This window comes from Molossus molossus, unplaced genomic scaffold (genome assembly GCF_014108415.1).
Source record: "Molossus molossus isolate mMolMol1 unplaced genomic scaffold, mMolMol1.p scaffold_m16_p_3, whole genome shotgun sequence".
Classification (NCBI taxonomy): domain Eukaryota; kingdom Metazoa; phylum Chordata; class Mammalia; order Chiroptera; family Molossidae; genus Molossus; species Molossus molossus.
Window position 1 is genome coordinate 9793350 of NW_023425366.1, and position 72089 is coordinate 9865438.

The following is a 72089-nucleotide window of genomic DNA, read 5'->3' on the forward strand; positions in this document are numbered from 1 at the left end:
CTGGATGCCAGGCCAACAGGTAGGAAGGTTAGATAGCACAATGTATCTTTGGTCCAAACCCAGTCTAAGATCTGGGGAAGGGGACTCAGAGAGATGAAAAGGTCAAGCAAATAACCCCGGTGTAATTGGAAGGCAGCCAGGAGGGATCAGAGATAGTTTCTAGAAGATGAGGATGATGGGTGGAAGACTAGACTTTGAGAAACTAGAATGTCAATCAGATACATGAATGGCTGTAACTAAGAGAGAAACCCAGGGACATGAAAAGCTAGAACCCAGGTTGGGACTTGAGGTGCCATGGGCTCAACAGTGACTCCGAGAACTATGGGTAAGAAGACACCTTAAAGCATCAGGCGTCAGACCAGGACAATGCCTGCGTCAGAGCAGTTTAATCCCTCACTGGCAGATGCTTGAACATCACAGGGGTAGTAAGTCAGACAGGTGATTACTGGTAGATCTGTCTACCCTAATGTAGAAATTTGAGTATGTGAACTTGGTTTTGTCAAAAGCTGTTTTGTTTCCATTTTTAGGAACACATTTTTTGAATAAAATGTCTTAATCCTTCCCCCTTTAATCTAGTCAGTCAAAAAATCACTCACACAATAAGCTGTCACTGGAGATGTAGGAATGCATAAACCCAATACGTGCCCTCAGACGCAAACTGGTGAACTGACATATAAAAGCGAAGTGGTGGGCACTGTGGGGGCAGCCTGATAGGAGGAAGCTAGACGAGGCTTCCTGGAATGAGGGGTGCTACAAGGGAGATCTGCACGGGGCGCTGTGGGGGGCAGCCTGAGGAAAGGAATCTAGACAAGGCTTCCTGGAATGAGGCACGTGCAATCTGAAGTGTAGTGGGTGCGTCTGATTTATTCAGGTGGGCAGGCAGGGCGAGGGGCAGTGCAAAATGAGTAAGAGGTCACTTAGCTAGGAGGCCAATGAGGAGGTGACGGATAGTAAGTAGCAAGGAAAGAGCCCCGAGGACTGGCAGAGAATGAGATTGAAAAGGTAAGCAGAGGTCAGTCCTGAAGAGCCTTGTGGACCTGGATGAGGAACTTCAGTGTTATCCTTTGGTAATGAGAAGCCACTGAAGAACTTTTTTTTAAAAATCCTCACCCAAGGATATTTTCCCATTTATTTTCAGAGTGTGAGGGAGGGAGGGAGAGAGAGGGAGGGAGGGAGAGAGAGAGAGGGAGGGAGAGAGAGAGAGAAAGAGAGAGAAACATCAATGTGAGAGAGACACATTGATTAGTTGACCCCCCAACCCCCACCCCCCGCACGACCCCGACCAGGGCCAGGGACCGAACCACAACTGAGGTACGTGCCTTGACTGGAATCAAATCCAAGACTCTGGTCTTCGGGCCGATGCTCTAACCACTGAGCAAAACCAGCCAGGGCTCCAGTGAAGAATTTTAATCAGAGGAGTGAGATGCTCAGATTTGCCACTGAAATCGCTCAGTCTGGTGGCAGCGAGGGACTGATGTGAGTAAGTTAAACCAGTCCCGATTCCACTGGCAGAAGCCTGCCGAAAGGCCGCACAGTGAGATGCTGAGGCCTGAGTTAGAGCAGCGACATTTTACTTACAGAAAGAAGAGAACAGATCCACACGTAATCAAGCACCCGTGGAGACATAAGTTTAAATTATTGGTGGGGGGGGGAGCTTATCATTAAAGTTTGTTGGCAAGAAGGATATACAAATATAAGAATAAATTGAGTTGTACACTTAAGACTGGTGCACTCCATTGTATGTAAGTTGTACCTTAATCTATTCAAAAGAGAGAGTTTCCTAGAAGTGCTTCCAGCAGAGGAGAGGCAAATCATGTTTGTTGGCAAATTTATTTATTTTTTTATAAGAAAACTACTAGCACAGGACCTCTCCGACTGAGATTTCTCCAGAAAGCAGAGTCTGAGTGCTACTGGAGCTACTTTCCTGGGGACAGCAGTGCAGGGTGCAGCAGTGACAGACAGGCGAGTGGCGTGAAGGAGGAGGGAGCCCACACAAGGCATCAGGTTGGAACCACCATGGCAAAGGCAGGTTGGTCAGTCCCAAGCAAGCTTCTGAGGAACACAGTGAAATGCATCATAGGGGAAATACTTTTTCATTAGCTCCCGCCCTTACTCGTCAAAGTTGATCCCAACAAGGAATAATTTTCCTCTTCTGAGTACATCTGTGGACATCAAATGGGTTCCCATGGTGTCCCTTGCTTTGTCATCAACAGAGAAGCCCGGTTATGGGAAGCAGGAGGCACACATTCCACAAGGCAGACACAGGGGGTGATGGTGAGAAAAGCTGATTTGATTTCTACTCCTTGCTCCTGAGACCCATGTGTTGTTGTTATTGAGGATACAACATGATTTTTGTTGGTTCAGCACATATACCACATCATGGAGGACACCATCCCAACCCTGCAGTGTCTTCCTTGAGCTGGTGTCTTAGGGAAGTCACTGACTCAGAGAGAGGTGGTCTCTTCCAACCAACTGATAGAGAAGGCAAACTGCATCCCTCTCCCTTTCCCATGAGCTGGTATATACGCTGAGGGACTGGCCTTAGCACAACAAAGGTGTGTGACAAGGGAGTCCAGGCTGCGTTGTTATATAATTTGCTGGTGCCCTCTGGATCTGATCCTGAATGCGTTCTTTCTTTCCTTCTATCAGTAAATCTACACTTACTGCTAAGCACTTCTGACCTTATGACTTAGTAACTACATCTACCTTGCTTTTAACAATTAAATGACAACACCTGATCCCTACTGATCTGGAATTCTGTCATCCCTTTTGACACTAGAGCAGAGCTGTATGGTACCATCTTGTCCTGTCAATATTGTTTCAGAGGGTATCTCTCACTGAGTTTCTTAAAAATGCTTTTTAAGGTCCCCCTCATGCCCTACCCACATGTTTTACTGCTCTAGTGAAGGGGCATCCTTTGGCCCTCCCAGGCAACATAGACATGGACTGGATTCTTACGTAACAAATCCACTTTAACATCCCACCTCCTTGAGTTTTCTGACCCCCTTTTTAGTACTATGCTAAGGAAGCTGGGGCATGTTCACCTCATTTGCTGTGGACCCATCATATATATAACTTCCAAGAAAGCATACCAGCAGTGTATTAGGACTGGTCCCCTTTCAATAAATTCCTCCTTGTCTGGTTTTACATTTTTTTCCTTGGACCAACATCTTCAAGATCCACTCCTACATGTGTTCTCCCACTTCCTATGGTACATATTATCCAGGTACTGTGACTCCTTTAAGTGTAAGCTGTTTCTCCCAGAGCATGGGCTGTACATGTCTATATCAACTGCACAAACACCTGCCCCTATTATTGGCCTGGGGTAAGTGAGGGATGGTGGGGTGGCTCTTGAGGACACGCACCAGCTTGTAAGGCACTGGCATGAAGTGAGGGCCTAGCAGGGTATCCAGGCTGCTCTTCTTTGCTTTTAGGAGAGTTTAGGGACATGTGACAGGTGAAGATGCTCGATTCATCCAGCAAACATCCCCATCCCTGGTCTCAGAGTACCCCCTTTTTCTTATAGGGGCTTGGGTATGGCACAGGTGACTCTCACTGAGTTTCCTTTGCAATCTTTCTACCCTTAGAGTTAGATGCCATGCCTGATATTCATCAGTTGACATGCAGCTGCAAGAGGAAGTCTCCTTCAGATCTTCTATGTTGGCTTTCATAAGCTTAGTTGGATCCTCTGAGCCCATCGTTTCCTTTTTTCAAGGTGAACCAGTACAACGAGGTATTTATTATCAAGTTGGCCACCACTATGGGAGAGTTAACAAATCCAACCCATTATCCTACAATGAAGTGATATAGTTGCGACATAACCCAATACCTCACACCCAACTTATATCCTATCTGAATAAATCATAAGTTAAATAATAATAATACTAATAATAATATGCTAAAATTCAAAATAATACTGAAAAAAGCCTATGTATTCTTCCTAGATTGTTAACAGCTAAAATATTTTACTTTAAGTTGTTGAAAATCATGTAAATTTTTAATTATTAACATTTAAACAAACTATCAAAACACTTTAAAATTTTCCCAGTGTAATCTATGACAGCAATTCAATAGCCACACGGCCACATATATGTGAACAAGATCATAATAGAAATTTTATACCATTCCTTGTCTTTTTGACCTAATTTCCATTCAACTTCCCCCACAATTTTTAATCTAATGTAAGTTTTATGCTTGGATGTCTTATATTAATCACATATACTCTGTAAAAATTATATATATGAATTAAAATTTGAAATTAACATTTTCCTATAATGTCTCTAAGAAATCATTTTAGTCTGAACAGCTTTAACTTGATTATCATTATGACACAAAGCAAGTTATTTCTAAAAGCTTTATACTTATATAATTACATTTATAAACACAAACGTACACTTTATATGAAAAAGGCTCACGCGAATATATACGGTCCTGTGGGACCCCAGACACAAGCCCTGCTGGTCACCAGGGCCAGCAGTCCTAGGTGTGTGCCCTGGGTAGCCGTCGCAAAAACCAGGACTTCAGACGTAAATTGGAGCCTCCGGACGTAAAACCCAGGGCTTGAGACGTAAAACCTGGGCTCGTGACGTAAAACCTGGTGCTCCTGACGTAAAACCCAGCGCTTCAGCCATAAAACGGAGTTTGCAGACGTAAAACTCAGTACTCCCGACCTAAGGTGGAGGCCCCACGTGTAGAACCAGGACTCCATGCATTTAAAACCGGGGTTCGAAGTAAAATCCTGGCTCCAGCTGTAAAAGCGGGCCTCCACGTGTAAAAGCAGACATGAAACCAGACCTTCAGATGGAAAACCCAGTCTCCAGACGTAAAAGGTAAATCAGGGCCCCGGACGCAGGTAGAAGCTCCTCTCCAGGATTTACTGGCGCCCCGCCATGGGGCAGAGGGAGAGCGTGAAGATGGTGCCCCCAGTGCCCAACCCTGAAGCTCCCACACAGGCCCCCAGGTGTGTGTCAAATCAGAGACCTGCCTTTCAGGCCAAAGCTCCAAGCCAAACAAAGGAACCGCCTCCACACAAAACCTCCAGGTCAGCTGTTTCTGCGCTGGAATCCTGGGGCGGTGAGTCCTTGTGTGAACCCTACTGGTTTTCTGTTAGATATTTGAGGGGTTCATCTCTTAGGTACAGATCTTAAAAGTTGGGGTGTCCAATGTGGGGTTCAAATCCTTTGCTTTTCAAGGAGAAGGTCTGAGTTTCCAGTTCCCTCCCGACTGTGGGTCGCCAGGCCAGAGGGTAGGGTTCATGGTGAGATTGTGTCCATGCCTCTATCCACTTCGATGTGAGCTTGCTCTCGTTAACCTGATGAGTAGGAGTCATCAGACAGTTTTTAGGTTTTTTTCCAGAGGAAGTTGTTCTATATGTAGCTGTAGATTCAGTATGTTTATGGGAGGAAGTGAGTTTAAGATGCTTTTATGTCGCCGCCTTGAACTGGAACCCCTGAAAAAGGCTCATAAGGAGGTTTGTTAACTTGCTATCTGCATCTGAACATGACTGATTATTGTAATGAGATGGTTGGGGTTCAATGGAATTCAAAAGCCAAAAATTGCAGGATACTAGGTGGACAAAAGATGTGTTAATCATAGCATATTCTCATTAAATCTACGAGGTATGTGATACAAAGGGATTTGCAGTCAGAGAAGTGGTTGGTGTGTGACATGTGTCAGAAGATGGGGTGTCCATATAAAAAGTGCATATAGGTTTCCATGTGTATAGTGCGGAAGGCAAGGTCCAAAAAGATGTCTCTACTACAGGTGCATTCTCAGAATGAAGCTGAGGATCTGGAAATTCCTTGCTTGGAAACCACTCATGCTTGCTTGTTCTCAGAACATTTCTGTATAACCCAGGGGCACTTGCATCCCAATTGGAAGACCCCCCCCCCCCCAGTTATTTGCCATGCATTATGAATATCATCAATTCTATTATGATCCAGCACAGAAGAGAGTAATAGAGTGCTGGTAAGTCGGGATGTCCATTTACATAACAAATGAAAATAGAAATCAACCAGAGCGAATTTTTTAAAAAGTGACAAAATGAAGAATGTTCATGTCTGTATGCAATATAGGAATAGTTATGAAAGAAGAAAGGAAAAATCAAACATATGAGAAGTCCTGAATGGATTCTATCAGCAATATCGGAAAGGGGACAGTGAGAATGTATTTATCAATGGAAGAAGAAAACCAGCCTTTTAAACATGTGGTGAAAGGGTTCCCATCAGCATGTCAGATAGTTACTGAAGCATGAATTCAGGAGAAGACGAGTGTGTTGGGCAACTTAAAGCCTTAGCTTGGTGACAGTGCTCAGATGAACTTTCTCAGTCTGCTCACAGTATCACAGTGAGGGATGAGGCAGCCTGAGCAGGCACCAGCACGCTCTTGGACCAGGGAAGGCGCTGCTGAGCCTCAACAGACTTGCAACGTAGCTGTGAGTGGCCATCACTACTAATGGTGTAGGTTCCTCTGGGTTGTACTCATGCTGTCTCCAGATTCACTGCTGACTTAGTACACGTCACAGCCTGGTTTTCTGTGTTGTGGGGGAATTAAGGACGGGGCTGTATTTCCACTGCCAGCAGATTGGTATGGGGAAAGCATAGCAGCGGAGGAGACAACTGGCTAGAGCAGGGCATGCTTGGCGGGGCTGTGGAGCTGCAGTGTTAGTTTTTTTTTTTTTTTTTTAAACAATTATGTTTTTACTGATTTTTTTTAGAGAGGGAGGAAGGGAGAGAGAGATAGAAACATCGATGAGAGAGTTACATTGATTGGCTGCCTCCTGCAAACCCCAAATGGGCATTGAGCCTGCAACCTGGGCATGTGCCCTGACCAGGAATCGAACAGGCGACCTCTTGGTGCCTGGGTCAGCGCTCAACCACTGAGCCACACCGGCCGGGCTCTTACACTTCTTTTGAGTTTCTCTGTGGCTCCTTACATAGATCATAATACAGAGTATTAGACGCCCAGTAAAGATTTGATTGACTGCCATCTCTGTTTTTGAGGCTGAACTGATTGATCTCAGATGAAGTATTTTTTTGCTTTCTTACCAAGCAACCTTGAAGGCTGTACTGTAATTTCAGTCTGTGATTTGTATCTGAAGTCACTATTTGAAAATCTCATTGAAGCTGCAACTCTTCCTCTAGGCTTGTGCCGTGGCCAGAGCCTATGTTTAAGTAAGAGCAGCTGCAGGCCTGACTTCGGAACCTGGTTTGCTGGTTACTGAGCCGCAGTTCATAGCCCCATTGCTGTTTGCTTGGCCTCCTCAGGCTCTGAGCTGTTCTCTGATTTGTCCTTGGTCTAGTTGCCCCCTTCTGCCTGCCGGATGGCCACTGCTCAGCATCCTGCCACAGGTCGATCATGGCAGCCAGGCTGCTCCAGACAGGCCTCAGGAGCCTGGCTGTCTCAGGATTTACAGTCAGGTTAGATGGGTGGAAGGTCATGTCACTGGAACTCCAGAAGTTTCACATTAGTGTTGTCACAGCAGGACGCTTGCTGATTGGGTAGCAGCTTCAGTCCTGGTGGCCATTGGGCTTCAACAACAAACAGCAAATCGAATCAAGGCCAGAATGTCTTTTAAGGGATGTCTAACAGACAGGCAGGTGTGTTTGTTTGTTTATTTTCAGCAAGTAGCTATCCACATACTGTAGTTTGGTGTTAACTGTGAACACTACTGCGTCACTGGGTTTCCCTGGAGTAGTTGATATATTAATTCAGTCACTGTAAAAACTATTCTTAGTGCATAGCAGTGGTCTTTGGTTCTGTGTGAGGACCCTTGAAAGTGTATTTCAAGGGGTCCTAAGAGTAAACACTGCTCTCTGTATGGCCTTACAGCACATACTTTTATTGTTTCAAATTTTTATCCTCATCTGAGGACATTTTTGCATTTATCTTCAGATAGAGCAGGAGGGAGAAAGGGGGAAGGGAGAGAGAGAAACATTGATGTGAAAGGGAGACATCGACTAGTTGCCACCCCCACAACTCCAACTGGGGCTAGGGACAAACTGCAACTGAGGTACATGCCCTTAGCGGGCACCGAACCCGGGACTCTGGTCCGCAGGCCGACGCTTTAACCGCTGAGCTGTACCAGCCAGCGCGCACGTGCTTTTATTATATGAGTTATATCCCACTTGGATTCTGTGCACCTGTCTTTTCCTGCTGCTGCATAACAAGCCCAGGGAGCTCAGACTCGTCTGTGTATCTTGAGTGCAAATCACCATGCTCTAGGACTTAGACTGCATTCTGTTGCATGAATATATAAGGGAATACATGGCTTCTGCTGAACATGTGATGACTCTTAAAGTGAGATTTTCTCAGCAGATTCAGGTGACTTTGTCAGTGAACCCTGAATTCCTCCCTTTAGTATGAAATTGAAGAAAATTTAAAAAATAGCTTAGCCCTGGCCAGTTTGGCTCACCGGTTAGAGCGTCGGCCTGCGGTCCGGAGAGACCCGGGTTTGGTTCCCGCTAAGGGCATGTACCTCGGTTGCAGTTTGTCCCCGGCCCTGGTTGGGTTATGTGGGTGGCAACCACTCGATGTTCGATGTTCCCTTTCACGTCGATGTTTCTCTCTCTCTCTCTCTCCCTCCCACTCTATCTGAACAAAATATCAAAAAATGTCCTCGGGTGAGGACTAAAAAAAAAAAAAGAAAGAAAAAAAATAGCTTAGTGCTACAGTCTTACCAGGTGTATCTTAATTCATGAAGGGAGAAGAATAGTTTACATGTTCCATTTACTAGTCAGATATAGAAAACCTCAACCTTAAGAAGCAGGATGGGCAATCTTAGAGGGCTCTTCTCTGTGGGGCAGCCAGTAGCTAAAAATACGCTACGGATTTTCAGGTAAATAGCTCATCTAAAATTTTTTGAATCAATTCTCTTTGATTTTACAGGTAAAGAATCACACTACATGCAAATAAAAATAATGATTCTGTCTCTTCCTCTTTTACATTTATAATTATTTTATCTTAACTCATTTTGGTTCGAGTTTTAGAGTAGTGATAAATAATTGTGTGTTCAGGCACACTTGTCAACGAAAATTCAGCTCTTTTGTTGCAGTTAGCGTGAAATTGACTGTTGGTTATTGGATTGAGAGCATTTTTCTTTATTCGTGAGCAGAAATTAAAATCTGGCTGGACTAATAAGAAGACAAATATTTATGAGATGGAGACTCCTGCGTGTGTAGAGGAGAATGTGATGTAATTTAGAGAAGATAAAAGCGTTGGCACCCCCTTAACATTTTCCTATGAAGATGGGCAGAATTTTAAGAAGCAATGTTGGTTAGAAAGAGGGATTGTTAGGGAAGGGTAGCTACATTATTGCCCAAAGTTTACAATATTACACAACACTAATTTTGCATCAATGTTCTGGCCAATTGCCAGGAAAACACCCATGAGAAAATCTATTATAAAGCCAATAAACAGCTGGTTTCTGAAGAAACACATCAAAAAGATATTTTATATTCATAGACGTTAAAGTAGCCTCTGTAGTTGGCACAGTACTTTAAACAGTAAAGTGAAACCACTTGCATCTCCTGATTGCTTACTTATTCAGTTGTCTTTTTTGACCTGTGCAGGAACAGGGAATACCGAGAGGCCAGTAATGGTTGCGTGATTAAGGACCTATCTGTGAATTCACGTTCAAGTCCTTGCTATACCCCTAATGTTCTGGTTCACCTTGGTCAAATTACTTCTCTCTCTCAGTATCAGTTTCCATAGAAATAAAGCAAACTACTTGCGTTCTTAGCTCTTCATGTTCCCTTTTAATGTTGAAGTTATAGAATTATGTGATTGAAATTCCTGCTAAGGGTTAGTTGGCAGTTTCAGCTCTTCATTTGTTTTAGTCTAAGCTCAATATATATATTATTTTACCTCCAGGTAGAACTAAGTACAGATCATCCCTGAAATACTGTGGTGATAACTAATACGTGTTACGTGTGTATGGTAGGCACTCTATATGCTCTCTGCTACAGAGGCAAATCACACAGTGGTTATGGAGCCAGACCTGCCACTCAAACCTCCTCCACCACTTTCAGCCAGGTGGTCATGTGCTTCTGAAACTTTAACAGGCACAGGATTTGTTTGTAGATCTTATTAAAAAGTAGGCTTTTATTCTTGGCCAGGGTGAATAATGCTGCAGTGAACATAGGGGTGCATATATCTTTGTGAATATATGTTTTTGAGATTTTGGGGGAGATGCCCAGACGAGGGGTTGCTGGGTCATATGGTAAGTGTGTGTGTGTGTGTGTTTTTTTGATATTTTGTTCAGATAGAGTGGGAGGGGGAGAGAGAGAGAGAGAAACATCGACGTGAAAGGGACACATCAAGTAGTTGCCACCCACACGACCCAACCAGGGCCGGGGACAAACCGCAACCAAGGTACGTGCCCGTAGTGGGAACCGAACCCGGGTCTCTCCAGACCGCAGGCTGACACTCTAACAGCTGAACCAAACCGGCCAGGGCGGTAACTGTATTCTTAATTTTTTGAGGCACCTCCATACTGTTTTCCATAGTGGCTGTACCAGTTTACATTCCCACCAGCAGCGAAGGAGGTTTCTTTTTTTCCACAACCTCTCCAACACTTGTTATCACTTGTCTTGTTAAGAATAGTCATTCTAACAGGTGTGAGGCAGTAGCTCATGGAGGTTTCGATTTGTATTTCCCTTATGGGTGGGGAATGTCTGGCCCCGTGGGCCGTATAAGGCCCAAGAAATCAATACCAGCTAACATCACATGTTGCACCAAATTAGTCAGACCAAATATAGCAGGCTAATTTTTAAGTCGATAATTTTTTTTTTTTATCCTCACCCGGGGACATTTATTGCATTTATCTTCAGATAGAGCGGGAGGGAGAAAGGGGGAAAGAGAGAGAGAGAAACATTGATGTGAGAGAGACACACTGAATGGTTGCCACCCACACAACCCCAAACGGGGCCGGGGACAAACTCCATCCGATGTACGTGCCCTTAGTGGGAACCGAACCTGGGACTCTCTGGTCCACGGGCTTACGCTCTAACCGCTGAGTCAAACCGGCCAGGGCCAAGTTGATAATTTTGTATGGCCCGAGAATGATGTTATAAATATCCACATGGCCCTTGTTAGAAAAATGGTTCCCCACCCCTGCAAGTTGAGCATCATTTCATATATCTGTTGGCCATTTGTATGTCTTCTTGGGAGAGAGACAGAAAAAGTTAAGAACCATATGATTTCACTCATATGTGGGTTATAAAACTGAAAGCAACAAATGGACTGAGAAGAAAAAGAAACAAAAACTCATAGACACAGACAACAGCATGGTGGTTACCAGAGGGAAGAGGGATGGGGTAAAGGGTAAAGGGGTCAAATACATGGTGACGGAAGAAGATTTGGCTTTGGGTGGTGGGCACACAATGCAATATGCAGATAATGTATCATAGAAATGCACCCTTGAAACCTATATAATCTTATTAACCAATGTCACCACAATAAATTTAATTTTTAAAAGAGCAGCTTTTGATTTACTAATCTGAGATGGGGTTTGAGGTCCTGCATTTCTGACAGCTCCTGAGTGATGCTGATGCTTCTGATCCCTGGAGCACATTTCCGGGCCTCAGTTTCCTCTTCTATAAAATAAAGATAATAATAGTATCCTATATATCTTCTCTGAATGTTATGTTAGGGAATTAAGTGAATTTATATTACTAGAGTACTTTAAGAGTGCCTGGTGCACAGTAAGCACTTAAATGTTAGCTGTTATTATTGACCTTCAAATTAGTCCCATGGGACAGGTGCTATTATTATCTGTTTTCCAGGGTGAAAACTGAAGGTAGAATTGACTTGTTCAAGGTCACATAATTAGTCCTGCAGCGGAGGGCTTTGACTGAGTGGCAGTTTTTCAGGACTGCTGCAGGAAGCAGGTGCACGAAGTCCTGTCTTCAGAAATGACTGCCAGAACCCAAGTGGTGAATCACTGTTCTCTCTGCCCCGTGAAGAAGCAATCACACGTGTTAGTTAATCACTTTCTTCAGTGTCTGTTCATTGTCTGGAATTTCTCCCTGGAGGTTAAAAATTGTACTTCCGGTAACACTCGGCCACGCCTTCAGTGGACACAGAGAGCTCTATGCTTTCCATCTTGGGTACTGAAAGTTTCTGCTCCTCTCCAAGTCACTTGCTTTTTCACTTTCTTGCACCATAGTTTCTTTATCCTTTCATTTGTATTAGCTTTGTCATACCGCAGATGGAAACAGAAATGACTCAGTTAATTATCTAGGACAGCGATTTCCAACCTTTTCCATCTCATGGCACACATCAACTAATTACTGAAATTCTGCGGCACACCAAAAAAAGACGTTATATTTTTTGCCGATCTGACAAAGAATAGGTATAATTTTGATTCATTCACATTGGTTGGCTATTGTTGTGTTGGCTGTTGTCACTTTTTATTTGACAATCTAAGGAATAAGAGGTCAGTGCCTCTTACTAAATAGTCAGGGATTGCATGTTTAAAATTTTTCATGGCACACTGGTTAGAAACTGCTGAACTAGGTGAGAAGATTTCCCAAATGATACTATAGATGCACTCTCAAGAATGTATGTATTGTGAAATGATTTTCTAGAGGTGGTGACAGTCTGTGTTTTCTGCATTCTGACCTTGTGACCACTGGGTTCCTCCATGACAAGGTTAACTGTCTCATGGCTGACTTGTCCGTGTGGGCATTGAATTTCCAACCTGAACTTTAGACAGCATTTTATTAAAGTGTATGACTTATGTACTTATCAGCTGGTAAGTCCTCTCTGCATTCAAAAAAGGTTAAAATGTGGATGGCAGTCAATAAACTTAAGATGCTAATGAATATGTGAGTCAACCCTGGCTCAATGTTTTTGCTCCTTTATTGGAAAAGCAATGGCCCAAGACATTTTAATAAGACACTAATGTTCTTTGTGTGTCAGAAGAAAGGCGAATTAATGTTTCTCATTCCTAAGAACATTAATTGTTTACATTTGTAATTGAATTTGGGTTTGAGAAGGAAATAGAAAATATCAAATTAAAATATTAAGTTGAAGAAAACGCCTTATTTACCCCACCTTCTGAGGTTGTTGCCAGAGATAATTCGATATGACTCATCTTTCTGCTTTGCTACACCAGAGCTGCCCCTTTCATCTAAAAGGTAATTAGTTTTGTTCTCCAGGTTTTCACCCGAGCAGTTACAAAGTCAATAGTTGGCAATCAATACATTACAGAACTTAAGGGATTTATTACATTCAGAGTGCAAAGATTTAAAAATGCAGCATGTCAGAACTTATTTAAACTAGTTAACAGACGAGAAATTGGATTTCCCAAAATAGCAGCACTGGACAGACTGTACCCGTAATTTGAGGGGAAGTGACCAAATTTGAGAAGTAAGGATTCTTGCTATAAATCTCAGCATCTTCATTACAGATTTCATTTCCTTGTAAGTTATTTAAAAGGCCTGTTAAGAATGAATGCTGTTGGTTGTATCTTCGGACTGTAAAGAGTAGTTTTTCATAGTTTCTACTCCTGGCACAAAGCAGTTGAACATGCTTGCTTGTTTATGTATTTATTCATTCATTCCATACATATGTACTGAGCTCACACTGTGAACAAGCTTTGCTGATGGATTGAATGTGGGTAGTCTGAAAAAGGGAAAGATCAAAGACTACCCTTAGGTTTTTGACTGAATAATAGGGGTAGTAATGGGATATTCTTTCATTTATTGAGAGACTTGGGAGGGAGACATCTCAGAGGCTGTGAAATAGGAACCAAGAGTTTGGTGTTGGGAGGCTAAGAGGTGTCCTGTAGGTGATCGGAGATGCACATCAGGGGTGGTGGTTTGGGAGTCGTCATCATATAGACAGAGTGTTACGCTGATGGACCAGATCAGAGCCCCTGAGGAGGAGGTGTAGTCTTAGGTAAGAAGCGGGTCTAGACCTGAGCCCTGGTCACCCTACCACATTGTGGTTTTGGGTGGTAAACACACAGTACAATGTACAGATGATGTATTATGGGATTGTACACCTGAAACCTATATACTTTTATTAACTAATAAATTTAATACAAATTAAAAAAAAATAAGAGGAGAATTCTGCAAAGTAGATGGAAAAGGAGCAGCCTGTGAAGCAGGAGGCAGAACAATAAAATGTATTGTCCTGGAAGCCAAGAGAAGACAGCGCTTCGAGAGGGACATGATTAGCTGTTCGGTGCTGCTGAGAGTTGGAGTGGGCTGGGACTGCATTGCCAATTGGGTTTGGCCTCGTGTCTGAGCTTAGTGGAATGCTGAGTTAACAGTCTGACTAGAGGGATTGAGGATATGAAGACAGCTATTACAGGCCTCTCTTTTGAGGAGTTTTTTTTATAACTGAGAATAGAAAAATGGGTGAAATGCTGGGGGGGAGATTGTGGGCTTAAGTAGGGTATTTTTAAGATGGGAGATATTACAACAGAGTTGTACATTTATGAGAAAACTGGTATTGCAATTAAGTGAGTGGATAATTGCAGAAGCAGAGTCTTTGAGTGGGGGTAAGGGAATGGAATCCAGATCATTAAGGAGGGGTTAGCTTTAGACAGAATATGAGCAGTTCACCCATGTGGCAGGAGGGAAGGTGGAGGGTATGTTACAAATGGAGGTCAGCTGGTAAACTTGGTGTAGGAAAGATATGTGAATTATCTTCTAAAGTATTCAATTTTATTAGGAAAATAAGAGGCAAGTCTTTCAGCTAAGAGTAAGGATAGAACTGGTATGGTGGTTAGGGAAAAGAAGTAAGTATGAAAAGAGGTATGTGCAGAGTGGGAAAGTCAAAGGGATGTAGAAGATTGCCGGGCAGTGTTAGCCTTTGTGAGTTTTGAGATCGTACTTGAAAGAACAGTCATCATGGTTCTGGTTTTCTCTGGCCACATTCAGCTGCGCAGTTGCAGATGAATGGTAGACCTAGAGCTAGGCTTTAACAGGTTGTCGTTGTGTCACACAAGTATGAAAGAAGCAAACTGGATGAGGGTGTATATGCCAGGGGTGATTAAAATGATGGGTCTTGGATCTAAATTTGTTAAAAAGTGAAGGAGAGACTTGAGGAGGGTGGGTGGTAAGACCAATGGCGTTTTGGAATAAGTATGGGAAAGAAAGTAAGCTGGAAAGATAGAATTTAGAGATTAAAGAATGGTTTCCTTGAAACTGAGGTTCTGGATCTCAGTCAGTAATGACAGATGTAGTATAACCACTGAACTGTGTGCTTGAAGTTAGGTGGAGGGCGAGATTAATTGTAAAGAATAGATCAGGAAACTGTATTCCATAGTAGTCCATAGTATTAAATGGGTCAGTTATTTGAATATTACAGTCACTAATAAATCACAGGAAAAGTGGTGGAAAGAACAATACAATCTAAGGGTTAAGCTTTTGAAGGAATGAGAGGTTATGACTGGGAGGATAGTAGATAATTGGTAGGGAGGCATGGCAGCTGGTAAATATATTTTTGTAGTCATAATTTTAAAGGGAGTTCAGACAGCATAGTTCTATATTTTGCTCTGGCAAGTTTAACTTCTTAGAGAGAGACCTACAACAGGCAAGTTAATAATTGTAACTCTTGCCATATAATTTTGCTACAATGAAAAGGGAGAAAAAGTGAAGAATGTTTCCAAGGCAGTAATTCTAATTAAGTACTAATGGAATTCAAGCTGGACAAGAAGAGAAGGGAAGCCTTTAGAAGAGTGATCAAGGACAGTAGGATGACAATAAACTGGAAGTCTCCATAATCGGAAGTAAAGAATTGGTGGAGAATGTGTATAGAGTAAATGAGCTAAAAGCTTAGAACATGTTGCTCAGGGTGTGAGAAGCTTGAGGCTGACATTTTGGCAGTGGTACAGTGAATGGTGGTGACAAGATAGAATGGAAGACTGGGCTGGAATGGAGGAAACAATCTTTGGCTCTGTGGACATGGAGGACCGAGATACCAGAGTGTTGATATTATTAACATTATTATTATTATTGACAGGAGTTGGGGTGGAAGAAACTTGTGGAACAGGTGGTAATCAGTCACTGATGAGGAGTGACCCGAATTTGTAGATGACAGTAATAAGTAGGGGGAATGTGATGGCTTGAACTTCAGAATATCTGGGCTTTTGAGCACAGGGTGAGAAGAGTGGCTTAGAAAGGGCAGTGAGCATGGTGGACATTTAACGCCATTCCAGACTCTGAGGTATGGAGGGATATGAGAAGAAGAAATCCTTCAGTCGAAAGGGCTGTAGAGGAGACTGTGTCCCTAGAAGGCATCCAGGGGAAGGCAGTTCTCAGAGAAGGATTAATTCTGTTAGGTTGATGGAGAAGCATAACAAAGTACAATACACCGGATGGCTTAGAACAACAGAAATGTGTTGTCTTAGCAGTTCTGGAGGCCCGCAGGCTGCACTCGGCATGTTGGCAGGACAAGGCTCCCTCTGAAGGCACTGGGGAAGGATCTGTCCCAGACCTCCCTGCTAGCTTCTGCTGCCTCGGCTTGTGGCAGCGTAATTCCAACGCAGTGTTCTGTGCGTGTGCTTGTCTCCAAGTTTCCCCTTTTTACAAGGACACCAGACATACTGGATTAGGGGGCCACCCTACCTCAGGATGACCTCATTTTAACTCAACTAATTATATCTGCAGTGACCCTGTTTCTAAATAAAGTAACACTCTGAGGTACTGGGGGTTAGGACTTGAATGTATGAATTTGGGTGAAAGTTGGGGGAGGGGCGATTCAACCCACAGCATGAGTGTTTGTTGATGTCAGACGAGGGACAGAGTGCAAGGGTTTCAGAGGTAGAGAGTGATTGGGAACGTGGGTCAGAGTAGTGGATGTACAGAATGTTTGGGATGATGTGAGAGCTCAGGTATCTGGTTAACAGGTAACAAGAATGTGAGTCATGATGGTATCGGACCTGATAGCCAAGCAGGATGATGAGGGGTCATTGGGCAGGTGTTCTCTCTTACATCTTAGCAAGATGGTGGCCAAGACTTGTGTGAAAGAGTTCTTGTGTGCTGGTGTCAGGGACAAGAGGAACTCGGAGAGTTTTTCTTCTCTAATTCTGAGTGGTGTGGTAAAGTAGGGGAAGGCCAGTCTCACTCGGAACATGAAGCTGGGACTGCCTCTCCTTTGCAGGGATTGTGGTAGCCGGGACACGAGATGTGGAGGAGTTTCTTTATCATCTGATAGCTTGGTGCTGTGGTACTTTTCATAATCAGGTGGCCTCTTGAAGTTACAAGTATTTATGTCAGCTATCGAGTTCAGTGTAGTGTATAATGTCAAGAAGAGTTTCTTAACATGGTTCAGCTACAGTGAAATTTATGTTTCAGAGGGAATGTTAATTCCTAAAGGGAGAAACTGTTGTTGGTATGAGTACAGGTGACTCTTTAACGTGTTCCTTATGACCTGTTGCTGCTAAGTGAGTTCTCTGTTCGAGACAGGCAGGGTGGGGCTGCTGTTGGAACAGGCTTCACAAATTTCACATAGAAGAATGATGTGGGTGTCCAGCTACGTTTTTCTTCTGTATTCTTAGTCCACCTGCTGATACTTGCTTTTTTCTTCCACTCTCCAGGGCCTCTTTACTTCCCTGATTTCCTCTTCCTGTTTCTCCATTCTCTTCATGAGCTGCATCAATGATCTGGTAGAAAAATATTTTTATTGAATTAATTGATATTAAAAAAAGAAAAGGGAAGAACAAAAGCTCAAGTTTATTAACTGTTAACTACGGTGTTAGATACATTCACATTGTTACCTGTTCATTTTAGTTACTCCTCATAAAAAGGAAAGAGATTGCCGTGGCCGGTTGCTCAGTGGTTAGACCGTTGGCTTGTGGACCAGAGAGTCCCAGGTTCGGTTCCCGCTAAGGGCATGTACCTCAGTTGCAGTTTGTCCCCGGCCCCAGTTGGGGTTATGTGGGTGGCAACCACTCGATGTGTCTCTCTCTCGTCGATATTTCTCTCTCTCTCTTCCTCCCACTCTCCCTCCTGCTCTGTCTGGAGATAAATACAAAAATGACCTCGGGTGAGGATAAAAAAAAAAAAATTAAAAAGGAAAAAGATGGTATTATCTTTTACAGGTGGGAAAACTGAGCCACAAAGAAATTAAATGACTTGGCTAAGATTATACATCTAGTTAGAGGAACACATTCTTGATGGACTTTAAAGTACTCTTTCCCTCCTTACGTCCCTTACTCCCCAGTGTGACAAACAAGTGCCCTCCTTCCAGTGTATTTGCATTGAAAGAAGATGCTGCCTGGTGCAATAGAGGCAGCTCCCTGGTCTGGAGGGCAGAGACCTGGCAGCAGGTCTGGATGTATCATTCAGTAGCCACGTGATGCGTTATTGTCTGCTGTAAATAGGCTGATATCTACCCCCAGGGTTATGGTGATGGATAAATGATATAAGAAAGAACTGAGGAAATCAGTGCCTGGCATATTCTGTGTTTTAATAATGACTATTTCTTTCTCTTTGCCATTAGTTATTTGGATTCAGAACCAGAATGCTTGTTAAACCAGAGGAAAATAATCCATATCAATTGATAGTGATGGACAAGGGATAGGGATATGGAAGGTGTTAGGGGATTTTTCAGCCTAGCTTAACTCACATCAAGGCCAAAAGCCCAGATCTAAAATTTGGCCTTAGTTTGTGAGTTAGGATACATTATTATTATGCTATAGGAATAAAAATCTCTATTAAAAAGGTCCACTATTTCTGACCCCCTCCCAAATAAATGCAGTCTTGCCTTTAACAGGTCTAAATGAATCAAACATTGCTGTGTTCAGATATTCAAGTGTGGCTGAAGGGTAATTCAGGAACATTCAGCAATTTTCTCTCAATAAGAGCTACAGGAATTCATGTGGAATGTGAGCTTGAGTACACGACAGAAATGGGAGGATGAGACACCTGGTAAATTTTAACTCCACATGACTGAGCCATTGCCTCATGTAGGGCTGCACTGGGGCCTCCTAAGTGATGCAGACTTGAGACAGTTCCTGTGGCAGCTGTCTCAAAGTTTAGTGTACTTAAGAATCTCTAGGGAACCTTGGGAAAACACTTTGCTGAGATTCTGAACCACTGGATATTAAGTGAGACCCAGAACTCTGCATTTCTTATGGTGATTCTGATGCAGAGGATCAATAAGCAACACTTGAGAAATCCTAACCAATTGATGAAGTTATCATTTTTAAGTCAGTGGCTAATTGCTTTCTATCTTAGTCTTTTGTTCTTGACTTCCTGTACTTGGCACCTTGTGATGTACATGGATGCGGAGGGGGGCTTGATCTACTTTAGTGGGTGAAATAATCTTGGGAAGTTTTACCTATAAAATATTAGCACTTCAGGAAAGGGTCAGCATAAGTTATTTCTCATAATGACAGTTAGCAAAGATGTTGATTACATTTTTCTATTTCCTCTGCCATTTGAATCTTGGTCTGGCCTTTTCTGTGCAGTAGAACGCCCGGTCAAGGAAGTTAGTCACAGCACTCTTGTGGCTGTGTTTTCTATAAGACACAGTGATGCTGATCTAAAGTCTTTCCTTTAATTTCAGATCTCTTAGGGGCATAGAATCAGGAATCAGATTTATAAGGTAGAAAAATTTGTCAGATGCCTTCTAGTGTGTTCCTTCCTTGGGCAGGATCACATCTAAGTCATTTTATTGCAATTGTACTAACAAGGGGACCAGAGGCACCTGCACCGTCACTGCAGGGGTACCCTGCTTCACTCATGTCCCATCAGCCCTGGGTCCTATGCTCTGGCTACTCATTCTAGAAGATTATGAAGGCAGTAAGAGGCACTGGGTCTTTTAACTGACATCTGGAGACCTTGACATGGCTGGCAGACTTAGTCCTCGTGAACAATGGAAGGGTCTCTGGGAGGAAGTGGCATCAGCACTTGTTCTCTAAGTAGAAAAACAGAGACCCCAGGTGTGGATCAGAAGCTGCGGCAGGAGTGTTCTCTTTCCTTGGGCAGTGCTGTTGCCCCATGCTCCACCTCTCCCCCCAAAAAACCAAACCAACTATGAACAAGGGGTTCAGGCAACAGAGGTTAATGATACTCAGGTATAATCTTCAACTTCATATTAGCAAAGAAGTCTTTTGAATTGTCTTGCTTAACCTGAGGTTTTCTATTTTACCTTCTCGGGTGTTAGTGAGAGCAGTAGGCAGAGCAGGCCAGGAATGGGGATAAGATAAAGGCCAACTGTACCCGGAGTGAATGACTTGTACAAAATCAGAACTTGACCAGATGTGCGACAAAGATGTGAAGACGTCATTGCCACTCACTGTCTCCCGGCTACGCCCGTGCGGCCCCTGATAGGGCGCCCTGTGCATAACAGGCGTTTAAGGTGCTTATAACTTGTCTGCTTCCGTTCAGGTATCAGTGAAACAGGAGTCGTTCCACGTGCATCCTTCCAGTTCCGAGATCAGGATCATGGGCTGGTTCACTGTCCGTAAGGGGTGGAGAAGGCCCTCCCCTCCGGAGCGGAAGGAGACAGGTCCTGGGCTGAGGCTGTGGTTCTGCTGTAGCACCTCACAGAAATGAGCGGTACCAGCCGGGAAACCCTCCACCGGGCCTCAGGCGTTGAGACCAGTCTCTTTTGGAGACATCAGAATGATTAGGTCTTGGAACTTCTGGTTGATGTGGGAATTGTATTTGCCACTAGGGGTGTGGGTTTGGGGCAGCACCGGATGGGATCTGCTTAGTGGAACAAGCACCCAGCGTCCTGGCTCAGTGGTCCTGTCCGCCGTGGTCGGCCGTGGTCCGATCAGCCAGCCCCCTCGCTCCCTGTGCGCCAGGCTTGGAGGAGGCGCCCGCTGACAGGACGCAGAGTCACTCCCAGGCTTGCTTCAGCATCTTGCTCATATCTTTTGATAAATATTTATTATTTTGGTGAAAATAAATTTTCTTGTGTGTCATATTCCATCTTCTGGGAAGAGAATATTGAGACAAGAGGGCATTTATCATTCTAGCGTTTATTGGCTTTTACTGCGTCTTCGTTGGAAGGAACCCAGTTGCGCAGCAGGAAGTGGGGCCACGGGGGCCAGCCTGCAGTGGTGCGGGCTCAGGCACCCGGAGGGGAGGACCGTGCAGATGCCGCTGCCCTCGTGTCCACGGGCGGGCGGCGCTCTGCTTCCTCCCTTGTCTGCTGCCAGGCCGCCCCCTTGCCGGCTGTGAGGTCCTGGGAGTCACCTCACTGGCAAGCCGCAGTTTCTCCCTTTGCAAAATGAAAGATTGGAGACGTGACCCTTCATTTACCTTTCATCTCTAATGGCTGTATTTATTCTCTTTTAAAAATTTGAAGGTTTTTTTTTTTTGTATATTATGTTAACAAAGTGAAAATCCCACAAAACCCAGAAATACTAAATGTCTAGACCAAAATCCGTCGGCATTCCTTGTACTGTGGGTGAGCAGATGAGAGATGTTGAGTGTGCTGATGGACAGCCTTTCTCAGGGACACAGAGGTGCGTGACCTCTGCTGGGGGGCTGGTTCCTCCTGCCTGAGCCTCGGGCGGCAGTGCCCAGGGCAGCAGGGTTCTGCTCAGGGTGGTGGACAGAACTGAAGCTACATCTCATCTGGGCTTCGCCGCTGGAATCCACTTCTCGTTCCACTGCGCCCCGGTCAGTGCACCTCTCCCTCCCTCTCCCTCCCTCTCCCTCCCCCTCCCTTCCTCTCCCTCCCTCTCCCTCCCTCTTCCTTCCTCTCCCTTCCTCTCTCTTCCTCTCCACTGTAGGAGTTTTGGTATATCCAGTTACGTTCGTTCTCTATTTCCCCCATGTTTCCGTTTTTGTTTGTCCCTTATTCTTTAGATCAGTGATTCTCAACCTTCCTAGTGCCGCGACCCTTTAACACAGGTCCTCATGTTGTCTGTGGGCGTATCTGCATGTGGGCAGACCGCCTGGAGACGGACAGAGGAGCAGTGTCTTGGTTCCTAAGACCATCGGAAATACGTGTTTTCTGATGGTCTTAGGCGACCCCTGTGAAAGGGTCATTCAACCCCCAAAGGGGTTGCGACCTACAGGTTGAGAACCACTGCTTTAGACCAATCGTACATTATAACTCTTATTTTACTTTAAAACATTTCTTTACTTGACTTCTTTAAACCTTAATTCTTAATGAATGGGTCTTGAGCTTTTTAAAATAATGACATTAAGCTACACACCCTAAATGTATACCATGCTGTATGTCAGTTATATCTCAATAAAACTGAAAATAGAATAAAATAAAGATGGAATTAAATTGATTTTCATGTTTAATGGCCTCTGATTTACATGTTTTCTGTGTAAAAGTAGCTTTCAAAGAAGCTAAAAACAAAAAAAAGCAACCCAACCCCCAAAAGAAGCAAACAAAAAGACATCTTCACCTTACTGTTAAAAGAAGATATGGGTGAAGAGAGAGGTGTTGGTATAATCCCCAAACAGGGAAATATTAATTATTTTACCACCTGCACCTTTTTAGAGGCAAGTAACAGTCCCAATTAGACAGATTTTCTTCCCTTTCCAGAAGACCATCGCGTTGGTCTCGGGCTTTTAGAACAGGGCTCTAAGCCTTTGTAGAACATTTCAGAAGCCCAAAGGGGATGTGGTAGGGGTGCTAAGTGGGCAGCACGCAGCCTCCCCCGTCTGTCCACAACCTTGCTTTTAACAAGGCGACTCCTTGCTGGTTTCTTAGTATGTTGGTCTTCATGTGATGTTTCAGTGGATAAAACAGCTTCTCTGCTGATCTCATGCAACCTCTTCCTTTTGCAGATAAAGAAATTTCATTATTGAGAAAAGGTTCATGTTAAGGAGTGTGTCCCTGTCGTGGTAAATAATAATAATCCATCAATACCACAATAATAGAAATATATTGTTCACTCCGAGGTAAGGACGCTGGGTCAATGGAATATGCTGGGGTCACTGTGTTCTGCGCTTGGTGTACAGTATTTTTTATTTACTTTGAAGTTTTTTTATTGATTTTTTTTTTTTTTTTTTTTTTTTTTTTGAGAGAGAGAGGAAAGAAGAAGGAGAAACGGAGCCCATAACCCAGGCATGTGCCCTGACTGGGAATCGAACCAGCAACCTTTCGTTGCACAAGACAATGCCCAACCAGCTAGAGAAATATACGGCATTTAAAAGTCACTGTGAGAATGAACCTAGTGATTGAGAAGAGGGCAGCCAGGATGAAAAGAGGCTGAGAATCAAGTCACATGAGATTGGTTGAAGGTGGTGTTTAATGTAAATAAGGGTAGGGAGTGATTGCAGTTCTTGTAGCCCTGGGCGGACACATGGAAGGAAGGGAAAATCTTTGCTACTTTGAAGGCAGAACCAGATCTAGGGGACGGAAGCCTCCAGGCTCGGTCACCAGAAGGTCTGGTGAGGGGAGCTGTCCCGCAGAGGTGCGGTGTTGAGGCGTGTTGGTAGTTTCCAGCAGTTTGTCGCTGGAACAGGTGTATCAGAGAGGGGTCACAGAAGTGTCATCATCAGCTTAGAGGTTACATCTGATGCCAACTGATGCCTTTGGGCTCCAAGATTCTAAAAAATAACGGGTTGGGAAATCATGTTTTGCTTAGTTTGAAAATCACTTCACTTTTCAAGATTATATCTTTAAATCTAAACAGTTTTAAGAGATGGTGGCTTCCAAGAATTATTTCTGCCAAAGAAGTCAAATGGACTGTTACGAAATACAAGGGTTTCAAGAAAATTCAATAAACCCAATACAGTTTTTAGCACATGAAAAGGCTCTGCTGAAACTACAAGTTGGTGACATAAGTGAAAATAAATAAAGGGCATGTGAACTGAGGTTTTGTTTTTTAATATTCAAAAGCTTTTAAAAATTAAGTATTAAGAATAAAGACACCATATATAAAATTCAATATTCTCTTTATTCAGTACTACATTACAAATTAGAGCAAATCTATAACATCAAAGATTTTAAAAATTAAAAAAGATTGCATTTCCCACACTTCCCTTTAACTGTCTCGGCCACCCTCCCTGGCACCGGCAACATGCCGACTTGTTAGAGCATTTCTCCTTAATGTGCTTTAGGAATTCCCAGAGTTCTGCATAAAGCGGCCTTCTCCCTTCTGTTCCACAGGGATTTCTCGGTTAGAAATAGAGATAAAATTTAAGGGACATTCCAGTGCTGCTGTAAAGCACTGTTGTTTCTGGGGTTTCAGTGTGAAGCTATGAGCAGTGCACTGTTTTCATATTGAACACACACCCACTTGAGTACCTTGAAATATTTTTACGTGGCCTTAAAAAAGTCCCCTCTTCTCGTCCTTATCTTTAACATACAGAGGCAAAACCAAAGTGCTATTTAATTTATTTCTCTTTCTTTTTTCTTTGTATAAGTTTTGTTTTGAACAAGAAGGAAAGAAGGTGATTTTAAATTTATATAACACTGTGTACGGGTCCTTTGTGTGACTAAATGCCCAAATGAGAAAGATCACTGAGTTTGAAATTCACTTTATTTTTTCCCCTTTCTGGTAGGAGAGATTTCTGCCCGTACTTCTTCTTTCGAGAGCATTTTAAATTAGGAAGTACAAGTCTGTCCATTCCAACTACTACCCTTAGCTACTTTTAGTCTACTGGAGTTCAAGACAAACAAGTTGGGGAATTCCATATGATGTAAGATCCTAGCTTCTTAGAATTTTAGAGCCGAGTCAGATATATTTTAGGGACACAGTTTAAGATTCTATTATTGATTAGAGGCCTCAAGTTGAGTGATTACCATGCATGTGTGCCTCAAGTTAAAAGAAACTGAGTCAAGAACTCAGATTTCCTGTCTCCTTGTGCACCGAGTCATCTCTGTCCTGTGTCATAAATGGACGTTTGGACAAACTTTTTCTCTTCAAGAACATTCTTCATGAATGAATTTATTTTATTTCAAACATTATCACATAGCAGAAGTAACTTTTTCCTTTGGTGTAAAAGTCTATGAATTTTAACGTAGGTGCAGATTTGTATAATCATTACCAGGGTTGAGAACAGTTTCATCACCTTGAAAAACTTTCTCATGTCATCCCTTTGTATCCATACTCTTCTCCACTTCTTACTCCTGGCAACCACTGGCCTATTGTCCATCACTCTCATTTCTTTAAAGGTTGTCTTCTGGTCTGTGCAAGCATGTCATCTTTTGAAACTGGCTTTCACTCAGTGTAAAGCCTTTGAGATTCAGCTGAGTTGTTGCATGCTCAATAGTTTGTTTTTATTGGTGGAACAAATTATTTTGTTTGCTGGAACTATACTTTATTCTATTATTTGATTGTACGATGTTCCAGTTTGTTTATCAGTTAACCCATTAAGGGGCAGTTGGCGTGGCTTCAGAGAACCGATAATTGAAACATTTTCTTGAGCATTAAACAGATGGAAAAATTTGGATCAACGATACAATGACCAATCCTAAGATTGGTCCCCAATCCTATGATGCTCCTAGTTTGTCGGAGCTGTACTGATTCTAGTGCTGAAAACCCTCTGTCCCTGGCATCTCCTTAGACCTGTCAGTCACAGGTGACCAGAATGGATTTTGGCCTGAACTGTAAAGCAGTCATTGTTTGTCTGCTTCCTTGTTTTTGACACACACAGATACTTTCTTTGTTTTCTCCCTTATCAAATTCAGCTCTCATAAAAGGATCTGATAGACCATTTACATGAAGTTTCAGATAAAGATTGCTGAGTTATCTTGTAAGGAAGGGGCAGTTATACTTTAAGGTGGGGTACAGGAACCGTTAAGATACACACACATAACACTTGACAGCATATGAATACAGCTGGGAAGTTTCTGTGACCTTACTCCCGTCAGAACCAGATGGTGAAAAACCCAGTGTCTTGTTGGACCCTTGTTATCAAGGAGCCATCAGGTACAGCTCATTTTCTACCCGTGAGTTTCCACGAGTTTAGCCTTTCTGTCCTTCCCCTGGCTCAAGAAACTTCTAGGCATGCAAAGTACTCAGAGTGAATGTGGAGCCTCAAGTGGCCTTTCCAAGAATCCCACTTCGCCTCCTGCTTCCGTCTGCACAAGTGGGCGAGCTGAAGAGCAGTCACCCCTGCACCTGCAGGGTGGGCACGCATGGCGGGGAGGGCAAGACCCGAAGGCTGTTTCCTGTTATGAAAATCCCTCCTTCAGAACTGCCCTCCGAAGGGGCCGCTCAGTGGCGATGGCTGAGATGTCTAACACGCTGAGACGTCTACCACACGCTGAGACGTCTACCACGCTGAGACGTCTACCACGCTGAGACGTCTAGCACGCTGAGACGTCTGACACGCCGAGACGTCCACCACACGCCGAGACGTCTACCACGCTGAGACGTCTACCACACGCTGAGACGTCTACCACACGCTGAGACGTCTACCACGCTGAGACGTCTACCACGCTCAGACGTCTACCACGCTGAGACGTCTACCACACGCTGAGACGTCTACCACACGCTGAGACGTCTACCACACGCTGAGACGTCTACCACGCTGAGACGTCTGACACGCTGAGACGTCTACCACACGCCGAGACGTCTACCACACGCCGAGACGTCTACCACGCTGAGACGTCTGACACGCTGAGACGTCTACCACACGCTGAGACGTCTACCACGCTGAGACGTCTGACACGCTGAGACGTCTGACACGCTGAGACGTCTGACACGCTGAGACGTCTACCACACGCTGAGACGTCTACCACACGCTGAGACGTCTACCACGGTGAGACGTCTACCACGGTGAGACGTCTACCACATGCTGAGACGTCTACCACACTGAGACGTCCGACACGCATAGGTTACTCCGTGGCACAGTGGTTTAGATTCTGGACTCAGAACCAAACTCCTTAGGTTTAGATCTAAGTTCTCGACTCTTTACTTGTGTGCCCTTGATGAATTACTTAAACTTCTATGTCTCATTTTCTTCATAGAGACTTCTCAGCAGTATATACCTCATAGAATTTTTGTGAGACTTGGGAGGAATAATATATGTAAAATGCATCGAAATGTTGATACATCTTAGCTGTTTTTATAATGAAATTAAGGTTAATTATAATGAAATTAAGGTTAAATTATGGGGCAGCTTGCAGTCGTACTTGGCGGATGCCTGCGTTGTCCCTGGAAAGTCTCTGAGCTCAGGCAGGAACTTAGATGCTCCTTCTGGCCTCTGTCCGATGTCTTCATGAGTAAAGGAAAGGTTACAGGAGCTAAATGCTGTTACCTGTGAGGTAACCCCCGGGCGTCACCGTAGCCAGAGTCCATGCTTTCGATAGCAGTCTTCTCTTGTCTTTCTTTCAGAGAGATATAAGCAATATCGAAATTCCAGAGCTGTCTTTTTTACCATTTCTCTTTGCTTATAGAGACAGACTCTTTCTTTTCTATGCAACTGAACCTAAGTTACATAGACACTCAGTTGTAATGACAATTTCTATATGCTGAAGCTTGACAGCCACACTGGGACTGACGGCATGGCAGAGTTGATGGTTTTAATGAACTTCCTCATCACTACCTATGACTAATGCTATTGGTGAAGGGTACAAGTAAATTATGGTGTGTGACACTTGCCCACTACACTTAAAATGTTACTCTGCTTGCAAATCTTTGAAATGTAGGTGTCACGTTAAACATAGGACCATCCAACTCAGTTAGTTTTGGGTGCTTTTTGGAGAATGAAACAAATATTACCATATTGAATTCAATTAAAATCAATTGAAATTTATTGTTTCCAAAATAAAATGAGAAATGATCCAGTCTCCAGAAAGATCTTAATGATAAATGCTTTCTTATTTCGTCTTTCAGGAGCAAGACAGAAAACGAGGAGTTTAAACAAAAAAGGAGTACAACCAGTAAGGTCAAGACAAGCAGAACCGGAAATCGGGTTAGGTCATCGGTTGTGGTTTGTATCAAGAGATTAAGTCAAGGTTGCTTCAACTTAGGTCTTGGGTGTCATGAGATTCCCCTACTAGTTAGGAATGGTTTTAACAGCAAGATAAAGAGAAAACCAGAAGTTATGGAGGCTTATTCAGGTAAGCATTGACTTTGCCTTCAAAATAGTAGTCTGGAGGTAGTTGGCTGTTGGCATAGGCTCAGGGGCTCAGTGTTGTCAGAGTGGCATCTTTCTGATGGTCTTTTCCATGTATTTGTCCCCTTATAATTACTTGATGGATGCTGTCACTCCACACACCGCATTCCTGTTCACAGGGGAAAGGGTAGCACCAGCTTTGTCTGATCCTTTCTCAGGAGAGGAAACTCCCAGAGCTTCCCTGCAGACTTCCCTAATTTACTGGGTGGACCTGAGTCACATGGCCACTTCTAGCAGAAAGGAGTTTGGGAAAGAGGGGAAAGTGTGTCTCAGGCAGTCATTCTCCATTGCCTAATGCTAGAAGGGTGTGGGTTAGAGAGACAGAGTTCACCCCACTTATTATTGTTCCCAACTCTCTTATTTTTGGTTGCGTTAGCTAGCCCTAGTAAGTTTCTGTTTTACAAGTCTTACAAGTCATGAAGGTACTAAATAATGGAACATTTTTTTTTTTTTAATGATTTAGGGATTGCACTGAATAGCCTCTTAAAGTAGAGGTCAGTATTGTTGCAGATGATGTGTGAAATGTTGTCTGTAAGTCTGTTGCTTAGTAAATGATTACATCAGAGGGGTGGTGTTCCTTTTTTTTTTTTTTTTACACTTGGCAATTTGGTAGTCCTCAGAGTCACGCGTGATGTTCTTCTGGTGCTGTGACATTGTCACTTGCTTGGACCCTGGGACTCTTTCCTGGACCATGGATTGGGCTGAGATGAGGACTTCTTTGTTCTTGTGTCCAGGGGAAGATGGGACGGAGGGCTTCTGGGGAGTGCTAAGCTCATTTGCCGCCACAGCATCCCGGGCACTTAGCCCAGAACTATCAGAGCAGGTGCCCGAAAGGGGCTCATACCCAGGCCCCTAGAAATGCTACAGATTGTGCAGTGTGTGGGCAGCACATCCCCAACTTCCGCTGTTTTCTTCCCCGTGTTCGAGTTATCTTACCGCCCTTAGCACTCCTTGGGCCACAGCCTGGCGGTCCCGTCAGAGACCCCTTCTCCATGCTCATTCTTTGATGATGGTCTTCATAACCAGATTCACTATCAGAAGGCCCACTGGATGTTCAGAATGAACATCTTAATTGTTTGCTTTAATTGATTCATACTAAGTGTGGAGGATTGACACACTCAACCTCCTTTTCAGTACGTACATTTAAAAGTACCCCTTGAGCTTCTGTATTCCAGTAGGTAAAATGGTGGAAGGTGTAGGAAGGAGAGCAGATCAAGGGGGACCAGGGTCAAAGCCTCTTGGCTCACAATGAAGGCGAAAACTGTGAATTTGAAGAAAGACTTATTGTCTTCTCTCTTCCTCCAAGCCACCCTACCTAACCCTCAGGCTCTCTCCATTCCCCCGTTTCTGCCTACATCATGCACTCAGTGTGAGGCATGATGTAGGCAGAAACGGGGGAACACACTGAGTGTTTAGAAACATGGAGTAGAATTTAGTCCTGGAAGGAAAACTAGAAATCATATAGTCCAAATACTTCATGTTTTTCTTTTTACACTTGAGATATAATTGACATATATCATTATATTGATTCAATTGTACCACATAATGATTAGATATTGAGATATAGTCACTACAGTAAGTCTAGTGACCATCCATCACCCGTATGGTTACAAACTTTGTTTTCTTGTGATGAGGGCTTTTAAGATTCACTCTCTTAGCAACTGTCAAATATACAATATAGTATTATTGACGATAGTCACTATGCTGTACATCACATCCCTAGGACTTATTCTATATCTGGAGGTTTGGACCTTTTGATTACCTTCAACCATTTCAAATACTTCATCTTCCAGATGAGAAAATTGAGGCCCAGATTGGTTTATTAACACTCCCAGGACACATCACTTAGTGGTAGAAGGAAGAGACCAAAATGTTTTGAATTTAGTTGCTTTAAATGTGACCTGACATTTCGGAGAGTTCTGAATCACTGTCCTTGTGACCATGCGTTCAGTTATACTCACACATCTTTTCTAATTACAGGCAGGTAAAAATAGCTGTGTGGTTTGATCACTTCTCCATTTCCCTGGAGGTCAAGTCACTATTATTATTCTACCTTTGAAAACAATGATGTGGTTTTATATTAACAATTTTGTTAGACCACAGTTTTTGTTGCAGTTAAGACTTGGAGCTATTTAAGAGAAAGATAAAATGAAAACATATATAAAATGAAGTCAGAGTGAGTCCAGGGAAGGGTGAAGACAAAAGAAGGAGGTTCAGGGAACCCCCTGGGACTTCGCAGAGGCTTCTGGGCAGAACTGAAAGCCGCGAGGGATGCCATAAACTTAGTGATGTCACCCCAAAGTCCTGAATTAGAAGTCAGGAGGTCTGGCTTTCTGAACATCGGTGGAATTTCTGTATCATGGGATAGTGGGGCCAGGTGCTTTCAGTGGTTCCTGTGGGCCTATGGCTTACAAAGACCTTGCCTAGGAAAGGACTTCACCTTTGAAGTGACCTCTGCCGCCTGGAGCTGTGGCAGAGATGAGGTGTGTGTCAGTTCCAGGCGTACCTGCCATTCCCCCCGGAGCTGAGAAGCTGTGCTCTGCCTTCAGAGCCTGCCCTGGGCTCTCAGCAGAATGTCGTGGTCTCCCGTTCTGGGGACAAGGAGAAGTCAGTCTGGACGTGAATGTGACGATGTTTGTTCCCACAGACAGGATGGAAACGTTCTTTACTGAATTTAACTTACAGCAGCTATAACTTACAACACCTTCGCATACTGTTATTTTCAAATAAGCTAAGCTTGGAATCAGTTATAAGAAGAATTATTTTCCATCAGATGGCTGTCAGAGTGAGGTCATGGGCCACTCGTTGGTATTTGGTGATGGCACAAAAAGGACAGTCACTTTAGAAAATATCAAAACATTGGGGTTCCCAGGTAGCAACGCAAAAGGAATGAGACCTAAAGATATCAAGAATGTGTGTGGAAGTGTAGAGGTTATCTGAGTTGGCATGAAGGGTTATGATGTCATCCTAGCTTCTGGGCTAGGGTGGAGGTTACTACTCCACTGTGAAGATTTGGTGAATTATCCCCGCCTCCTGGTCAGCTTTATTGGGGGTATAATTGACAAATAGAAATTGTATATTTTTTAAGGTATAAAAGTTATTTTGATAAATGTATACATCGTGAAATGATCAGCACAGTCAAGCTAGTTAACATATTCATCACCTTACATAGTTATCGTTTTTTGTTGTTTGTTTCCATGGTGAGAACACTTAAGATCTACCCCCTTGGAAAATTACTATACACTACAGTGTTGTTAAATGTTGTCACCATGCTGTACCTTAGATCTCTAGAACCAGTTCATCTTACATAACTGAACCTTTGTGCCTCTGACTGACTTCTTCCATTGCTCCTGCCTTGCAGCCTTGGTAAGCACAGTTCGACTTTGTGCTTCTGAGTTCCACTCTTTCAGATTCTGTTTATGTGATGCCATGTACCTGTCTTTCTGTAGCTGGCTTATTTCTCTTAGTGTAATGTGTTCCAGGTTCATCCATGTTGTTGCAAATGGCAGGATGTCCTCCTTTTTTTAAGGCCAAATAATATATATTATACATGTTAATAATATGTAATTTATACATAACTATATATAATATAATAATAATATCATAGTTCCTTTATTCGTCTGTCAGTGGACACTTCGGTTGTTTTCATATCTTATAGCTAATGAAGTTGAGCATCTTTTTATATATCTCTTGGCCATCTGTATGTCTTCTCGGGAGAAGTAACTTTTTAGGTCCTCTTCCCATTTTTAAATTGAATTGTTTTTGTTGTATTGTAAGATTTCTTTATATATTTTGAATAGCAGTTAGCCCTCATTGCAGATGTTATTTGCAGATATATTCTCTCATTAGGTTAGCTTTTGTTTTGTCGATGTTTCCTTTAGTGTGTAGAAGCTTTTGTTTTGTTTTGGTATAGTCCCATGTATTTATTTTTGCTTTTACTTTTCTTGGCTTTGGGGTGAAAGTCATAAAATCCTCTCTGAGACCAAAGTTCCTAGGTTTGGTGCCTATGTTTTTTTTTTCTAAGTATTTTATTATTTTAGGTCTTATATTTAGGACTTTGATCTGTTTTGAGCTACAATACCATTTTGTGTATGGTGTCAGGTAATAGCCTGGGTTCCTTCTTCCACAGGCGGCTTTCCAGCTGTCCCAGCACCGCTTACATAGACGTTTCTTTCCCATGGTACGCTTTTGGCTCCTTGGTCAAAAATTAGTTTTATTTATATGTATATTTATTTATTCCTGGGCTCTCATTCTGGAGAGGCCATTTTTATTAAGCAAAGTTTCTATGTACTTATTGCCAAATAAAAGTGGAACTCAGATACTCCTCCCACAATGCACAGAACTCGGGTACTCCTCCCCCCATGCACAGAACTCGGGTACTCCTCCCACAATGCACAGAACTCGGGTACTCCTCCCCCCATGCACAGAACTCAGATAATCCTCCCCCCATGCACAGAACTCGGGTACTCCTCCCACAATGCACAGAACTCAGATACTCCTCCCACAATGCACAGAACTCGGGTACTTCTCCCACAATACACAGAACTCAGATACTCCTCCCTCAATACACAGAACTCGGGTACTCCTCCCTCAATGCACAGAACTCGGGTACTCCTCCCTCAATGCACAGAACTCGGGTACTCCTCCCTCAATGCACAGAACTCAGATACTCCTCCCCCCATGCACAGAACTCGGGTACTCCTCCCCCCATGCACAGACCTCGGATACGCCTCCCCCCGTGCACTGACCTCGGGTACGCCTCCCGCTGTGCACAGACCTCGGGTACTACTCTCACAATACACAGACTGTAGAAAACTTGGACACCTATCACCAATCATAGTTTTCTCCTTTATGTATTATATTGTTTAATATTTTAGTGCCAAAATTTAATTTTTACCCTCCTTCCCCATTGCAATTACTATTTTATACAGCTTGCATTCAGATTTTGTTATACTTACCAAAATCTTTGCTCATCATTTCTTACATTCACATTTTCTTTCTGGATCGTTTCTTTTTTTTGAAATATACCTTTAATCAGCAATTGTTAGAGGATAACACTCAGCTTTATGTTTGCTTGAAAGTGCTTTTATTTTCCCCTCATTCTGCCGTACGAGTCTACACAGAGAATTCGGCAGTCTGCAACCCAGAAGTGGGCCCTCATAGATCTCAAATATGTGGGCCACCTGTCTCGGACCACGGCCTGCAGAGTGTGGGGAACACATTTATGTTGCGTCGCCCTGGCCGTGGTAGTTTGTTCTGACGGCCCAGATGGGCCAAGGCAGCATTTCATACATTTGTCGATTCAATGAATGATGAAAACTCAGGTTGGGTGAGGAGGGACTTCCACATTTCACCCGTGATTTCTTCTAAGACACCTCCGTCTGGGCTTGGGGTGACACGTGTGACCCTGTTCCTCGGATGGTGACACTGCTTTGGTATTCCAGCGCCTTTCCTCTGCGACCTGCCCTCAGGCAGACAGACAGCTCCCTTGTTGCCCGCCAACCAGGGCCGGAGGGGAGCAGGACGGGTGTGCAGTACCAGCAGCTCTGGCTTCGGTGCCATTAGAGGAGCCCCTGACCAGAACTTCTGGCGGTGCCTTCGCGGTGGCTTTAAGTCATTCACAGAATCGCACTGGTAACAGCCGCAGCATCAGTTTGGAAGCTCGGTGCCCATGCACTGCAGAATTCACTCATTGCTTTATGACTGTCATCGTGCCCACAGCACTTCCAGAGCAGGGGGTGCCCAGGGGAATTTTCTGGCGCTTCTGCTCTCTAGTCCTTTATGTGGTCAGCCCTCCCCAACATTGTGTATAATAATCACATTAACAGGTCCCTTCTGTTCCACAAGTTCAGGCCAGTAAGACCACGCCGTGAGTGGGAGCTCACAATCTGAAAGACAACTGCCTTTCTTGAACACCTTGCCAGTGGCAGCCTTCCTGACATGTTGGTTGTCATGACAGCCTCCTTTTCGGGGCTTGTCTGATCACTGGCGGCATTACCCGGGAGGGACGTGGCGCAGCTCCAGTTCCTGTGGGGCCTCCAGCCACGGCTCTGATCATCATTCCCCTTCAGCACAAGCTGCTGGGCTTTCCCCCCTGAGTTTTGGTGATGCTGCAGGTCCTGGAGGAGACAGTCCTGCATCTTGACTCACAGATGCTGTAGGGTGGACACAGCAGCTACTGGTCTGGGTCACCTTCCTTTCCCCTTGGTGTCACTGTGAATGTCACATTTCAGATGCTGCTGATTTCTTCACGTGCTCTTCAGTTCTCGGAGGGGTACTTGGCTAGCCTGTTCTAACTGTAATGGAGACCTGTGGCTTGAGAGGTGGCTGGCAGGGACCTAGCATGGGATTCTGGAGAAGTTCCTTCATCCTTTGGGGTCATTTCTCTGACTTATGTGAAAAAGGTAGCCCAGATGAATGATTTTTTTAACACCCCATTTTTAATCCTAAGAACTCTTTTTTCCTCCCAAATGAAATCTGACCTCAGCGTATCAAACAAACACAATCAGTTTACTCTGGTTGAAGCAGACCATTACCAGGGCTGGGCCAGACTATTGCCACCTTGGCCTCCTGTTTCCCCCACAGTAGCTCCAGAGACATGGATCTGGCTGCAGTAGGCGGCTGCTCAGTTTGTTATGAGTTCCTTCAGGGCTCTTCCTGCTCTTGTCCACATGCCTGATGCTGGGGCCTCCGAACTGCTGCACGTGGGCAGGAGGACTGCAATCGGAGCGTGGTGCCTGGGCTTGAATCCAGCCCTGCCTCCTTATTATCCATGTCACCTTTGGCAAGTCACATCATCTCTGCGCATCTGTCTCTGTATCTTTAAAACAAGCATAATAATAGTACCTCCTCATAGGGTTGTTGTGAAGATTAAAGTAGTTCCTATGTAGGAAAACATTTAGAACAGTGACTAGCACTACAAAGATGGTAGTTATTTATTTATTTACTTATTTATTTTATCAACTGGAGGACCTGGCACGGCCCTGGAGGAAGTGGACGCAGACCTGGACGAGCTTTCAGATGTCCTGTGATCCTCGTCTCCTGACTGTTCCTGGTGGAGGCTTTCCTGGTCACTTTTTAACACGAAGACTCCCGGACCTCACTGCCTGCATGTCCAGGGAAGCTGCCTGGAAACCTGTATTTATGATAAGTGTCCTAGAGGAGACTCATGAGCAGAGACGTTTGGAAGGTACTGTGTGGTCAGCAGCTGCTGCATTTCACAGATGAGAAAGCTGAGTGCCTGGAAGGAGACGCGGCTCACCGAGGTCACAGCTAGCGATGCTCCCGGGACTCGCGTCCAGGCCCCTGTGTTTGGTCCGGGGCCATCCTGCATCTCTCTCCTCTGTGGTGGCTGTAATTTCTGTCTGTGTGCCTGTAGACAAGGAGCAGTCTCAAGACAACTTGACTGGAAGCGCAGTTTGGCTGCAGGCACAGCGGCCCTGCCAGAAGGGCACATGTGTTTTCTTTGGGCAGATTTTTGAGCTCCTGTGTTTGTTTTCACTTTATACTTCTAGGGTAGTGGTCTTTGGGAACCTGCATGTCCTGATGAGCTCAGAGTCTGGGAAGGGTTCTCCTGGTCCAGTTTGCACAGGAACAGCAGTCCGTTTCAGAGTGCAGGCCGGGGCCGAGAATGGGGAGTGGGCAGAGAGAGTAAAGGAAAATTCCAACATGCTGAGTACACTTCGCCAATTTGCATCATGTGAACCACTTTGGAGCCTGAGGACAGAAACCAAATATATGCTTCTCTCGGAGGCGGCCAACAGCATCAATTACTAGCGTTATTATTGTTGTTATCACGATTACGACCATCATTTTCTTCTCACAGATTTAAAGGTAGGTAGCTGGGCTCTGTCTCTTGGAGCCGTCCTGCGGGCTGTAAGGTTGTGATGAATTGTAGACAAGTGAGCGCGAGCACACAGGGCCCATAACTCAGCCCTCCCAGCTCCAACCACAGACGGCTCCTTTCTCCCACAAGTGTTCATTCAGCCTTGTTGTCACTGTGAGGCTGTTATCCACATCCAGGGCTTGTCCTAGCAATAAAGCATCTAAAGAATATGTGTGAAGTTAACTGGTCCTGCTGTGGGGAGTAACGACCCTGTCTAGGAGAAGAGAGGAAGACTGAGGAGAGCCAGGGGGAACCTGAGTGGGGCTGGGTGATGGGGAAGTGCCGCCCTTTATTCCTGGAGAGTAGGTGGAGCCCTTGAACTTGAAGAGGTTTAGAGATCAAAGATAAGATGTAACTGGAGTCTAGGTCCTTAGGGGAAGTGCCAATTTAAACTCCCAGGTGGGATGGAAGATACAAGATGGCTGCTGCATTCACCCCCGGTCGTCAGGGTCCTGCCAATGTCACGTTCTTCTACTCCCGCTTTAGCCACACCGTGTTGTATGGCCCACCCTGCACCAGCTTCATCACGTGCTCATACCTCATGGGAAAAGTGGACGTTCCGCAGTCAGTGGGCTGGTGGCCACTGTTTGGAGCAACAGGGTTCCTGGGCAGGTATGTTGTCAGCCATCTCGGACATATGGGGTCACAGGTGATACCCTGTCGGTGGGATATATATGATATCATGCACCTTCGTCCTCTGGGTGACCTGGGCCAGACCATCTTTCTGGATGGAATGGGAGAAACAGAATCTGTCCGCAGACAGCGGAGCACAGCAGTGTGGCCATCGACCTTGATGGCGAGACTGGGAGACCGCACCCTTTGATACTGAGGATGTTTGTTCGAAGATTCTGCAAGCAGTTAATTGCTCAGGTGTCCAAAGAAGCTGGAGTTTGTATTCACATTTCACGTCTGAATGCTGATACTAAAAGCTCTTCTAGATAGCTGAGAAATAAGAAGTGAGAGAAACATTTCCGGAAGCCTCCATCATAAAGCCTTCAGACATCGTTGGACGAGAGGGTAGATTCCTGTTACTTTGCAAATGTTCACTGGTTGGGCGGAGTACCTCTTACGTCCTTGGGCAAGAGGACAGTGAAACAACCAGTATGTGTTGTAGATGTATCCAAAGGAGTTGTGAATGCAGTCAAGGAGCCAGGTGCCGGAGGGAAGACTTTGCCTTTGTTGGGCCCAATCATTCCTCCTTTTTGACCTGGTGCAGTATGTCTGCTCTGGCTCACAAACCTTGCCTCCCACACCCTTTGGCAGCACAACTTTGCAATCAGCCTGCTTGAGTCCCGGACAACGAGGGATTAAGTGGAGTGGGTTCACATCACTGACGTGGCATTGCCTCACTTGCTGGCTTGGAAGACCTTGGGGTTCAGGCCACACCCCTGGACCTGAAGGCCATCGAGGTGCTGCGGCGTCATCGCACTTACCGCTGGCTGTCTTCTGAAACGGAAGATGTGAAGCCAGCCAAGACTGTCAACTTTTAGTGGTTTTTGTGTCATTTGGGTCACCTGGCCAGCCACTGGCCCACTTTCATCAGAGAATACTGGAAATAGAGCATGAGATCTCTCTATTAAAACATCTGAGATTTAAAATAATTCAAGTTGAGTGCCTTTAAAAAAAAAAAAGAACAGAACAGTCTGTTTATGTGTCCATTTCTTTCCTTACTCAGACTTGTTCTGCTGCGGTGGGTAACAGACCCGGCTCCCTCTTCCCAGCAGGAGACATGGGAGCCCGTGGCCACGCATACCTTTCTCTCGAGGGAGAGTCCCCGTCCCTCCTGACTCAGAGCCGGAGCTCCCTTCCCCAGGCAGAGCTCGGGTGGGGGGATTCCCGGGTGTAAACTTGGGCCGATTTCATGTGGTCTCCCAGTTAGCCTGTTGTTCTCCAGCCAAATATTCATTGCAGGCTTTAACAGTTTATGTCTTCTATGGAGCGAACGCGTGACGTGGCCTAAATTGTAAGAGGCATCAAATACATCACACAGTTACATGGTTTTTACTAAACGTTCCTGGACCGAGCGAGGTTTTCCCACAGCTACAATGCAGTCATCGCTGCTGTTCACGTCGATCACGTTTAGCCACCAAAGGATTCCCAAATGCTTTCTTAACGCTTAGGTACTATCAAATTATGTTCATTTTAATTTCATTGCGGATTTATACGTATTTAGAAATGGATTAAAAATCAGAGATTCCATGGTCATCCCTCATTTTTCAGATAAAGAAATGAAAATGCAGGGTGATTAAGTGACTTACTCAAAGTCACCCTCACCCTCACCCTCACCCTTGAGCTGGGAGCACAGTTTAGGTCTTTCCATTCACCCATGTATTCTAGTCTTTTTCAGTTCAGTCAGTCCTAGTGGTGTGTCCTCTCTAGGAGGTTTAATTTGTGTTCCATGTGCTCAGCACTAAGCTGTTTAATATGAGAGTGTGTGTGTGTGTGTGCGCAGAAGAAATAGAAGAAACGGTGCAAGTGCTCCAATACCGCAGTCGTCAGAAGCGGGCGCTGGCACAGGAAACGGAGCGAGGGTGCCGCTCTGCAGTGCTGCCCGCGCTTCTACACGCCGTGAAATGCAGGTGCTGCTCAGTGGGTCTGGGTGGGGCCTGCGGTGCTGCATCTCTTACCGAATCTCACACGGAGCACGTGCTGTCAGAGAGAGAGACTTTGAATAATAAGTCAAGAGGGGAGATAATTAAGGGGTAAATGATGTAGTGTCATTATAAAACATGAAGGAGTTGAGAGTAATGAGTAATCAGGGAAAGTTTCATGGGATGCGTGGACTTTGAGCTCATCTTAAATAATGGCCTGGTTTTGAGCTGGGGAAGGGTTAGACTGAGAGCAGAGAGAGTTAGGAGTGAAGGTACAGGGGCAGGAATGAGTGGCGTGGTGAGAGCAGACTGCCTCTGAGATGCCCCATTGATTCTCTGCTTTGGTCAGGTATGCCCTTGTGCAGTGCCCGCCTTCTGGGTGGCCTGGGGTGAGGGCCTTGCTTCTAAGGGGTGGACTATAGAAAAAGTGATGGCATGCCATTGGCAAGGTCAGGTTACAGAGACCCTGACCTTCATCCTACTCACATTCTGTGTACCATCACTTTCTCTGCTGGGAGCTAGCTGACATGTGATGAGCTGAGAGGCCCGTGTGGCACGCAACTGATGTGACATCTCTAGTCAACATCTAGCAAGGATCTGAGGTGTTGTAACAGCTGTGTGACTGAACTGGAAGTAAATGTCTCCTGAGTCAAACCTTTGGATAACGACAGTCCTGGTAGGTACCAAGAAGCTGAGCCTGAACACCCAGCTAAGCCACTCCAAGCCACTCCCAGGTTCCTGACCCAGAGAGACTGTGCAATAATTAACGTTTGTTTTTGTAAGATGCTAAATTTGGAGGTGGTTTGTTACACAGCCATAGATAACTAATACAGTTGAGAGTAAGTTTGAAAAGATAAAGAGGTAGTATGAGATCTGATTGTGGAGCAGACAGGGACTCGGTAGACAACCACTTGAACATGATATGGAAGCCATTGCAAGTTCTAAGTTCTCTCTCTCTCTCCTCTCTCTCTCTCTCTCTCTCTCTCTCTCTCTCTCTCAGCTTATAGAGATGAAATTCAGCCATCAAACAAGTCATTGGTTTGATGTATACAACTCATTGGTTTTTAGTATGTTTTTAGTATGTTCACAGTGTTGTGAAACTGTTTCCACAGTCCACTTGTATACTTGCATCATTCCTTGAACAAATCCTGTGCTCATCAGTCACATCCCTTTTCCTCCCACCTGTGGGCAACCACTGATCTACGTTCTGTCTCTATGGATTTTCTTACTCTGGATATTTTAGGTGAGTCTGGCTTCTTTTACTTAGCATACTATTTTTAAAGTTTATCTGTATTGTAGCATTTATCAGTATATTGTGAGTTTTTAATGCCAAATCATATTACATTGTATGGATGTACAACATTTTGTTTATCTCTTGTTCAGTTTATGGATGTTTGTGTTATTTCTACCTTTTGGCTTCTACAAATAATGTTTCTGTGGACATCATCTATAAGATTTTGTGTGGACTATGTTTTCATTTATCTAGGATATATACTTAGAGGTAGAATTCCTGGGTCATATCATAATTCTATGTGTACCATTTTAGGGAACTATCAAACTGTTTTCCGAAGTAACTGCACCATTTTACATTTCCATAGTAATGCACGAGTTCCAGTTTCTCCACATCCTCACCAACATTTTTTATTATCCTTTTAATTATATGTGTTCTAGTGTGTGTGAAGTGGTATGTCTTTGTGATTTTTGATTTGCATTTCTGTAATGACTAATGAAGTCAAGCATCTTTTTATGTGCATATTTTCAATCTTTTTATCATCCTTGGAGGAATATCTATTCAAATCTTTTGTCCATTTTAAATTGGGCAGTCCTTATTATTAAGTAAAATGAGTTTTTAATATATTCTAGATATAACTCTTATCAGCTATGTGACTTGCAAAAATATTTGCCCATTCTGTGGATTGTCCTTTGAAGGTGTTCTTCAAAGCACAAATGGTTTTAATTTTGATGGTCTAATTTATCTATTTTTTCTTTAGTCACTTATGCTTTTGGTGTTGTATCTAAGAAAGTTTTGTCTCTTGCAAGGTCACTAAGATTTAATTCTACCTTCTAGGATCTTTGTAGTTTTAACTTTTTTTTTTATCCTCACCCGAGGACATTTTTCCACTTTTTGGTTCAGATAGAGAGGGAGGGAGGGAGGGGGGGAAGAGAGAGAGAGAGAGAGAGAGAATCGACGTGAAAGGGACACATTGAGTGGTTGCCACCACATGACCCCAACCTTAGCAGGAACCAAACCCGGGTCTCTCTGGACCGCAGGCCGACGTGCTTAACTGCTGAACCAAACTGGCCAGGGCTGTAGTTTTAACTTTTATATGTACAGTTCAAGTAGCCTTTTGGAGTTATTATTTTTTTGTGTATGGTTGGAAAGAAGAGGTTCAGTTTTATCCTTTTTCATGTAGACATACAGTTGTCCCAGGGCGATACCTTCAAAAGACTATTTTCTCTATTGCATTGTCTTGGCATCCTTGATGTAAGTCAGTTGACCACAAGGGAGGAACTGGTGGAGGGTGGAAGGCTGGGTCCTCCTCAGAGCAGAAAGGAGTGTGGATACTGTCCAGGAGGCTGGAGCAGCAGATGATTTCTCATGGAGTGTGGGCTGATTTAGTGGGGTTGGCATGAATGCAGAGGAGGGGGTGCTGGTTGATTCAATTATGTTAGTATATTTGGGTTTATTGGGCTCATTGGAAGGAGGAACCACACCCAGCATGGGTATCCTTCAAGTAGTGAAGCAATGTGTCCAGATCTCAGTTTTTGTGAAGATTCAGCCACATGCAGGTGACTTTTTATATTCAGATCATGAAATTGAGGTGATAAAGGCTGACAGGCTTTATGATGCTAGTGGTTTGGTACTAGGGCATTGACAGGAGATGGACCTGTTGACAAGGAGCTGTGCATGTTTCTGGTGGCCATGTGCCGGTCTCTGCCAGTCACTTCCCACCAAGCCTTTGACATGGTTCACGATCTAATGGGAGCTCTAGACACTCTCTTAACTTTGGGATTTGGACGAGTATTGACAGTGATGTGATAGTTTGGCGCTAGAAGGACTAATAAAGTGACTCATTGATCAGGCAAAAGGCAGGGTTGTGGTAATGCCAGGAGTGAACAGACAGAAATCTACAAAGAATCCTTGAGGCTTCTATTCTGCTGGGTCTGCTAGAGGTTCAGGAATGAAGTTTCAAAATTCCTCTGTTGTCATGGGAGCCTCTCTTTCTAGCTCAGAATATTCTTTAAAGGTAGCAGATGTGACCCAAGTAAGGGCCTTGAATGCTCTTGCAAAGAATATTGTGGTTTAGCCAGACCTCTCTGAGAGATGAGGATATCACAGAATGAAGGCAGAAGAGTGGTTTACGATTCTCTATGACGCAGCTTTAACCTTCTGCTCTGGCCAGGACAGTCATGGTCTTTAAGTCGCATATGGCCATGGAGAATGTTTCCAAGAAGAAAAAGAATTTGAAGCAGAGCTACAATCACTCCCTTTGCTTAATCTTGCCAGTCATCTTCATTACTCATGGTTCAATCGGGTCTATTCTTTTTTTTTTTTTTTTATCCTCACCAGAGGATATTTTTCCATATTTTGTACAGATAGAGTGGGAGGGAGAGAGGGGAAGGAGAGAGAGAGAGAGAAACATCGACGTGAAGGGACACATTGAGTGGCTGCCACCCACACGACCAACCAGGGCCGGGGACAAACTGCAACCGAAGTACGTGTCCTTAGTGGGAACCGAACCCGGGTCTCTCCGGACCGCAGGCCGACGCTCTAACCGCTGAGCCAAACTGGCCAGGGCCAATCGGGTCTATTCTTCTTCCGCAGACAGAGGCTTAGTCAGTTTTCAGTGGAATTAATTGATGAACTGAGAAATTCAACTAAAGTATGAATTTAGAGTGTGATTTCAGGGTCAATTTCACAGTAGTATATTGCATTGTATTTTCATTTGTAAAATAAAAAATGTCCATGCTAAAAAAAAAAAAAGAAAAAACAATTGACCATAAATGTGAGGATTTAATTTTATAGTTTTATTAAAATGTTAAATGTAATGGTTTATTTTGTTTTTATTTTTATTTTAATTAATTTTATTCCATTGATCTGTCTATTTTTATTCCAGTACCATACTATTTTTATTATTATCTTTGTAGGAAATTTTGAAAGTGGAAAGTGTAAGTCCTCCTATTTTGTTTTTCTTTTTTAAGATTGTCTTGACTGTACTAGGTCTTTTGCATTTTCATACGAATTTGAAGATGCACTCATTAAATTCTGAAAAAAAAGCTGGGATTTTGATATAGGTTGTATTGATTCTGCAGATTGATTTGGGGAATAATGCCATCTCAAAAATACTGTCTTTGCATCTATTTAGATCTTTTAAATTTTTTCAACTATGTTTTATAATTTTTAGAATAAAAGTTTTGCATGTCTTTTGTTACATTTATTTCTATGTATTCTATTCTTTTTATTGTCATTTTAAATGGAATTGTTTTCTTAACTTCATTTTTGATTGCTCATTGCTATTGTATGGGAACACACTGATCTATATATATTGATTTTGTAACCTGTAACATTATAAACTCATTTATTAGCTCTAACAGTCTTTTTAGTGGATTTCTTTGATTTTTCTATATAAAATTATTTCTTCTGCAAATAGAGATTGTTTTACTTGTTCCTGTCTGATTTATAAGACTTTCATTTTTTTGCTTGTCTAATTGTGCTGGCAGAACTCCAGTATCACATTGAATAGATGCAGCAAGAACAGATATTCTTCTCTCATTTCTGATCACAAGGTAGTTAGTTTTTCATCTTTAAATATATTAGTCCCTCCCTCCACCCCAGAGATGCCTTTTCTCAAGTTGAGGAAGTCCTAGGCCTAGTTTGTTGAGTGTTTTTGTTTTTTTTTAATTGTGGAAAGTATGTTGTATTTTGTCAAATGTTTTTTTCTGCATCTACTGAGATGGTTATGTGATTTTTGTTCTTTATTTATTGATATGACATATTACATTAATTGATTTTTGAATGTTAAACCAACCTTACATTTCTGGAATAAATTATTCTTGGTCATGGTGTATCCTTTTAATATATTTCTGTATTTGGTTTGACTATTTTGTTGAGTATTTTTGATAGTTTATAAGTAGGATATATATATTTTCCTTTTCTTGTGATGACTTTGTCTAGTTTTGTTATTAGGATGATGCTGGCCTCAGATAATTATTTGAGAAGTGATTCCTTTTCTTTTTCTTTTGTTTTTTTGTGGAAGAGTCTGTGAAGAATTGGTATTAACTTTTAAAAATCTTTAGTGAAATTCTCCAATGAAGCAAACTTTGTGGAAACTTTAAAAATTATTACTGTAACTTCTTTACTTTTTATAGGTCTATTCAGAGTGTCGATTTCTTTCTGTGTCAGTTTTGGTACTTTGTGTCTTTTTAAGAATTTTTCCATTTCATCTAAATTATCTAATTTGTTGGCATGAGTTACAGTATACCCTAATAGTCCTTTTGAAATTTGTGAGGTTAGTAGTGATGTCTCCTATTTCATTCCTGACTTTTGTAATTTGTGTCTTCTCTCATTTTTCTTAGTCAGTATAGTGAAAAATTTGTCAACATTGTTTATCTTTTCATAGGACCAATTTTTGGTTTTATTGATTTTTCTTTTTTGCTTTTCTATTCCCTAGTTTATTAATTTTCAGTCTAGTCTAATGCTTATCACTTCCTTCCCTCTTCATGCATTGGCTTAACTTGATTTTTTTTTTTAAGTATCATAAAATGAAGGTTAAGTTATTAATTTGAGATTTTTTTTTTAAAGGCATTTCCACTATAAATTGTCTTCTAAGTCTTGCTTTATTTGCATTCCATAAGTTTCAGTATGTTGTGCTTTTATTTCATTTATCTCAAAGATTTTTAAAATCTCTCTTGTGATTTCTTCTTTGACCACTGGTTATTTAAGGTGTTATTTAATTTCCAAGTGTTCAAAAAACTTCTCCAATATTGATTTTTAATTTCATTCCATTATGGTTGACAAACATAGTTTGTATGATTTTAATCTTTTTAAATTTATTGAGGTTTATTTATCATCTAGCATATGGCGTGGGTTCTGGAAAAATTTTCATGTGTGCTTGGGAAGAATGAGTATTCTGTAGTTGTTGGTTACAGCTGTCTGGTAAGTCCAGTTGTTTTATAGTGTTATTTAATTCTTCTATTTACCATTTGATCTTTTTAGTTTTTCTGTTTTTCTAGAAAGAAATGAAAACTGTTATTGTTTTACCCTTCAATTCTGTCAGTTTTGCTTTATGTATTTTTCGAGCTTGGTTGTTAAATGCATATATTTATATTTGTTATGTGTTTCTTTTTTTTTTTTTTTTTTATCCTCACCCGAGGACATTCCCTCATCTTTTGTTTAGATAGAGTGTGGAAGGGAGAGAGAGAGAGAAACATCGACGTGAAAGGGACACATCGAGTGGCTGCCACCCACACGACCCAACCAGGGCCGGGGACAAACTGCAACCGAGGTACGTGCCCTTAGCGGGAACCGAACCCGGGTCTCTCAGGACCGCAGGCCGACGCTCTAACCGCTGAGCCAAACTGGCCAGGGCTGTTATGTGTTTCTAATGAACTGACTATTTTATCATTATAAAATGTCTGTCTTTATCTCTAGTAACTTTTTTTTTTTTTTTTTAAGTTTCTTTGGCTGATATTAGTATAGCTACTCTAGCTTTCTTGTGGTCATTGTTTGCATCATGTCTCTTTTTTTTTTTATCTTTTTACTTGAAATATTTTGCATCTATGAATCTACTGTGTGTCTTCTGCAGAGCCAATTGTTTGACCTTGTATTTTATCCAGTCTGACAATCTCTGACTTTGATTCAGTTGTTTAATTCATTGGCAGTTAATGTTATTATTGATACAGTTGGATTTACATATGCTATTTTACTTTTCATTTTCTATATATCTCTTGTGTTTTCTGTTTCTCTGTTCCTCCTTTAAATATTTTGTAGTGTGCCATTTTAATTCTTTTAATGAATTTTTGTCACTATTAAAAAAAATGTGTTCTGATAAAAGAGAGAACGGCATTTATTATGTGTGGGGAAATAGCACTGTTGTCATTAGCTAGTTAATATTAATAAAAGGAAGAGAGCAAAGGGAAGGCTAGACATTAAAGGAAGCTTCACTGGAAATAGGTGCAATATAAGTCAGGGTGGTGCAGAGAGATGCTTGCCGGTCAGTTTAGCCTGGGAACAATGGATTGGCTAGGGGGTGGACCCATCAGAGGCATGGGAAATCTTGGAAAGTTAAAATCCCCAGACCAGGAGTTCCCTCCCTCTTGCACTATGGCTTGCTCTTGTTCTCTCTCTGGCTTCTTGACCCCGCACCTGGCTGTGTGCTCACCTGCTTTCTCTCCGTAGCCATGTGGGCTTAAGCAGCTGTGTGGCCTATGGCCATGCGGACTCTGTACATAAGATGCTAGACTGGACTGGACTTGAATGTGGAGCAGAGACTGTCGGCAGTGGCCGTAATTCTGGCACTGCTGAAGACAAGATTGGCTTCTTCCATGGCAAGACAGACAGAGTTGGGACCTTGGAAGGGAACCCCCTTAATTTCACATCATCAATAATGCTGTCCATGCAACACCATCCTCCCATAGGGGCCTCAGGAAATTTTATTTCCTTGTGACACCTCAAGAACTCCACTTCTACCTATAACACATCTACTAATACTTATTAAGCATCAAGTGTGGAAAACATGAGTATGTGTGACTGTGTGTGTGTGTGTGTGGGTGGAGAGGGAAAGAGGAAGAAATGGAAAGAAAGAGAAAGAGCACATGCAGGCAGATGCTTTTGATTACTGTGGAAGTGTTATTGAGAGTTGTGCCAGGCTGAGAGAGGAGCTGCTGGAGGACCATGAAGGTGCTCCAGCCAGTGAACTACCATTTATACCATGGCAAGCAGGGGGCCTTCTAGTAAGCTGACATCTGTCTATTGCAGCTGTTTGTAGATACCAGGGAAATAATTTCCAGGTTAGTAATTAAGAAGAAAGAGCCTTTATGTGTGCCTTGAATTTCAAACTCTCCTGTTCACCTTGAGTAAGATTGATTTTGTCAAGGTCACATACAGAAGTGTTTCCATGATTGAATCTGATATTGATCTACTGATGATAGCTGCTTAATTTATACAGTTAGGGCTTTTTCCTCCGAGGGAGACCATCTAATCATGATTGCTTCTCACATTTTTCCTCAGGGGTAGAATCTATATTTATATTAATGGCTTCAAAGTGGTCACAAGGCAACTGACTGCTGTTTGTAGCTATTTGTCCTTCACTTTAAGTTTCTCAGAAACAGTTCTCACAAATCACAGAACTGTTTTTTCAGAACTAGGCACTGCTAAGCATTGGATCTGCGAATTCCATCATCACACGTATTCAGGGTGGGCCACGGAGGGTGGTGAAGAAGCTCTATTGCTCAGAGTAGCTCACAGTTGATGGTTTATCGTTCATACAAGCTTTAAGACTTGGCTTCTGTGGCTGTTTCCTTTTCTACGTACTGTATTCTGCCCCCTCACCTACCCTGCACCATCTCACATTCAGCTTTGGTCTCTATTGATGAAGTTCTCTATTAAACACAAAATAATTTATGTTTAATGTGCTTTTGTAGATGCAAGTAACTTAAATAAAATTAGGCTATTTTGACTTTGAAATTCCTAACTTTAATAATGGCAGTGAAAAGCCTTTGATAGTATTAGTCATTGCTGCTTAAAAGATCCTTGGGAAGTGAGTCAGTTGTCTTATTATTCTCTGTTGGATGTTATTATAGAGACAATCAAAAGCAGTCAAGGCAAGGTTAAGTCATTTATATAAAACCCAGCTGAAGAAACCAGAGTTAAAATCCAGGTTTTTGTATTCCTCTCTGTATCAGCATTCTGTTCCCCAATATAATAGCAGTTGACCGGATATTTGTTTCCATGACTTTCTTGATGGAAACAAGAAGGAAAAAGTTGGCATACTTTTCATAAGGTGGATTGAAAGTCGATTGTATGAACTGATTACATGATGCTTCTGGCTTTTCAATGCTGGGCATTACTCACAGTCGTGTATGTGTGAGCTGGAGATTACTATTAATATATGGTTTTGAGGAGACATTGTCAGGAATGCTTCATCATAATTGCATCAACTAGGCTTGTATTTGAAGGGGGGCATGGGGAGGAAGTCCCCAGATATGCTCATCAACCTGACCATGCACTGTCCAATCTTAACTGTGTCTTTACATCCCATGCAAATTCTCTTTTTATACTCTTATTATTTTAAAAAAGATTAAGGTACTATCATTTTAAGATGCATCATCAATTTAATGACAACATGAGGGAAAAGTTTCTATATCAAATGCCTGTGCCTGTGGAAAGAGGTATCCTGACTTCAGAAACAATATGGGAAGAATGTATCTTTGAATCAAGGAAATGAGGTACTTGTTCAAAACTGTTCTACCATTAAATTTTTTTTCTAATGGAATCTGTCTCCTCAAACCTCCTGAGAAAGACATATGGAAAGAGTCCTGTTTCCTTAGTCCCTCTTTTATTTTTATTTATTTTTTATCCTCACCCGAGGACATACCCGAGGACATTTGTTGATATTTTGTTCAGATAGAGTGGGAGGGAGAGAGAGGAAGAGAGAGAGAGAAATATCGACGTGAAAGGGACACATCGAGTGGCCGCCACCTGCACAACCTGACCAGGGCCGAGGACAAACTGCAGCCGAAGTATATGCCTTTAGCGGGAACTGAACCTGGGTCTCTGTGGACCGCAGGCCAACGCTCTAACCGCTGAGCCAAACCGGCCAGGGCTAATCCCTCTTAATTAGCCAGCCCCTTAACTGCCTTCTCAGTGGTAGCTGTCTCAAGGTGTGGTCTTTTCTGGGTGTCCCATAGCATGTACCGTGCTGTGGTCATGTATTTCCCTGCATTGGTAAATATACTTCAACCCAGAAAATTCTAAGCTGTATAATGATAAATAAAAGACAAAAAAAATAGCCTCGAATGCTTGACTAAACCTTATAATGAAGTGTGTATTTACTAGATACCTAGTAAGAACTCATCTGTTTGTTTGATGAGTTTATTTGAATTCATGTTTCTGTTTGATGTCCTTTCCGTGAGATAACTTGTTCCTTTCCTTTACTAAATCTTTAAAAAAATACGGTAATGCCAAGAGATGATGCAAGAATCTATGTCATAGAAGGTTAACATAGGCAGTAAACATGTGGTGGCTCTAACCTCTGACTGTCTTTTGGGTGTGTGTATGTGTTTAATGACAGCTGATTTTATTATGTTCCTATGCTGTCACATTGTGCAACTTCAGTTGCTTGCTTCTGGTAGAGATGTTTGGTTTTGTTGCAGCAACTGAAAACAACCCGAGCCATGTGTTTGGTGAGCACAGTAGGATGTGGGGAGAGCTCCTCTGTGCATCTAAATGTCAGGCACACTGGGCTAAGGAAATACATTGGTCTTGCAGTGTATTGTTGATGAAAGATGCCATTCTGTGGTCTTCCAAAGCCCTTCAGCTGTGGTTTTCATCTGAACGAGGGCGCACACAGAGCTTTTTCCAAATAGACACGCTATATTCCTCTCCAGAGATTTTGGCACGTGGTTTTAGAGGGATGTTTTAGACACCAAACACAAGCATGGGTTATGTGAAAAAGCTCTGGGAGTAATTTTGATCCCTCTTCCTGTCTTTCCTTATTCTTGATTGAAAACTAATGGTCTACTGTAAATTGGAATTTCCACTATGAGACTTTCTTGGCATTAAACAAAGGGGCCTTTTATGACTTTATATTTTGAGAATTAGAGCCCCTTTAATGTCATATTTATGAGGTCTTGCTCTTTTATTCCTCACAGCTATTCCCACTATGGTTCGGTGTTACCTGTTGGCCCTGTAGCTCAGTGTGTCTGTCTTCTGTTGGAAAGAAGCCTATTTCGTCCTGTTTCCTCTTACCCCAGGCTCTAGGTCTGTGCCTGGATGGACTAACCCATTTCCTTGTCTGAGTTATGTTTTAAGATTGCTAACTTTTTAAAGGCCAACTCTGGTCTGACCTCTTCCCTGAAACTTTCCTCCGTTCTCTTTGCTCATGGGGCTGTTTCTGTGCTCTAGCATTTACTGTTTTCACCTCATATTTGACATTTAGTTATTGACTGGTTTGTGTTGTTTTCTGATCGTGTCCTGTCTCTACATTCTGCATTTTTAATGATCTTTCATACTCCTAGAGAGTACATCTTGTATATTGTTTTTGTAAGCATGATAGTATTTAGCATGCTACTCAACACACAGTAGTATCCTAATAAAGGTTAGTTAAATTGAGCTGAGCTTTTCATTCATTTGCTTTTACAGTGATGTTCTCATTGAAATTTTTCAACCACTAGCATGGAGAAGCACGAGCCTGAAGAATGTTTGAATAGCAATAAGCCAGCGTCACTATAGTGTTACATGTCATAGTGTTAAATGCCTGGGAGGGCATGGAGTTAGACGAGGCACAAATTACTCAAAAGACGGAATTTTTGCCCCCTAGGAAATTATGTTTATGTTAACATTACATTTAATGAGCATAATCTTTTAGAAAAGCCAAGATGTATAATACATTTTGTTATTTTTCTATATAACAGTGTGGAAAGCCAACACGATTTTACTGTGCAAGTTTAGTAAACATATTCAAATAATCACTGGTGATATATTGTCCAAGCATATGTTTTAGAAAATGCATTCTGAAAAACCCTCAGTTGAAACTACCGATTTATAAAAACAAGCATAAGATGAAGACATATAGGAGAAAGGCCGCCTTGGAACAAAAATTAAAAGCTGGTTTGTAAAATATTCAGAAACTTATCGTTAGTAGATCACATTTATTGATCAGAAATCAGTGTTTTTATTTTGTTGCAAGAGCGATGCATTTTAGTGTTAAATTTATAGCATTCCTTTATTTCAGTATCAAGTGCTTGACTCTGATTAATGTTCTTCAGTGTGTTTGCTGTGCTGTAACTCAAATATTTAATCTGTATTTAGATGTTGAGAACACAAGAGAACTTGATGAGAATATAGTCGAGTCAATTCTTTTTAACACCAGTCATTCAGAAAATTAAAGTGTAAAGGAAACTTGGCCATCTTCCAGCTCTACCCTCGCCTCTGGGCACAGTCATGCAAAGATTGGTTTCGGAAGAAAAGGTTATTGCCTCCTTCAGCTGCTTATGAGATTTAAAGCTTTCAATTTGCCGTCCAAGGATTGTCAGGATCCGAGGCTGCTTTATCTCAATATCAAAATGTGTTTTTCAAGAGGGAGAGGTACAGGTTTAAGTGATGAAGAGAAATCTACCTGTTGGGTGTTAACAGTCTCTCATTGTGCTTTGGGGTGTTTCAGTTTTTCCTAATTAGATCTCATGATCATCCCAAATGTCTCAATCACTTAAGGTAGACACACTCTTCAATAGTAACTATATCTTTTTCCCTTCACGCTAAAATTGTTCCTTATGTGTTAGAAATTATTTTAAGCTTCTGTTTTGTGCTTTTATTCCCAGTCCATTGTCTTACTCAGTGTGTCCACCACTCTGTGGTCTCTGGAGAGGTAATCAAGGATTAATCCACCTTCCCCCCTGAGTCAGGTTTCACCACTTGACTCTCCTTTTGTGTCCTGTGCAAGGAGTATGACATAATACTGCTCTAGGAAAGATTTAAAGCTGCATTTCTTGACCATTTCAGTGATTCCTTTGAGGATATAACAAACTCTCTCCATTACAAAGCACACATGAAAATGTTGACATACTATTTCATGTGCTACACAGACTCCCCATATTTCCCAACTCCGTCTACAAACTCCAGATTAAGAAGCCCTGTGTAGCCTTAGGCTATGGAGGGGCTTTATTTTTTTTTCTTCCTGGTAGATTTGATTCTAAGATGTTCACGTGGGCATTAGATGGGTAGTTGATTAAGGTAAGCAAAAAGAAACTAATTCCATAGAAATATCTTTGTGCCTGTGTTAGAATAACTAGCCTGTAGGGAAGGAGGTGGATTAGTCACTCAAAACAGTTTTTGTTTTTCTATTTATGTTTTTAGTGTTTACTATCTTAGTGAGAACAGGCCCTGAGTACCACGTATCCATTCCATAGCAGTGTACTGTAGAAATATCAGCTCCAGACCCATGAAAACTTCAGTCTCGCTGGAATCAATGTGCCAAATGAGAAGTAAAGGGATATGATGTTAAACTTATATTAAATATCTTGGTAAAATGATTGACTCATAGCCCAAAATAATACTGGGTCTTAAAATGTAAGTATTTGTTCACATAATAAAATTAACTGATTTTAATGTGGATTTTGAAAAATTCTCATCCAGAAGGTAGTCCTTGGAAAGGAGGCACAGAAGGTCCTTCACAGTGGAGGACATGGCTTTGAAAAGAGGGCTGGGTTAGGAGCCGGGAGCTGGGACACTAACCGCTTGCCTCCATCAACAAAGGGTGACCAACTTCGTGGTTTCCCAGGACTTTCCCTGTGTGAGCTCTGGGAACTCCCTTCCTCTCCCCCAGTCCTCTCCCTCTGCCTGTTTCAACCCAGGCAAACTGGGATGATTGGCCAGCCACGAGATGCATGCTCTTCAATCAGGTCCTGAATTTTCCCGGGCTGCCGGCTTCTCGTGTGTAAAACAAACAGGATGGACGAGACGAGTAAAGATCCTCGCAGGTCCAAGGACTGATTTTATCCTCAAGTCATTTTCTTTCCTTTCTCTTTCTTCCTAAGATAACCAAGAAAAATTTTGGCGATTCATTGTTCATTTATCTTTGTACTCTACTTTTAATTTATACCACATCAATTCAGCACAAGGCTCAATTTCATTTGGTGAGCCAAATGCAACTCTCACAGATGTTTGGCAGTCAAGATATAGGGTTAAATTAAAAGATGGTGAGATCTATCATTCACTTGATTTTCAACCTGTTTCATCTCATGCACACTTAAAGTAATGACTAAAATTCTGCAGCATACCAAAAAATATATTTATTGCCAATCTGAGAAAAAAATAAGTATAATTTTGGTTTGTTCACACCAGATGGCTTTATTGTTGTCTTGGCTGTTGTCATTTTTTGAAAAAAATATGTTCTTACTGATTTTTTTAGAGAGAGAGGAAGGAAGAAAGAGATAGAAACATGTGAGAAACATCGATAGGCTGCCTCTTGCACACCCCCTACTGGTGATCAAACCCTCAACCTGGGCATATGCCCCGACCAGGAATTGAACTGGGACCTCTCAGTCCAAGGGACGACACTCAACCCACTGAGCCACACCAGCTGGGCTGTTGTCATTTTTTTATCTGACAGTCTAAAGGGAAAAAGGTCAGTGCTCCTGACTAAACAGTCAGGTATTGTATGTTTTTAAAATTCTTGTGGCACACCAGTTAGAAATTGCTGATCTAGGTGATCTTCTGGTACAAACTCCAAAATTGCCCACATAGTCTGAATTGGGAGACTAAGAGGAGAACTTACAGAGAAATGTTTAGGGGTAGCAGAGAACTGGGCAGACTTCGAATATTTGTTCAGTTTAGTTTTTAAAAAACTTCGTTGAGATATAATTCACATATTATACAATTTATGAATTTAAAGAATATGCTTCAGTGGTTTTTAGTGTATTTCCAGATATGTGTAAATACCACCACAGTCAATTTTATTTTATTTATTTATTGGTATAATAAATGTTTATTTAGATAAACATGCATACCATATTTGCAGTTTGCAGTTCCTTGTATCTCAGGAGCTTCCATTTTAGATCATTTTTCGTTTTACCTGAAATACATATCTTAGAAATTCCTTAAGTGAGAATCACCACAGTTAATTTTAAATATATCATCATTTCAAAAAAGAAACCTCTATTTTTTTTCCCCATCAACTCCTGTCCCCTAACTACTTATCATTTCAGTCCTGATAACCATTAATTTGCTTTCTGCCTCTGGATTTGCTTATTCTGAATATTTTGTATGAGTGGAATCATATAATATGTGGTCATTTGTGATTAGCTTCTTTTACTTAGAACATTTTCAGGATTCATTCATGTTGTAGCATGTGTTAGTACTTCATTCCTTTTTATGGAGAAATACTATTCCATCATATGGATATACCACATTTTGCTTACCATTCCTCAGTTCATGCACATTTGGGTTGTTTCCACTTTTTGGCTTTTACGAATAATGTTGCCATAAACATTTGTATACATGTTTTCATATGGACATTTGTTTTCATTTCTCTTGTATACCCGAGAGTGGAATTCTGGGTCATATGGTAATTCTCTGTTTAACTATTTGAGGAATTGCCAAATTGTTTTCCAGAGTGGCTGCACCAATTTATATTCTCACAAATGTGAAGGTTCTGTTTCTCCACATCTTTGCTAACGCTTGTTTTTGCTGGACTCTGATTCTAGCTATCATGCTAAGTATGAAGTGGTATTTCATTGGGGTTTTGATTTGCATTTCTCTGATGTCATAGATGTTGAGCATTTTTCATGTGCTTATTGGCAATTTATATATGGTTTTTGGAAAATGTCTAGTCAGATCCTTTTTAAAATTGATTTATTTGTCCTTTATTATTAGGTTACAAGAGTTCCTTATGTATTCTAGAATTAGATAAATTATTTTCAAAAAATTTCTCCCATTCTATAGGTTATATTTTCACTTCCTTGATAATGTTTTTGCCCCTTTCCTGATATTAGGAAAAAACATTCATTCTTACATCATTAAGTATGATGGTAACTGTGGGTTTTTCATAGACGCCATTCATCAGATTGAGGAAATTCCCTTTTATTCTTAGTTAGTTGGATGTTTTTATTATTAAACAGTGTCACATTTTATCAAATGATTTTTCTGTATTTATTAAAAAGATCATGGGATTTTGTTTTTTTATTCTATTGCTATGGCATATTATAATAATTATTTTCAGATGTTAATCCAACCTTTGATTCTTGGGACAGTTTTTTTTGTGATGGTTTTGTCATTAGTGTAATACAGGCCTCATAAAAATAGCTGGGAAGTCTTTCTTTTATATTTTCCAAGAGTTTTTGAAGAATTGATATTAATTCTTTGTTAAATATTTGGTAGAATTTATTGGTGGAGCCATCTGGGTCTGGATTTTTCTTTGTGGGTACTTTTTAATTACTAATTCAATCTCTTGTATATTTCTTCCTGTGTTAGTTTTGGTAGTTTGTGTTTTTCTAGGAATTTGTACATTTTATCTAGATTATCTAATTTATTGGCATATAATTGTTTATAGTGTTCCTTTACAATCTTTTTTTTTATTTCCGTAAGGTTGTTAATAATGTCCCCTCTTTTACTTCCAATTCTAGTAATTTGAGTATTCTTTCTTTTCTGTTGATCAACCTAGTTAGCAGTTTGTCAATTTTGTTGATTTTTAAAGTACATACTTTTGTTTTCATTAATTTCTCTGTTTTATTTATTTCCATGCTAATCTTTATTACTTCTGCCCCCCTTTTTTCTTTAGGTTTAATATGCTCTCTCTGTTTTTTCATTGTCTTTAGTTTGAAGGTTTGGTTAGTGATTTGAGATCATTCTTTCTTTTTCTTCTTATTTCTCTTTTTTAAAATTTAATTTATATTTTTCCATCACTATTTATCCCCTCATACCCTCTTCTACCTCTACCCACTCCCCCCCCAATCACCACACTGTTGTCCGTGTCCATGATTCTTTCTCTTTTTTCCTCAAACCCTCTACCCCCCAGTACTCTCCACCAGAGCTGTCGGCCTGCTGTCTATTTATGAGTCTGTCTCTATTTTGCTTATTAGTTAAGTTTGTTCGTTAAATTCCACAATGAGTGAAATTATATGGTATTTGTCTTTCTCTGATTGGCTTATTTCACTTAGCATAATGTTCTTCAGGTATGTCCATGCTGTCACAAAGGGTAAAATTTTCTTCCGTTTTACAGCAGAGTAGTATTTTACGGTGTAAATGTTCCATAGCTTCATGTGCCATGAATGTTCCATCCATTCATCTGCTGATGGACACTTGGGCTCCTCCTCTGCCTCCCCTCCTCCTCCTCTTCCTTCACCTCCCCTCCTCTCCCTCCCCTCCTCCTCCTCTTCCTTCACTTCCCCCTCCTCTCCCTCCCCTCCTCCTCCTCTTCCCTCACTTTCCCTCCTCTCCCTCCCCTCCTCCTCCTCTTCCCTCACTTCCCCCTCCTCTCCCTCCCCTCCTCCTCTTCCCTCACTTCCCCCTCCTCCTCCTCTTCCTTCACTTCCCCTCCTGTCCCTCCCCTCCTCCTCCTCTTCCCTCACTTCCCCCTCCTCTCCCTCCCCTCCTCCTCTTCCCTCACTTCCCCCTCCTCCTCCTCTTCCTTCACTTCCCCCCCTCTCCCTCCCCTCCTCCTCCTCTTCCCTCACTTCCCCCTCCTCTCCCTCCCCTCCTCCTCCTCTTCCTTCACTTCCCCTCCTCTCCCTCCCCTCCTCCTCCTCTTCCCTCACTTCCCCTCCTCTCCCTCCCCTCCTCCTCCTCTTCCTTCACTTCCCCTCCTCTTCCTCCCCTCCTCCTCCTCTTCCCTCACTTCCCCTCCTCTCCCTCCCCTCCTCCTCCTCTTCCTTCACTTCCCCTCCTCTCCCTCCCCTCCTCCTCCTCTTCCCTCACTTCCCCTCCTCTCCCTCCCCTCCTCCTCCTCTTCCTTCACTTCCCCCTCCTCTCCCTCCCCTCCTCCTCCTCTTCCTTCACTTCCCCTCCTCTCCCTCCCCTCCTCCTCCTCTTCCCTCATTTCCCCTCCTCTCCCTCCCCTCCTCCTCCTCTTCCTTCATTTCCCCTCCTCTCCCTCCCCTCCTCCTCCTCTTCCTTCACTTGCCCCTCCTCTATCTCCCCTCCTCCTCCTCTTCCTTCACTTCCCCCTCCTCTCCCTCCCCTCCTCCTCCTCTTCCTTCATTTCCCCTCCTCTCCCTCCCCTCCTCCTCCTCTTCCCTCATTTCCCCTCCTCTCCCTCCCCTCCTCCTCCTCTTCCTTCATTTCCCCTCCTCTCCCTCCCCTCCTCCTCCTCTTCCTTCACTTGCCCCTCCTCTATCTCCCCTCCTCCTCCTCTTCCTTCACTTCCCCCTCCTCTCCCTCCCCTCCTCCTCCTCTTCCTTCATTTCCCCTCCTCTCCCTCCTCTCCTCCTCCTCTGCCTTCACTTCCCCCTCCTCTCCCTCCCCTCCTCCTCCTCCTTTTTATTATGTATAGGCATTTACAACTACAGATTTACCTCTAAGCAGTTTTTTTTAGCTGAATGTTACATGTTTTGGTATGTTATATCTTTATTTTTTATATATATATCAAATATTTTTAAATTTCTCTTTTGATTTTTTTTGACCCAGTAGTTGTTAAGAAGCATGTTGTGTGTTTTTCACATATTTGTGAGTCTCCCAAGTTTCTTTTTGTTATTGATTTCTAATTTTATTCCATTGTGGTTGAAGAACATACTTTGCATGATTTTAATCCTTTAAACTGTATCAAGGTTTGCCTAGCCCGAGTGGCTCAGTTGGTTGAGCGTAGTCCCAAGCCCTAAAGGTTGCCCATTTGATTCCCGGTCAGGGCACTTACCTGGGTTTCCAGTTTGATCTCCGTTTGGGGAGCGTACAGAAGGCAAACAATCGATGTTTCTCTCTCTCTCTCACTCCCGCCCCCTCTTCCTTCTCTAAGCATGTCCTTGGGTGAGGATTAAAAATAAACAAATAAATAAAATGTATCAAGGCTTACTTATGGCCTAGCCCATGTTCTAACCTGGAGAATGTTCCATGTGCATTCGAGAAGAATGTATGTTCTGACATTGTTGGTGGAGTGTTTATAGATGTCTGTTATGTCTTGTTAGTTTATGGTGTTGCTCAAGTCTTCCATTTCCTTGTTGATCCTCTACCTATTTGTTCTGTTCATTATTGAAAGTATTGTATTGAAGTCCCAACCATTCCTGTTGTGGTATTAAATTTTGAGTTTGCAATGACAAACTAAATCTGTTCGTTTTTGGAGTTAGAAATATATAAGCTATTTTCATTCTATCTGTATTGCTACATCTTTGGCTAGAAGAATGTTTCATTTAGGCCATTCTTCACTTTCAAGTCACATTTACAAATATAACCATCAGTGATAAAGTTAATAATCCAAAATTTGTTGTATCTGTTCAGCTGGGGCTTCATGCATACAGGTAGGAGTTTTTCTCACAGAGGGACCATTGTTAATTAGAAATATAAGAAACATATTTATCTCAAAAAATAATTAAGTGGCTTAATTGTGCTCTTTATTCAGATCTAAAGGAGGGAGATGACACTGGTAATATTATCTCTGATGTTGAAATGATCACTCAAGGAGAAACCTTTTGGAAATGAAATCAGTAGAAGTTTGAAAGTGTGATGATTCTAATTCATTTCCTGCTTCTTCCATATAAAAACAAAGCTTTGCAAAAATCAATGTCTATTATTTTCTGAGTTAGAGCAGTTTTTTTTTTTTTTTCTTTTTACGGAAAAGGATACTTAATTTTTTTTTTATGGGGACACGATGGAGTTCTTCTCCTTTACCTTTAATTTGTAAGATTAGTTCCTAAGTGTTTATGTTGGGTATACTCACATTCCTAAGCAATCTGTTATCTTTGAAGATATTTCCTAATTCCTCTCTCTCTTGACAAAGAGATATATGCGTTAGGAACTGGGAATTCAAATATGAGATGAATTTACCATCTTTTGGCTGAGTGTAGGGGAGCTGGCTAGCAATTCAATACTCTAGGTATTCATAGTATTGATTATCTTATTATATCTTTAAAATGCAGATGCTTAAATGACTTATTTAGATATTCTTAAGTAGTAGATGAGATGTGACTATAAGAAAATGAAACCTAAAAACATGTCCAGATTTCTGGATTCAAATGAACGTTGTCTTTTTTTTAACAATAGCCTTAACGTACGGTGAAATGCAGTGATTGCTAAGCGGGGAACTCCTGTTTCGATACTGTTCTGAAGGAAGTTTCTGGGGAAATTACTGTGGCTGATGATTGCATCTTTTTTTGAACCCAAACCAAATCACTCAAGTTAATTCATCTATTAGACCCGAGTCTGAAAAAATTTGGATATTTCCAAAATAAAACACATACTTCATTCCCCGGATGAAAGACTAAGCTCTCCTTTGCCATAGTTTATACTGAACTAATACCCTGAGCCTGAAGGGTTGAAGGTTTATTCCAATACTGAGGAGCAATTGGAAGATGTGGCATATGCTGACTTGAATCATTATTCAGAATTTAAAAAACAATATTCTTTCCAGCCACAGTCATTATAAACTTACAGTGTGCAGCTACCGTGAGCATTGTGGGCTGGCCAAGGATCCTAACCACCATTCACAGCACTGTTTCTATTGCAATTTGTGTCCAGGTTCTAAATGCTAATCTACCTACTTGTAGATCACAGTTTGCTCAAAAACTAAAGGCAGCCTGGACTCAGAGTTCCTGCCAGATTAAATGTTTGTTTCGTGGCCACAAATCCCATGAAACAGCAAGGCTTCCTTGAAGCCTTTCCGTAGTTTTTTTTACTGGGCATACAATGTATTTCAGAATAGCCCAGATGTTAGGGATGAAGTCAGCAGCACCACCAAGAAGGGGAATTCATCAATGATAGCAAACAGGAGCACATTTCAATCGTATGGGGTTTGGAGCGTCTCTGAATATAGGTGTTCTTTTGCTTTGTGTTGTTCCTTCCTTGGGGACCCCAAAATTTAAGGCAGGCTTTCTCCATCCACCAGAGCTGGGTGAGGTCATCTTGGGAACTAATGCTGTTGACCAAAAAGTAGATTTCACCGTGAATGATTAGTGATTATTGCATTCAGTGTGTATTATGGATTTACAGATTATGAAGCTGAAATTTCATGAACAATAAAACTCATGTTTATATTTTATGTCTAATATTTGGTGCTTTCATAATCATAGCAACTCTGTAAATAGACAGGGCGGGGCATGAAGTACCTAGAAAGGGGTGAGAGGAGGCAGAAGTAATAAGTACATTGTTGTTGTGTTGGCATGGACTGCCCTGTCTAGCCCGCCTCCAGTCTTCCTCATTCAGTTACCTTTCTGTTTCCAGGATCTCCTTGGTGACAGCAAGTGTGGCTGGATGTGAATTGAGGGGGCATGGGATTTTTCCCCCTAAACTTTGCCAAGATCTATCTGGGTGTCGAAAAAGAGAAAATGTGCTCTCTAGAAGGAGGTGGTGTGGTTGGAAATATGTAGGAGGTTGTTCACAACATCTAGTTTCATTCTTGCTCGTCGCCCCACCTCTGTCTCATGAGCTTTGCTTTTCCCAAGGCAGTCTCTGTGCAAATTTGATGTTACTAGGCATTATAGGAACTTGAAAACTGATTGCATTCTGCAAATGGTCCATGCTTCTTTTCTGGCATTCTACTTAGTAGGTCCTAGCATGAATAAAAAAATTTTAATCCCTCCCACTTTATCTGAACAAAATATTGAAGGGTGTCCTCGGGTGAGGATAAAAAAAATTTTTTTTAAAGAGATTCTCTTGCTTTTGTGTACACACACACACACACACACACACACACATTTTGTTAGCCACTGAGATGGTTTCTTCTCTGAGATCCTTATTGTCCTTCCCATTCTTTGAAAGTCCACCACCAGTTCCCCCCTTTCTTGCTGCCATGGGCTTGTTGGCCTGCAGCTGGATTTCATCACATCTGGAAGGCAGATTCGACAGTGGTTTGTAAATGGGAAAATGAGGTCTGTTGCATGGAATCCAGTCCTGTGGACTTTGTCGTTTTGCTGAGGGCCTACTTTACCACATTCTACTCTTTGTTGACATAAAAGGTAGTGCCCAGAGAAACTAGAAACCAGTGCTGGACATTGAATGCTTTGCTGGGGCCACTGCAGCCCTAGCAACTGCTGGTAGCACACCTGGCAGCTCCCGGAACGTGGTCTGTGCTGGAGAGCAGAGGGAGAGAGGAGTGCTCTCCGGCTGATCCCCCACCACCTCACTTTCTGTCGACGTCTAGGGCATCACTTTAATTCTGCACCACTGCTACGTTCATCATTGGAGATCTCTAACTTGGAATAATGCTTCACTTTGTTTAAGAATCCAACAAATCGCCCTGGCCGGTTTGGCTCAGCGGTGAGAGCGTTGGCCTGCGGTCCTGAGAGACCCGGGTTCGGTTCCCGCTAAGGGCATGTACCTCGGTTGCAGTTTGTCCCCGGCCCTGGTCGGTTGTTCTGGTGGCAGCCACTCGATGTGTTCCTTTCACATCAATGTTTCTCTCTCTCTCTCTGTTCCTCTCTCCCTCCCACTCTACCTGAACAAAAAATGGAAAAATGTCCTCTGGTGAGGATAAAAAAAAAAAAAAAAGAATCCAACAAATCATCTGTTTAAGGCGTGGTGTTACTGAGAATGAACCTGATGTTGACATAGTTAGATTAACCTCCTGGGAGGAGAGAATATAACAAGTCTTTTTCCCTGGCTGGATGGCTCCATTGGTTGGAGTGTCATCCCGTACATCAAAGGGCTGCAGGTTCGATTTTCAGTCAGGGCACAAACGAAGGTTGTGGATTCGATCCCTAGTTGGGGCGGCAATCTATTTATGATTCTCTCATCGAAGTTTCTCTCTCTCTCTCCCTTTCTTTCTCTCTCTCTCTCATAGTCAATAAAACACATCTCTTTGGGTGAGGATTAAAAAATAATGATAATCACAGTTCTTTCAGTTTTCCTGTGAGGTACCCAGCTGTGATGGGCTGGCAGAGCTGGGTCTGTGGCTGGTGTCTATTGGGAATGCTTTCAGACAGGCAGAGTTTTAGGAATTGAAGATAATGCACAAGTACGAAGAAAACCCCTTCTGGTAATTCCCCTACACATACTCTGGGATCCCAAATAAACAGAAAAAAATTTCTCAAAGTGAATTTCAAAAGAATTAATTTAGTGTGAGTCCAAAAAATGGCATGGGGAGAAGGAGTTATGTAGCATGGTGAGATTGTTTTTCAAAAGGATCACGAAGAAATAAAAGAAGAGGAATGGTACGCCGACAGGCTTAAAGAAGTTATAGTCCTTGGATAATCATTTACGAAACGGACTATATGTTGAAATGATATTTTGAACATACTAGGTTAAATAAAATATATCTTTTAAATTAATTTTACCTTTTTTTTTTTTTTTTTTACTTTTAGTTCTAGAAAATTTAAAACGACCCGTGTGTCACCCTTGTGGCTTCCGTTCCATCTCTGTTGGATGGTGCTGATTTGGGCACCGCGGAGCCGTGCTCCCCTGGCGTCATCGCACTTTCAATCTGCACAGGCCGGGGACAGGTGACTGCTGCACCTGCTCTTTGTGTGCTTTGAAAATGTTTGCCTGCTTTCTACGTGAGAATCCTTTCTCTGGTAGATATTTGAGCTTCATAAACGATGGTTTTTTTGTTTTTTTTTTATCCTCACCAGAGGATATTTTTCCATATTTTGTACAGATAGAGTGGGAGGGAGAGCGAGGAAGGAGAGAGAGAGAGAAACATCGACGTGAAAGGGACACATCGAGTGGCTGCCACCCACACGACCAACCAGGGCTGGGGACAAACTGCAACCGAAGTACGTGCCCTTAGCGGGAACCGAACCCGGGTCTCTCCGGACTGCAGGCCGACGCTCTAACCGCTGAGCCAAACTGGCCAGGGCAACTATGGGTTTTAAACAACGATTTTGCGTGTCTGAATCTGTGTCACATAGTCAGATTCAGGTCCCATGACCTTAGCTAATTTGCAGATAATCTCTAACGATAGCTCATTACTTGTGACAGGTAAATAGAGGAGTGTACCCCGGTATCTTGGGAAACCCACAGGTGGAGAACACAGGACACAGGTCACAGAATGAGTCAGGACCTGGGCTGGGATTAGCATCTCTGTGACTCATGGTCACAGTCTAACCACCAGAATATTCTCCTCTTGAGAGATCCCGAGGCCCTTTCCTACCAGGGTGCCAGGGACTGCTGGATCCCCGTTGGCCAGGCAGACTGTTTAAGTGACAAGAGTTGGGGAGAGCAGTGTGGTGGAGGGTGTTAGCCTGTGGGAGGTAGAGGGGCTGAGGGGAGGGGAGGGGGTCGACGAGAGGGGGGCAGGCTAGAGGGAAACTATTCACCACAGGAAATGCCTAGTGGGTTTTTAAACAGCAAGTCTAATATTTAGTTTGAAGTTTTCGTATTGTTGATGTACAGTTATATACTGGATTGTCATTTGTCCACAACCTCCCCAGATTTAGTAAAAGTAGCACAGAATTTGGTCAGTGTTGCTTTGGAATGAAGAGGCTGGGACAGTGTCTCGCAGGAGTGGGAGGCGGGGCAGAGTCTTACAAAGGCGGCATTGCAGGAAGGAGCACACAGCGTGGACCACAGGAGCAGGCGCTGTGGGAACGTGTGAGGAACAGTAATACTGCCGGCACGTTCTTGTTACAGGATCAAGTCTTCTAATTCTAGAAAAACTGTTGCATCAAGCTCAACACTTTTTCGGTTTCCCCTGACTTGTCTGGGCAGTAGCAGGCATTCGGGAACACTTGCTCTGTGGCAACACTGTCCTGAGCTTCGGAAGCACTGCAGTATGTAATTTACCAACAATCCTGGGCCCTGAGACACAAAGAAATTAAGTGACTTGCCCAACTTATGTAATAGCACCAATGTGGGGACCATTATTATACCCTGTTTTACAGATCAGGAATCTGAGGCGCAGAGAGTCAATTCACTTGTCTGGGTCACACCATGACAGTGGTGGAAATGGGGTTTGGATACAGACAGTTTGGCTCAGTAGTCTTCATACATATTTTTAAAACCTTCATGAACCGAACTGAGAAAAAGAAAAACGTAAGAATTAGAGATACAAAGATAAATGAAAAAGTAATTCCTTCAAAGTGCTCAAATGACCAGTTAGAGAAAGGGTGTGTGTGTGTGTGTGTGTGTGCGTGCGTGCGCGCGCATGTGCATGTGTGTGTACGTGGCGGAAGTAAGGGGTGAAGTAAGACATGGCTTATGCCCCCCACGGTGCTCTTATTTTCATCAGGGGAAAGGAAACAAGGATGAACACTTTCCCTGTGGCACATACTCAACTCTTGACTAAAGCTTAGGGGATTTTCTTTAACGGGATCTTTCATTATTTAATTTAAAAAATTAATATTTTTAACTGGTCTGCTTGGTCTGCTGATTTTTGGGGGGACAACAATTCAATCCAAAATTTGAGGCCTAGGTTATCTAAGGGGGGTTTCGGTCGATCATAATGTGTAACCCACCCCCACTTCATGCCCCTCCTAAACCTGATCTCCGCGCAGGACTGTCCCAGCAGGCAACACTCCGCTGGGATCGGAAGCTCTCATTCCCGGGAATGGAGGACCTTGGAGACGGGCTGTTTACATACTTAACGTTCGGAGGCAGGCCCACTGGAGAATAGTCATTTGTGGTTGAGATGAGGGACGACGCCAGACATTACAAAATTATCGTTCAGGTTTCCAAAGTCAGGGTGCTGGAAAAGTGCTTCATTATACACTTACCTGTTTGGGTATGGAGTACGGTGAGATTCTCTCTTCATGTTTCTTATCTAATCTCTGTTTCCAAGGACATATAAGCCGCTTTGCATGAAGACATCTATGTTTCATTTTAAATACAATTTAATATAATGATATACGGATGTAATTCTGTCTTCCTTCACTCTTTTTGTGTATTGTTGAATTGCGTTTCCATTAGAAGTTACAGCCAGCAGTGGTTTAGATAAATAGGAATTTATTTGTGTTTTACCAACCGCCCCCAACGCGCACACACACACACACACGTTTGGGGGAAAGTAATCCAGGGATGCCATAGTCACCCAAGCTGATTCTTTCTATTCCTCTTCCCCAAAATGTAAGATTTTGACCTCTTGCTTGCCAACTCATGCTCACATGGTGGCTGCTGCACCTCCAGATTCACATCCGTGTTCCAGGCATATGCAAATGATAGTCTTAGGGGCCAGAGGGGAAAGTCAACCAAGTCTCTCGATTTTAAAATGCTTTCCCTAGAGTTCCACTCAGCAGTCACCGTTTACATTGCATTGCCTCGATCTCACATGGCTACTTCTAGCACATGCATATTGCTGTCCCAAATAAAATAGTTTCTCTTAGTAAGGAAGAAGGAGAGTGTCTCAATAAGGAGGAAGTAGCCTCTGTATTGGGAAGGCCACCAACAGTGTGTATTCTCACGCTTCCTCCTCAAGCGACAAGTATTTGTCGAAGTGTAGAATATTTATAGTTATAAAAACCTTAGAGATAATAAAGACCAACACTGTCTTCTCATTTTACAAATGAGGGCACCAAAGACCAGAAATAGTGAGTTTTCCATTTAGAGTCAGAGAAGAGAGAAATGGAAATTTTTATTCTTACATCACTTACTTATAGTGGGCATTACATTTCATACTTTATAGTATATGCTAGCATATACATTACTTGAATGTATTGTATATTGTACCTTTTCTTGGGTATATTGTATTTTGTATTAATTTTTTATGTTTTTATTTATTACTTGACTGTTTTGTATATTGTATTTATTTGTGTATTAATTTATTATGTCTGTTGTATTATATGTATTTGTTTTACATCATATTATTGTATATTTGTTACTTAAGTTGATTGCATTTTATATAAAATGCATGTATTTTGCATTTACTATATACTTATTACTTTATTTTATAATACTTTATTATATATATTAGAGTGTAAATAATTTGAATGAAGAATTGTCAAATTTACCCTGGCCAGTTTGGCTCAGTGGTTGGAGCGTTGTCCTGAGGATGGACCAGAGAGTCCCAGGTTTGGTTCCCACTAGGGGCATGTACCAAAAAAAAAAAAAGATTACCAAATTTATCTTTTCATCTCCCTCGGTAAATACCAAAACATACACTGGAGAGACCTCTTTAAATGTAGGGTGGGGAAAAGTAGGTTTATAGTTGTGAGTATGCAAAACACAGAATTTATTCTTCTATTATTATTTATTATAAACAGGTGCTGGATTTTATTGAATGTTTTTTCTGTATCTATTGATGTGATCATGTGGTTTTTATCTTTCATTTTGTTTATGTGATATAATCACATTTATTGATTTGCAAATATTGTACCAACCTTGCATCCGTGGAATAAATACCACGTGGTCATGGTGTGTGATGTTTTTAATGTAATGCTGGATCTGATTTGCTAGTGTTCTGTTGAGAATTTTAGTATCTCTGTTCATCAGGGATAGTGGCCTGTAATTTTCTTTCTTTGTTGTATCTTTATCTGGTTTGGGTATTAGGACAATGTTGGCCTCGTAAAAAGATCTTGGAAGTCTTCCTTCCTCTTGAATTTTTTGGAGTAGTTTGAGGAGAATAGGTGGTAGTTCTTCTTTGAATGTTGGGTAAAATTCACCTATGAAGCCATCCAGTCCAGGGCTTTTGTTTGTTAATATTTTTCACATGAACAATTGTAAACCTATGTTTGCCCCACCATGTATTATTTAAATCTACTGTATCATGAATATCATTAACAAATTGTCAGAGGGGATAAGGAAGGGAATTTATATCTAAAAGAAATTAATTTAAAAAGTAGACTAAACATAGTAATGCCCCAAACTATTAAACAGAAAACACACTTCAATATGTAGGGGTGTATCTGTTGTGGAGTTCAAGTTTCTTTGTACTCCCCACCGCTTAGTGAGAATGCTGATGAATGGAAGGGGGAGATGGAGAGGATGCTCATGGCATTCGACTCCTGTGAGAAGTCTGCTGCCTCAGCCTGCTGGGGTGCCCTGCGGTGCATGTGTATGTCGGACCGACTTCTTCCAGGTCTTGTATTTTGTTTGTTCTCCAAGTTTCTTAACCTTATTAGTCTCAGAGTTTTCTTTGTTTTCTTTATATCTTTCAGCAGTAAGGTGGACTAAAAATTTTCCCTACAGCAACAATTGTTCTAACTTTCCTTCCCCAAAACTAGTTTCATTTGAAAAGGTCCCATTAGACTGATTTTGTTCCTGATTTTCAATTTTCCAAGGGGTAATTTTCAATGTGCGTCATGGGAACTCAGTTTTTGTAAACCAGGCCTCTTTATTTGATTTCCCGGTTGCTCTACAACTATTTTGCACATGCTCAGGGGTCACATTCTAAGTGTTTCTCAGACATCATTGTTCTTGAACACACTGGACTTTTAGCATTGATTTCATGCTACCTGCATTTAAAGCTTCTTAGGTAAACAAAGCCTGTGCTTTTTAGTACTTAATTACATCATGTTGGAAGGCATCTTCCAGTGAAGTAATGAAATTTCCTTCTTACTTTAGGGGAAAATGTATATTTTTCTCTTCATACACAATCAAGTATTTTAGTATTCAAACATTATAGAAATAAGAGTTTAGTATATCACTTCCCCAAGAATTGCCAAGGATTGAGTCACCGAAAGAAAACCTAAGGAAGTTAACAGTTACCACTCTGAATCAGGCAGGGCTCAAGATTTGTCAATTATTTCTAATTTTTGAGTAAGCTAAGAGTTGAGATCACCATCTAATGGAAGAAAGGTACTTCCAAAAGAGAAGAGGAGGGGGTCTTCAGAATAAGGAGAGACTTAGTGAATAGACAGACTTGAGACAGACTGGCATCGACCACCAAGGCAGCATAGCACCAGCTTGGAGCAGTAGGCAAAATAGACTAGTTTTGCTAAAAGAAAATCAGCCAACACCCGCACAGTACACGTACTTCGGGTACTAAGCATGACAAGGTATTCTAGGTTCCACTAATAGTGATCTTCAAGGGAGACAAAAAAGGTAACTGTAGGGTATTTACAGTTTGGTGAGAGAATCTTTGGGGGTAGAAATAAGAACAGGATTTTCAGACAAGGTAGATCAGAGTGAGAAATGGTTTCTTGCAGGTATTTAAAGATAACATTTAAGAGGCACGGAAGCCCCAACTGGAGTTGGGAAAATGCCTTCCTTTAGTTTACAGACCAGTTACATTTCACAAATGGATCTCTTCTTACGCCCCTGCCCCGTGCTTTATTCTTTGCCTCTCCTGCGCACAATGCATTTGTACAAGTTCCGTTGGAATCTTATCTCAGAAGAAATCAAGATGCACACGTGTTCAGAGTGATACACGGTGGGGGCGTATGAACGTGTGTTTATGTATTTGTTTGGAAATGGGGGTAGAGGAGTGTCAATAGGCAAGAAGAACAAGGGAATACAGGAGAATAAAGCAACTGGAAATTCAAGAATATAATTTTGTTTAAAACAGCCGTACCCTACTGTTGGGCAGCTCTGATGGTTAGAGACTCTCTTAGGTTACCTCTAACCATTGAATTAAGTTGTGCCTATAGGGACAATAAAAACGAATGAAGTCCTTCTTAAGCAGGACAACTTTCCAGACTGAAAGCTAAAATTATACTTGCCATAATTCTGAGGGACCAAAGCATGGGTTCACAATCCAAACACATCTATAGTAAAATTTATTGATGATAATAATAAGCCTACAGTCAGTAATTTCATTGATCAAATCACATACTGCAAACATTTCCAAACATTGCCTTTTAAGTGACTTTAGTATTAAATATCAGCTCGGTAGCATAATTAGGAACAGTTGTTATCCTGTTGAATTTCTCTTTTCTGGCTTTGACTCTCCGAGGATGAAGCCGCTTTAATCGGAGTATCTATAATTCTAAGCTCTACAGCAGTGGTTCTCGGCCTTCCTAACGCTGCGACCCTCTAACACAGCTCCCCGTGTGGTGGTGACCCCCAGCCATAAAATTATTTTCGTTGCTACTTCATAACTGTAATTTGCTACTGTTATGTCTTAGGTGACCCCTGTGAAAGGGTTCGTTCGACCCCCTAAGGGGTCGCGACCCACAGGTTGAAAAGCGCTGCTCTAGACTCTCCTGACCTTTATTTAACCTGAAAGAGTTTGTCTTACTTCATGTTTCCCCTTCCAGGAGGGACCCGCTCACTCAAGGGTGGAGTGGAGATTGGAAGTTAAACAACCCTGACGGGGAACAAACCACAACGACAATGAAAAGGAAGTGTTTGCCTGGCCATTGCTGACCCCACCCCCAGCAGCCAGCTGCCCACGGTGTCCAGGGCCCCGCTCGGGCCTGGGCAGAGGTCCCTGAGCCCCCACACTGCCTTCTCATGGCTGCAGGCTGAATGTGGATGAGAGTCCAGTTCCCTTGAAAAATAAGTCCCATTCGTCATTCATTATTAAAACTCGATTCTTTCTCATCCAGTTACGAGCAGCCAACTTGATTTCCAATATTGCAGCCTAGAGCGTGGTGTTATCTAGTTCCTAGTTCGCTAGAGCTCCTCCTGGAGTAGTCAGGTGCTCTGAAGGGAGGGCCACAGCTGAAGGGTGGCGACAGCATTCTTTCAGAAAAGCCACCCTACAAAGTCACCTACCGCCGGTACCTCGCTCCATATCACATTGGTAAAATCAAGTAGTCAAGACATGTAGAAAGACTAAAATATTTAAATTTTTTATTTATTGATTTAGACAAACATCGATGTGTTGTTCCACTTATTGTATGTGTTTATTGGTTGCTTCTTGTATGGGCCCTGACCAGAGATCTAACCTATGACCTTGGTGTATCAGGAGGACACTAACCAACTGAGCTACCTGGCCAGGGTCGAGTGGCTCAAATATTTTAAAAGACACTTTCTGCTTCTGCAGAAACTAATTCTGAGAGAGAGTGAATTCTGTAGCCTTCAAGGATGGTGCTCATGACAACCTCTACACAGTCCTATTTCAAGCCCTTCATTGAGGAGGATTTCGGGTTGGCTAACACCAGTGTCAGAGGCCGAATCCAGTCTGTGGAATGTTATGTCCACCTCACAGAAATCTCACGTGGAAGGTGACGGTTTGTCAAGAAGGAGGACAGAGAGCTGGGACTTGGCGCGAAAAGCGAATTTGGCATCTCCTGTTTCGTTCTTGCTAATGAAGTTAGTTAGTGAACGTGGCGGCAGAATTGGGGACGACACTTGCTTTTATTACAACCGGGTAAAGAGGCCGTGAAGGAGCAGCTGGTACCTGTACATGCAGCATTTGGTAGCAAGTGACATCCCCACCAGAAAGAATCTAAGAGCTGTGCACGGTGAAAATGAGTTGGGTCGATTTGTGATACACTACAAAGACTTTTTAAAAATTCTCAAATTCACTGTAACACCTTATTTTAAATGTCTTCAGCAGATTGGGAGACCATGAACAACTTCTTGCTGTCACTTTAGAATTCAGTGAAAGCTCAGGTTGCCAGGGACAACCAAAGGCCGAAGGGTTGAGGGTGACAGAAAGCTCGCACAGTCAGCCTGGCTGTCCTCTGCCTGGCTGATGTGATGATCTGTTCTGAAGGGCATGTGAGGACGGGACCGCAGCTCCTCCTTCCAGCGAAAGCCTGCTCCATGTGGTAAATCTCAAATGAGGGATTTTTATGTCCCTTTGGGATTAGCTGCACTCTTGGGTCAAGAGTAAGAGTGAAGTCTGCATAATTTCCCTGCCCTGCTCCTTGGTGAGGCACTGTGTGTGGTCCTCCGGGCAGAGCCATTAGTAAGAGCAGGGACGGTGGAGTGAGGTCTCCCAGCTGGATGGAGGTCCGTGCTGGAGGGGATGCCCTGGACAGAGCCGTGGCTGTGACGGCTGTGTTTTCGTCACCCCTTTGTGGCAGGCTCCTCTCGTAGAGGCGTTTCGAGACAGTCACATCACCGACAGAAACTGAGTACATCGTTTCTCCTGTGAGTCTTTATTTTCAGTTATTTGTGATGTCATCTGACAATTCCCTTCCCAAGTGCCTTTTAGGCTGTCATCTCAAAAAGGAGAGGAGCTCAGGGTAATGGGACAAGAAGCTTTTGCTTTAGGTGAATCCAAGTAAGTGGTTCATTATCTTTGAGACTCTGTGTGCGGCCTGGTTTTGATTCCATTGTAATTAGCTAGGTATTAATAACGGGAAAGAAGCAAATGGAAGGCCAGATATTATAGGCATGTGGTTTGGGCAGCCTTACCCGGAAGCTGCAGCTTTGCACTCCCCAGGGAGCCACTGGCCTGTTCCCTGCAAACCACCAGGGAAGGAGACTGGACGAAGGAAAGATAGATGCTGCCCAGTCAAGTTGCGGTGACAGGCAAGGTACTTGCCTGGCGATCACACCTGGGAACAGAGATCATTGACCAGAATGGGAATGGCTACTGCAAGTGTGTGAAAATCTGGGAATACATAATCTCCCAAACAAAGGAGTTTGCTTTCTTGGCTCGTAGCTCTTGTTGCACTTGACTCTTGGCGTGTGGGGCTCTCTTGCTCCTGCTTCCTTGTATTCAACCATATGGCTCACGGCCAGACCCCCACACGCAGTGGACCAGTGGGCTGCAGCAGGAAACGAGCTAAGCCAGCCGCTGCTGGATGGGACCCGGTGCAACAGGGCAAGAAGACTCTGGACACTGGTTCTGCTTTTAGCTCTACTGAAGCCACAGCTACACTTCTTCTGTCACCAGACTGAGGGAAATTGGGCTTTGGAAACCCAGGGGTGGAGTTCCACAGACATAAAGCTTCTACCACATCCCGTCCTCCTGTGGGGGCCTCTGGAAACACTTATTCCAGCAGCACCCCCCCTGGTGAGCAGTAGGGAGAAGGTCAAGGCCAGTGCCCCCAGGAGGCAGAGGTATCACCCTGGCTGCGCAGAGGGAAACAGCCCATAATGTCTGGGACACTAAGACATCAAAACTTTAAACTTCTAATCTTTACAAATATCCATAATTTATACTCCAGGTCAATTTATGTGGGTGATGCAAATGTCTTTGAAGGCAAAAGCAGGGTTCGGAGGTGCAGTTAGTTGTCAGTGGCTGTTAAAACATGTTCAGGGTTTGGGTGTGTAAATTCTTGAAACTACTGCATTTCCTCTACCTGCCAGTCCAGTCACGAGGGATTCTGTTGATTGTACCCGTGGCTATTTCTGGAATTGTTTGGATTAGAAGACAGGTATGGGCAGCTTGGTAATAACTATTAATGTAATAGTGTGACAGTTTTATTTTATCTGCTGCAGAATCACTGGCCATCCTTGTTTCTCAGTTGTAAAACAATGCATGCAATTGTGGTATATGTTCCTATGTCTCCTACTCCATCCTGCAACCCCAGGGTGTTTGCTGGGGCGTGCATGCGTGCGTGCGCATGCATGTGTGTGCGTCTGGTAGTGTCTGGGTGAGCCATAACGTATATAGCTCTTCAGTGGTTCAACTAAATAGTACTTTTGTTGTGAAAAAGCATCAAAAACGGTTTGAAGGTATTATCTGGCTGGCTCTAAAGGGAAAAAGTCTCTTTCTTTTAAGCGCTGACACCAACAGAAAGAGGAAGGAGCCAAATAAACAAGAGAGGGAAGAGTTCGATTTTCACCTTCCAGCCCTAAGGCACCGAATTACAATGTGGCTGATCACTGACATACGCGGATGGGCAAGGGGCTTAGAAGGCAAAGTGAATTTTATCTCTGGGGGATCAGCTAAGAAGTAGTCTATACATTTCTAGGTCTGGAACAATTCATTCATATTTTCATTCAATGGGTATTTTTGTGTCAGCAGCTATTAGGTGCTGGGTTTCTGTAGTTAATAGTCGATTGCTAGACCTCCTGGAGTATGCTGGGGGAGA

The 72089-nt window shown here is 42.6% G+C and overlaps 2 pseudogenes; both read left to right on the top strand.

Annotated features, from left to right (window-relative positions):
- Nucleotides 1-16882: 16882 nt before the first annotated feature.
- LOC118641552 lies at nucleotides 16883-37496 on the top strand (annotated as a pseudogene).
- Nucleotides 37497-41113: 3617 nt separating this feature from the next.
- On the top strand, nucleotides 41114-41791 carry LOC118641553 (annotated as a pseudogene).
- Nucleotides 41792-72089: the final 30298 nt, after the last annotated feature.